The 71656-nt window shown below is 43.3% G+C and overlaps 1 protein-coding gene and 2 long non-coding RNA genes across 3 annotated transcripts in view; all 3 read left to right on the top strand.

Annotated features, from left to right (window-relative positions):
• GCM1 (glial cells missing transcription factor 1) overlaps positions 1–14493 on the top strand; it is a 16138-nt gene extending 1645 nt beyond the window's left edge. The window contains exons 2-5 of the mRNA XM_046006472.1: positions 9852–10104; positions 11036–11148; positions 12104–12232; positions 13750–14493. Of these exons, the coding sequence (XP_045862428.1) occupies positions 9852–10104; positions 11036–11148; positions 12104–12232; positions 13750–14487 (1233 nt within the window). The 3' untranslated portion in view covers positions 14488–14493. The remainder of the gene's footprint in view (positions 1–9851; positions 10105–11035; positions 11149–12103; positions 12233–13749) is intronic.
• Positions 14494–49400: 34907 nt separating this feature from the next.
• LOC123942024 lies at positions 49401–60248 on the top strand. Its single transcript, XR_006818381.1, has 3 exons — positions 49401–49494; positions 58406–58488; positions 59981–60248. It is a non-coding gene; the product is annotated as an uncharacterized LOC123942024 (long non-coding RNA).
• A 1012-nt stretch (positions 60249–61260) lies between these two features.
• LOC123942025 lies at positions 61261–70953 on the top strand. Its single transcript, XR_006818382.1, has 3 exons — positions 61261–61392; positions 64587–64631; positions 70931–70953. It is a non-coding gene; the product is annotated as an uncharacterized LOC123942025 (long non-coding RNA).
• Positions 70954–71656: the final 703 nt, after the last annotated feature.

Raw genomic sequence — 71656 nt, 5'->3', positions numbered from 1 at the left:
TGAAGTGGTGGGTAACACTGTCTGCTAACATGCTTTTTTTTTTCTGGGACCAAGGACCATATCATTCATCAGATCTGTAAACAAAAGAAAAGAAACACCAGGGACACCTGGGTGGCTCAGTTGGTTAAGCGTCTGCCTTCAGCTCAGGTCGTGATCCCAGGGTCATGGGATGGAGCCCTGCATTGGGCTCCCTGCTCTGCAGAGAGCCTGCTTCTCCCTCTCCCTCTGCCAGTTGCTCTGCGTGCATGTGCTCTCTCTCTCTCTCTGTGTCAAACAAATAAATAAAATCTTTTAAAAAAAGGAAGGAAGCACCACTTCTCTGGAGGAAAACTCGGGGCTCATGAAAGTTCATTTTCCATTATGAATTTCCAAAAACAAAAGCATTCTCAGTTTCCCAAGACATTGCATTCAGAAATTTGCAAAAATACACAATGTAGTTTTGAAAATGTATCATTTATAGTTAATCAAAAAGTCGGATTGCTCCTGGAAAGAACTCAGTGAACTTCAGCAAGTACCCTTAAATATCCTGGGGTAATGATTCGAAGTGCAGTGCCTTTGGGGCACCTGGGTAGCTCGGTCAGTTAGGCCTCTGACTCTTGGTTTTGGTTGGGGTGGTGATGTCAGGGTTGTGAGATCGAGGGTTGTGAGATCGAGCCCCGTCCAGCCGTTTGAGGGACTGTGCAGGGTGTAGAGCCTGCATAAGATTCTCTGCCGCTGCTCCCCGCACCCAGCTCATGCGTTTTCTCTCTCTCAAACAAACAAAGTGCCGTGTCCCTTTAATATTTTCTAAGCAGAGACACCACCATCCTGATCTGGGTTGATGCTGGCTCTGGAATCATATCACGAACCATTTGAGGTGAAAAATAAAAGGGTCTTGGAAAGATTTCCAAGCTGATTAGGTTGTATATTTTGTGAGTATTTCAAGGCCGAGTGGTTGCACTGTGCAAGCCGGGGTATGGGGACAAAACCCCGGCTTGGAATTCCAGTTCTGCCTCTTTTTAATCTGTAAAGCCTTAGGGAGTTGTTTACCTTTAACCTTTACTGAGACTCCCTTTCCTCTTCTGAAAATGAGGTGGTTGCACTGACCGGTCTAGGGTTCTGGGACCTCAGAGTAGGAAAGCAGCCTGCCTCCTAGAACTGGCAGCCTACCGTTAACACAGTACCTGACATACATGAACAGCAGTTGATAAATGTGGAATTCACTAGCGAATGGCTCCACCGCTTTGAATCTGTGTGACTCTAAACAAAGGAAAAAAAAAAAAAGTCTCAGTTACCTCCTCGGTAAAAAGAAAAATCGTAATTCCTTACGCAAGCCACTTAGAGGCCTGTTTCCCAAAGTATGTTCTGTGGACTATGGGTGACGTGGCATTTTTGTAGGTGTTGTAAAGAAAAACAGAAGCCCTGGGTTCAACAAGGTTAAACAGATTTCTTTGCGTGAATCGGAGACTTCCATCCACGTCTGTGTTGGCGGTGCTCCCAAGAGAAGGCGGTGTTGGGCTCTGTGGCTCTGACTTGTTTTTGACCCTGGAGTTGGAGCACCTCAGGTGATTCATGTTCCTCAGACTACCTGTTTGGGCACCAAGAAAAAAAACAAAACAAAACAAAAAAACGGTGTGAAGGATCAGATGCAATTGCTTGTTATTGTTATAAATTTCATACAAGGAATTCAGAGTTTGTTTTTTTCCTAATTTTGTGTGCTTGCCAGGATGACTACTTCCACAGTGTGTAGGCAACTGGTAGACCCATTTCTTTACTGCTAATCTGCTCACATGCTTCAAGTTTTGAGATGGGCCGCCGAATGCTGAATGCATGCTCTGTGCCCTGAAATTCCGTAACCCCTTACACATCTCAATCATGCCAAGATTTATGGGTTGATTTTTGCCAATAGTGAATGCTGATGTCCCCATTAGGACATTAGATGTTCCGTGGGGTGCCTGGGTGGCTCAGTTGGTGAAGCACCCGGCTCTTGATTTCGGCTCAGGTCATGTACTTAGGGTTGGGAGATCGAGTCCCGTGCTGAGCATGGAACATGCTGGGGATTTTCTCTGTCCCCTTCCTCTGCCCCTCCCCTGCTTGCTTGCCCCTCTCTCTCAAATAAATTAAATTAAATTAAATAATTAAATTAAATTTTTAAAAGATCCAAACATTTCTGAGTGGCGACAGTGTGTCAGACAGTACAGCAGGCTCTGGGAATATCGGGGCCGTGAAGCTATGCTAACTTTCATGGATGCGCTCATGATCTTTTGGGCAAATGGAATAAGGTCCATGCCTGAATGGAGAGTCTGTGTCATGCAGAAAAATGCTGGAGGTCCTTGCAAGAGGACGTATGTAATCCAACGTGCCTTGGACATGGGAATCAAGACAGCTTCTGGCAAGGGGCTTTCTCAGAGCAATGCCTTGTAAAATGTAAAAGGGGGACGCAAACAAGACCGTCAAGGCAGAACAGGGCACCAGAGTCCCAAAGCTATTCAACCTCTGCGTTTGAGGGAGCTTGTGCACAGGCATTCAGCAGGGTCGGCAGGGAGATGGGGGAGGCTAGTGGTTGGAAAGGCGGTTTGGAAGCAGACTATCCTAAGAGGATTCAGTTATTTTCTAGGAAAAGGGTAGTCATTAGGCTTTTGGGGCCAGATAGAATCATGATTGGATCTGGGGCTCAAAGTCCTCTTGCTCTAGCTGAGTCATCCCTCCCCTCTATTTGTTTCATGTGGGCTTCCTCCTCCTCTCAGCTGCATGTTAGATCTTTATAAATCTTCCTTTCACTTGTTTCTGGTCCCTCCTCTCAGGGTGGTCATTTTGACACCCTTTCTCCATAATCCAGCCCCCAGGGAGCCAGCCCTGAACCACAGGCACTCAACTTACTCAAAACCACCATTGATAAAAAATCTCAGACCAGTGTGGTGCACCAGTTTGCTTTCCCTTTCTATTCCCCTTACATTTTCATTCTCATTTTAAAGGTGCAACTATGATTGTGTTAGGGTTTGCTTGACCCAGGAAGCAAATGTCTGGTGTTGGTTTAGTCTTCCCTACAATAAAAATGTTTATTAGGAGTTCCCGGAGAGGGTCACAATCTCATTAATACTGACTGTAACTCTTGACAGCTTTGAACAGCTAAGAAAGTGCTTCTTTTCTTTTTCTTGTTTGGAAATTGGGAAAGAATTACTTCTCTTTCTTCCCAAGTAGCACCCACTTTGGCAGGGCGCTGACAACACCTGTTCTGTTCCTAACACCCGCCAGTTTCTCTGAGTACAAGTACAGGGTGTACTCAGAAGCACCATTGCAGGGGCACCTGGGTGGCTCAGTGGGTTAAAGCCTCTGCCTTTCGCTCAGGTCATGATCCCAGAGTCCTGGGATCGAGCCCCGCATCGGGCTCTCTGCTGGGCAGGGGGCCTGCTTCCTCCTCTCTCTCTCTCTCTCTCTCTGACTGCCTCTCTCCCTACTTGTGATCGCTATCTGTCAAATAAATAAATAAAATCTTTAAAAAAAAAAAAAGAAGCACCATTGCAGACAAACCCTGAATCATTTGGTTCCTAAGTATGCAGTTTAAACCTGTGGCCAGGAGTGCTTGGTTGACTGAGTCAGGAGAGCAAGCATCTCTTGATCTCAGGGTTATAAGTTGAAGCCCCATGTTGGGCATAGAGCTTACTTAAAAAATAATAAAATAGGGGCACCTGGGTGGCTCAGTGGTTTAAGCCACTGCCTTCAGCTCAGGTCATGATCTCAGGGTCCTGGGATCGAGTCCCGCATCGGGCTCTCTGCTCGCCAGGAAGCCTGTTTCCTCCTCTCTCTCTCTGCCTGCCTCTCTGCCTACTTGTGATCTCTCTGTGTCAAATAAATAAAATCTTAAAAATAATAATAATAATAAAATAAAATTAAATAAAAAACAACAAACCATGGCCAAAGCCACACCAAGCCATTAACTCACAAAATTCCAAGCTTTAAGTATATTCTTTTCTAGAGAAAAGATAAATATACATAGGCTAAGCATAAATACAGGTCAGCCTAAAACCTGGTGAGTCAACCACAAAGAAGCCAGTGTCTCCAGTTAGTTAATTTCCTGGGCCATGATTTTAGCCAGCAAGGTTGCCTTTGCCTCAGACTTCAAAGCGAAGGTGAATCTTGGAGCTCTTTAGTGAGTTCAGGTGTGGCTAAATGTAATCACAATGAGCCAGTAGTAATCAGATGTGTCTTGGTGCTGAAGCGCTAACAGGTAAACCAGATTCTGGGTTTCTTGTCAGTTATTATCTGCCTACGTGATCAGGTCACATTATTGTTGGTCTAACAGGTACACCTATGACTTTGTCCTCCTTGCCAGCATTCCCCTTGATGTCAAGGTCATTTGAACTTCCTGGGACAGCACCACCTATATTGGGCTCCCTTGGTCATTGAATCTCCACTACTGGAGCTAGAATCATTCTGCCACCCCGGGCTTTTGTTGGGATGGGGGCATTACTGCATCTGTGGTGGGAGAAACTGTCTTCTGGGTGCCTGCCGGGAGGTCCCTTGCTTAGCCAAGTAGAGTGGAAAGGGAAGGAAGGAGAGTAGAGAGAAGCAAGCGATGGAGAGTTTGAAAACAGGAGAACTCCAGCCCATCTTAGTGTTTTCTGAACAAATAAGGACATTTTTGTTTTGAATTTTGATCCTTTAACAAAGGTAGGAAATGGCAATATTAGCCCTTATAAGGAGTCACTCTTGAGTTAACTCAAAAGCATTTTGTTGAGTTGAATTTCTTCTTTGAGAACATGTGGGTTTGGTTTCCCGTTGGTGCAGAAGAGTTAAGTTCCTGAAAATGTGCAGAGAAACCAGAATGCTGGTTGAATTGTTTTTTTTTCTGTGTTCCATAAGTAACATAGCATTTTTTCCCTCTATCTGATATGCTTAAAGGTATATCTGTATGCCCTTCCTGTTTTATTTGGAAACATTTATTTATAAAGGAGCTCTTCTTTTTTTCTTTAGATTTTTTTTTTTTATTTGAAAGACAGAGATCACAAGCAGAGAGGCAGGCAGAGAGAGAGGGGGAAAGCAGTCTCTCTGAGGAGCAGAGAGCCCGATGCAGGGCTCAATCCCAGGATCCTGAGATCATGACCTGAGCCAAAGGCAGAGGCTTAACTCACTGAGCCACCCAGGCACCCCAGATTAAGCTATTCTTAGCATTAAGGAAAAATGCAGATAATTGCTTTGTATGAGAGTGGATTATATGCTAGGTGAAATCCATTTTAATATAATAACAGGGTAGTGTAGGTGTTTTGATGCCATATTTCACAATTTTCATTTTCATTTTATTAGTTTTGTTTTAATAGTATATATTTAATTTTTAAGGGACCCTATTAGAACTTCAGATAGTTAAGTAAAGCAGAATAAGGAAGATTGGTTGCTCTAGGATTCCATGGAGTTGCAGAGATTCTGAGTGAGTTAGAGGATTAGGTCTCTTAGTAAAAAATATTACAGAAGTCATAGAAATGTTAAACCCCCAGTGATGTTACCCCTTGAGATTATAAAATATAAATTCGTTAGATTTCCTGTTGGAAACCTGAAGAATATTCCCTTTAAATTATAAACTTCTTAACCAAGAGGAAAAACAAAGTTACTCATGAAAAGTTAGAAATTAAAATAAACACAAGATCAGAAGAGAAGAAAACATTTTATGGAGATCCGCTAAACGAGATTAAGAAATGATTATTCTTTCTTTTTAAATTTTACCTCTCTAGTGCCTGGAATTTACAGGGCTTTCAGAAATCACTGTCATTCATTTGACACCTGGGTTCCTTTGCATTATGGGAATCTAGGTTTTGTCTTAATTTCAATGTCAAACAATGCCAAAGATTCCACTAAGCATCCAAATCAAAAGATTGGGCATAGAGAAGAGCTTGATATGAACACATTTACTTCTAGGAATTTTCTCAAGTTAATATGTTGTCAGAATTATTACTGCATTACTGATGGAACTAGAAATGTAGGCTGCCAGTGAAGAGGCTGCTGGGAAGAAGAGAAAAAAAAAAGGCTTAAAACATGGTCAAATATAGGGGCAGCTGGCTGGCTCAGTCAGAAGAACATGTGACTCTTGATCTGGAGATCCGGGTTCGAGCCCCACACTGGGTATAGAGGCTACAAAAAAACAAAAAAATAAACTTAAAAAAAAAAGACATCATATTTTCAAATGTAGAAAATATTATAATCCCTGGGGCACCTGGCTGGCTTGGGTTTGAGAATGTGACTCTTAATCTCAGTGTTGTGAGTTCAAGTCCCACATTGGGTGTGGAGCCTACTTAAAAAATAAATAAATAAAATATTTCTTAAAAAGAAAAGAAAATACTGTAAGCCCTAAAACAGACCTCAGCAATGTTAAAATAGTTAAAATACAGTGTTCTCCAACGACGGTGGAACCAGCCTAGAAATTTAAAGCAAAGGGCAGTAGTTTATTTGCATGTACAAATAAACAGTATATTTGTAAGTCATCCGTAAGTCAAAGAGGAAGCTTCAAAGGGAGATCAAAATATACATTGAACTGAGAGAAAATTGTGGGGAGAAAAGACGATGGAGATCATTTCTTCCTCTGAACCTCTGAGACACTCACATATACCTTCCCCTCCTCGTGGTTCATGGGATTAATGGCGCTGACCAGCCTGCAGGGGCTCCTCACCTTGAAAATGAAAATCTCCGCTTTTCTTCAAGTCTGCATGGCCCTTGTCTCTGCTACCCTGACAGCTGTGCTTTGTGTCTGAATTATTCAAATGCCCCCAATCGAATTTTACACTCCGAATTGTTAAAGGTCCACATGTTAGTGTTTGAACCCGCATTTTTCTTATTTCAGAAGATAAACTATTTTGCTTCTTGGGGCCTTTCTGTGACTACAGAAAATAAGGCATTGCGTAGAGCCTTAGGTCAGAAGGCAGAGAAGAGAAGACAAAGTGTGTGGAGGAAGCAGGAAGGGGGCTAGCTGCCAGAGGTGAATCTTACCCAGCTCGGAATTCCCTGGGAATTGGGAGAGGGAGGGAAAGATCTGGAAAAAGCAGGCAGTCCACTCAGCATCTTGGCCTGGCCACACCTGTTTCCAGAAGCTCTGCTCCAGCTGCCTGATGGACCATAGGGTCCTTTTCCAGACGGCACACGCCCTCCTCCATTTCCCTTCTCACCTCACAGCAGTTACAGTGAGGCACATGAAGGGTTCCCTTGAGCCATTACTCTGAGAAAGAAGGTTGTGGAGTCAGTTGTTCCAGTAAAGTCTTTGCTTTAGAGGGGCTTTGACTCCATCTTGGGTTTGACTTGACAAGGTTTAAGGCACGAAGTTTCCTCTCTGTGGGTCTTCTCCCTCCTGAAAGCCGTTGGCTCTTACAACCACATGGGCGCTTGTAGCCCTGGATCTGGTTGTCCAGGCACGGCTTCAGATAGATGTTTTATGTATGTTAACTCAGTCAGTCTTCATAACATCCCTGTGAGGTGGGTACTCCTGTCACCTCCATTTTCCAGAGCAGGAGAGCAGGAAGTGAAGGCACCCAGAGGGCAAGGAACTTGGTTAATACTTTGTCTACTTCAGGGGCCAGACTCTCAACCAGAAGTCGGGAGACTTTCTCTAAAGGGCCAGATAGTCAGTATTTTCAGTTTTATGGGCCATTATAGTCTCTGCTATAATGACTTGATTCAGCTGTAGTAATGTCAAGTATGCATAGACAACACTCAAGTGAATGAGCTTGGCTGTGTTCTAATAAAACTTTATTTACAAAAAAAAAAAAAAAGCAATGGCCTGGATGTGACCCATGAGCCCTATGTTGCAGACCCCAGCTTTTTTTTTTCTTTTTTAAAAGATTTTACTTACTTACTTGACAGAGACACAGCAAGAGAGGAAACACAAGCAGGGGGGGTGGGAGAGGGAGAAGGGTCTTTTGGCTGAGCAAGGATCCTGATTTGTGGCTCAATCCCAGGACCCTGGAATTATGACCTGAGCTGAAGGCAGATGCTTAATGACTGAGTCACCCAGGTGCCCCCAGACCCCAGCTCTTAACTGTTCCCAACACTACCTCTACCTCATTTATGTTTCCTCAGATCCACCTTAGTTCCCATGACATGCCATTCAAATGGCAGCTATCATTATATCAAACTTAAAGTTTACAACACATCTGCTCTTTGTGGTACTTCTTTGAAGAGTATTTTATCACTATGTCCATTTTGGAGAAGAGCAAAATGAGACTTCAGAGATAGCCACTTGCCCGGAGTCTCAGGTTACAAAGCTCTTTGACACAAACTTGAAATCTAACTCAGTAAACACCAACTTCCCCATGCTGCCCTTCCATCCTGTTGTTGATATTTTCTCTTTTCCTTCTAAAATGCGCCCCCCCCCCCCGCTCCCCCGCAATATTCTATGCCTGCTTTCTTGTTGGGGAATCAAAACTAAGGCACCCTGACCTCTCCTTCTGGACCTTCTAGAATCTTCTCTCTGACCTTCTAGAATCTTCCTGATGAAAAATGTTCTTCTGTCATGCCAGGTCTCTGGAGGGTATGGGAATAGACACAGCCTAAGTTTGAGTATGGAGACTGCTTAGCAAATATCATTCTTTTTTTTTTTTAAGATTTTATTTATTTATTTGACAGATCACAAATAAACAGAGAGGCAGGCAGAGAGGGGGAAGCAGGCTCCCTGTTGAGCAAATGCTCCCTGTTAAGTCTGATGCAGAGCTCCATCTCAGGACCCTGAGATCATGACCTGAGCTGAAGACAGAGGCTTAACCCGCTGAGCCACCCAGGTGCCCAGCGATTGTCATTCCTGAGAATGAAGCAGGATCAGTCAAATGCAGGATCTATGCGCCAAAGGGCCTGAGGAATGGGAGCCTCAACATCAGTGACTAACATTTATTGAGAGCTTATTCCATGCTAGGTGCTGTGCTAAGTATTTTTTACATATTATCATATTCTCAGAACTATACTTAAGGTTGGCAGGTCTCGTTATCCATATTCTACAGATAAAGAAACAGAAGCACAGAAAGTCCAATGACACATGCCATAAGGATTAAGTGTACTGATGCTCTTTCTTAAGGAGAGCTTAGGTGTTCACGCAGGGTGAATAGTGCTAGTGCTAGGCAAGAACGTAGAACTTTCCAGCCCAAGTAAACTCCTCCCCCTCCTTGTTGGAGGCCCATGGATCTAGAAGTAGAAGAAAAGGAAGAAGTTCTCCCCAGGGGAGAAAGTGGCTATCAGAACCCTCCCAAACCCGGGCTCTCTGGTTTTCCCACTGTTCAGCCCTGGCGACTGCATCAACTCTTCACCTTCCCAGTAAGGTAACTAACATGTTAGGAGACATCATCTCACTACCCTGCCACAGTGTCCTCCAGTGTGATTGTGTAAAAGCACAATCACGTTACTTCACCTCAAAAATTCTTCGTGGGAGATCGTCCAAAAGTCTCTCCAAGGCCTAGAGAATCATCACGGAGTAGAACTCAGGGGAGGTGGGAGGTACTGAATGACAGCCCAGCTTGGTCCTCGGAGCAAACATTCCGGAGACCCAGCAGGCCTATTGGTGTCACTACGCCAAGATCAGATCCTGCTGTCGGAGTGAAACGCTGGTTGGTCTTTGCCAAAGGTCTCCACAGCTCTTGGAGGCCAAGACTACCTTCACATCTAAGAACAGTTGTGTGTTTTTTTAAGATTTTATTTATTTATTTGAGAGAGCACGAGATGGGGTGGGGCAGAAGGAGAAGCAGACATCGCGCTGAGCAGAGAGCCCAACGCAGGGCTCTATCCCAGGACCCTGCGATCAGGACCTGAGCCAGAGGCAGACGCTTAACTGACAGAGCGGTGCAGGCGCCCTACGCAGTTGTGTTGTCTGGCTTAAAATACAGCAGTATGCTTTGTGTCTCTAATAGAATGTGAAAAAGACCGACTGGTTCCAGGAATGGCCCGATTCCTACGAGAAGCACATCTACAGCTCAGAGGACAGGAACGCGCAGCGGCACCTGAGCAGCTGGGCCATGCGCAATACCAACAACCACAACTCCCGCATCCTCAAGAAGTCCTGCCTGGGCGTGGTGGTGTGCAGCCGCGACTGCTCTGCCGAGGAGGGCCGCAAGATCTACCTGCGACCCGCCATCTGCGACAAAGCCCGGCAGAAGCAGCAGAGTGAGTAGCGTCGGCGGCACAGCGAGGAAGCTGGCATCCAGCAGCGTCCTCACCCCTCAGGGTGTGCCCTGTGGTTCTCCCCGTGCACAGAGCACCTGCCAACAAAACCGCTCCCTTGGGTTAAGGCCCCTAACTCAAGGCTTCTGTTCAAAATCGGAGGTATCACTTAGGGGCTCATACTAGTTCATCAGGGACCCATATAAAGCCTAGGAGAACGTTGTTGATAACATTTGACCATGTGACATCTTGGGGAATGGGCTCCCCCCGCCCCCCCACCCCTGGCCTCGCCCAGGAGCTCAGTGAATGCTTTGGTCTACAGTGGGAGCAGTGGGACGAAGTTCGAGATTTGGCTCCAGTCTACACCATTTAGGTCCATGCCATAGTCCAGTTCCTTGTGTTCCTCTTTATCACGTCCATCGGATTGTGAAACAGATGCATCCAACATTCCCCTGTGCCCTGCCCACTTTGGACCTCAAATTACTTCATGTTCTTTCCTTGTAAGCTGTCTTGAAAACTGGCTCTCCGGAAAGGGTCTGGTCTCAGTCATTTACACTTTAATGAACGTTGAGGGGCTGTGCTTCTTCTCTTCTGTGACTTTGCTCCTTGACGGTTAATTCTCACTGGGAAGTGAAGGAATTCTGTCCTCTTCTCTACAAAGAATTTCAGGTCTCAGTAAATATGGAGGGAGGGATTTTCTGCTCAGAAGAGCTCTCCCTTGACCTGTGAGATATCCCAGTCTGTAGGAAACGGCTTCCTCTGTCCCTGTGAGACTGGTCTGGGAGGCTTTGATGGCCAGGGCTCCTGGGGTCAGAGGTAATTCCCAGTGGTACCCAGGCCCATTCTCCGCCATCCCGGAGTCAAGCGCCAACCGCGGGGGCCACACAGACCCAGGACTCAGTTGGCAGGGTCACCTGCTTGTGCTCTCTTACAGGGAAACGCTGTCCCAACTGCGACGGGCCTCTGAAGCTCATTCCTTGCCGAGGCCATGGGGGCTTCCCAGTCACCAACTTCTGGAGGCACGACGGACGCTTCATATTCTTCCAGGTTGGATTTGACTTAGAGTTAGGAGATGCCGTTTTCTCTTTAATTCGGGAAGTGTGTGCAGAGCACAGGGGGAGGGTTCGTACAGGAGATGGGCAGGGGAATGCGAGCCCGTACCAACCACGAGGCGCGATCTGGGCAAGCAGATGTCTGTACCCACACCTGCACATGGGCGCCAAGACCCGGAGCCCCAGGAGGGGAGCTGGATTACTCCGCCTCCGGCCCCTGGGGGTAGGCAGATAATCTCATCACACTCAGGCTAGCACAGTGCTGCAGCGTGTGGTTGGCTTCAACAAACCCAAAATGTGGGTGTGCAGGAGTCCTTGAGGGGGCGGTGCTAAAAACAGGATAAAGTCTGGCTTCTGATGGCAGAAGGTCCGTGGTGTGCTGGTCAACCAACCCTCCAAAAAGAAAATGTCCCGATGGCTAGCGTGGGCCAGCATCTGTGATCACAGCAGTTCCCATCATCGCTCATCTCCAGCTGCCAGCCAGCTCCCAGAATTCCCGAACGCTCTATAGCTGGCTCTCAGCTTGGGCAGCTCCAGCATGCTTTGAATCCCGGCTCCCCGCTCACTCATGGGGGGACAGGGGGAGGAGTGTCGCCTCCATGGCTGGTGGAGTGTCCCCATGCTTCGGTTTCCTACTCTGTAAGCTGGAGCAGTGAGAATGGCGGCAGGACTGATGCTGAAGAGTCAGGGAGGTCGTGTGTGTTGTAGCCTTCTCCGCACACCGCAGGAAGCACTTCGTAGTGTCGCTTATTGTGGTTGCAAGTGTGACTTCACCAGGTGGGTGAGGGGCACCGTGTTCAAAGGCGGGCAGGAAAGCACATGACAGGCCCAAGAGGTTTATGAAGTCTTGGGCCAGCAGCAGTCCCCGGTCAGGCGGCAGGGCACGGGGTAACACTCCACACACCGAGGTCCAATCTTGCTGTTTATTTTACCTCCTTGTCTCTTGTAAGTCAAAGGGAGAGCACGATCATCCAAAACCAGAAACCAAATTGGAAGCCGAGGCAAGAAGAACAATGAAAAAAGCACACGCGGCGTCTGCCTCTGTACCCTTAAAGCTGAAGGAGAGCCCAGAGACAAAGGTAACCTGTCCCCCGTGTGTTCAAAACATGTGGCGATTCCCCACGCCTGTGGTGAGGACAATACCCTTCTCCAGTCCCTCCCCACTGACAAATGAGGTCGAAACCATCCCATCTGACTCGTCTATAGGGCAGCATCCCCCAGAGAAAAGAAATCGAATCTGGGGTTTTCCTCTTTAATTTCTGCCATCTTGTAGCATGCTCTCAGATACTCTTAAACTTCTTGTAATTTTAGAAACATCTTCCCTGCTACAATTACAAGGAGAGACTTGGATTAGTACTTAACCTCTATTTGGCACTTTATATTTTGGTTCAGAAGTGAACCTAAAGTGGTTCACTTTAGTTCACTGAAGTGGTCTCGGCAAAATACCATTCCAAAATGGCATTCTTCCCCTAAATAGATTAGCAGACTCGACCCAGAGGAAATAACCAGGAAGTTTCTGAAAACATTGGCCGCCTGCGGGGTTGGGGGTTGGAGAGACCACACTGTGATGTGAACTCTCTGGCTTTATGGGCATCATATTATAGGTTGGTGAGTTTGTCTGCTTGATAGTGATGCTAATTCCTGTATTTTACTGCTGCTCCGTGCTCCACATTTCTTTTCATGAGGACCGAGATGGAGCCCGTGCATCCCTAGAGGTTCTAAATATGCCTTACATAGAAAAAGAAAATGTCACTTGGGTCTGTTATAGGGACACGTGAACCGAATGGCAGGTTCCTCACCCCTTCTCCCAGCCATGGGACAAGTTGAAGGGCATTTCCTCCCACTCTACCTGGTCACAGTCTCTCTATCTCCACCCTCTTGTTACATAAGCAAGTAGATCACTTAATTCTCAGCCAGTTTTTTTCCTTGTGATGAACTGGAAAGTAGTATGTACACTTCCTTTATTTATAGAAATAAATTTGCTACTTCATTTTCTAGAGGTCCTATTTATGGGTCAACAAAATCCCCATGAACTTGGAGAAAAGGCTCTTGAGAAGAAAAACAACAGAATAAACCTAGTCTCTCAGACTGCAGACAGTGCTAAAAAATAGAAAAGTCAAGGAAGGAAATGACTGTGTGTGTGTGTGAGAGAAAGAGAGAGAGAGAGAGACTGGGTGAGCAAGCAGGACAGAGATCCACTGAGAGTTATACTGAGTATAATATAAATCTTTGAAGCTGTAGTTTGATTTTTCTTAAATAGTCTCTTAAAAGTTTCTCACAAAGACAATTACTGTATTAGATTTGTGCTTGAGGATGAACCATTTTCAACACACTCACTCTGCTCAGAGTCAGAGGAGTGAGAGTAAGACAGCTCATGCTGGTGAGTAGGCTGTACAGAGGACCTGAAGGCAACCTTGACTTCTTTCAGACTTTAAGTGCTTGTGGTGAAACCTCGCTGTGCATTTGTGCTTCAAGTATGTGAGGAATGAGGAAAGTCGGACAGAGCGCTTATTTGTACAGAGTAACTCTGAGTGCCTGTGGTAGTCGTGTCAATTTGCTTAACTTATTAATGTGAGCTTTTCGCTTTCCTTTCTAGTCTCTTCCAGGTGAAACCCAAGGTTGGGGAAGTTTACCTTTAACTTGGTCTTTCCAGGAGGGCGTCCAGTTGCCCAGTAGTTACAATGGACGTTTAATAGCTAACACTCCCCAGCAGAAGTCTCTGAATGATTGCTTATTCTTCTCCAAGAGCTGTTGCTTGGGGGGAACCACTGACCTGGCAGACCCCACTTCCACCTTGGGCCCCACTAAGCTCTATGACAAATGCAAACTGTCCAGTAGTTGGATCTGTAATGGTGGGGACCTGCTTCATCCTGTTTCCGGAGTCTTCTCTGACTACGATGATCGGCAAACATGGAATATAAACACTGCCTTGGGGAGACATTCTCTTAATGACAACTGTTTTCCCAGTTATCCGTTCCCTCTGAGCAGCTGGCCTTATGACTTCTCCCCTTCCCAGAGCTCTGCAGAGCCCTTTCCCCAGCAGATTCCCGTGGAACCGCCTGCGGCCGAAAATAGCTGTCGCCCATTATGGCCTAATCCAGGGGGTGAGCTTTACGAAGAGAGGCTGCATGTGGATTTTAACAGCTGCTGCCCTTCCTCCACAGGCCACTCACCTCAGGAAGACCCCTTTCTCCTTACCTCCGCCTCCCATCCCCACCATCAGTACTCACTGACAGGCAAGAGTAGCAAATGGGATTTTGATGAAGACATGAGGGGCGTGGGTTTGGATCATTACAGCAATGAGATGCTTCTAAACCTCTGTCCTTTAAGATGATCCAAATTGAAAACCTTGTACACTATTAGCAGGACTATAATTTAGTGCAGACTCTCTGGAAAACAGTATGGAAGGTTCCTTAGAAAACTCAAAGTAGAACTACCTGCACTCCCATGGTCATTGCAGCAGCATTCACAATAGCCAAAGTATGGAAACTGCCTAAGTGTCCATCAGCAGAGGAATGGATAAAGAAAACATGGTGTGTGGTGTATATTTATATATATACACATACATATACAGTGGACTATATTACTCAGCCTCACAAAAGTGAGGAAATCCTACCATTTGTGACAACATGGATGGACCTTGAGGGCATTATGCTAAGTGAAATAAGTCAGACAGAAAAAGACAAATACTGTGAACTCATTTACATGTGGAATCTAAAAAAACCCAGACTCATAAAACAGATCAGATTGGGGTTGCCAGAGGTTATTGGAGGGCGGAAGTCATGGTGGGGAATTGGGTGAAGGCAATCAAAAGATAACGAGACTTCCAGTTTTGAGATAAATGTACATTTATGTAATTTTGGAAGCTGTAATGTACAACATGATGACTCTGGTTAGCAATACTGTATTGCGTGTTGGGAAGTTGCTGAGAGAGTAGATCTTAAATGTTCCTACAATGGGGAAAAATGTGTAATTATGTGAAGCAATGGATATTAACTTATTGTAAAAAATTTGGCAGTAAATACATACATCGGGTCATTACGTTTTACATCTTAAACTTACACAATGTTATATGTTAATTATATCAATAAAACTGGAAGAAAAAAAAAGATTACCCAGATTTTTTATAACCATTCAAAAAAAAACTTTTTAAGAAATGGCTGAAAAAATTTCTTTGGGCAAGAGCTTTCAGAACATAACCACAGGTAAATCAGAACCATGGCAACAAGCAGAAGGCAAGACTTCCTCACACAAGTAATTTGGGTCTTCCTCTATTCCAGTCCTCTCATCTTTAGTGAGGAATGGAAACTTGTCTGGTCTGTGGTGAGAAATGTCCTCTGCTTTTCTCCCCCCTCGTTATTTGGGGGGGGGTCTCAGCATCTCCATTGCATTATCTGTTACATTGTCCTTGAATCCTATCAAACAGCAGAGATGAGAAGAGCCCACCTACCTAGGATCTCACCTCTGCCTGCTGGGAAGCTGAAGCTGAAGCAACAGGGATAAAGGGTAAGAGAGCTTCAGAGGTGTAGAAAGATGAAGATTCCATCATGGAGGGGTTTAATGTGTTGCCTAGTATTAAACCTGTGGGGTTGATTTGTGAACTCTGTACTTTCTGATTGATTTCTAAGACTTGTCAAGACAAGGAATATGACCTGATTCCATCTAAGACAAAGAGCAAGACTAAATGGCTGCAGGAGGAAAAATCCCATCGTGCCAAATGGTTTCCTGCTCTTCCTTCTCACTTTCCTTCATGGCCTTCCTCTTCCATGAAGGCTCAGACTCTTGTCCCATTTAACTTTGTTTTTATAGGGCCTAAGTCAGTGCCAAGTTCCTAATAGGAGCTTGAGAAATGTTAGCTCAGAAAAGTCCTTGCGTAATGAATATGGCCATGGTTGGCCAGCCATATTTGAATGCCAGTTCTTTGCTAAAGTACTTGACAATAAAAGATGACCCTAGACATAAAATCTGGAAAGCACTGCGCAATAAACAAATATTTTCCAAAATTAATTATTGTTTTTCTATTTAAAGGATAACAAATGCACATAATACAAAATTTGGTTGCTGGTCTCTTCCTCAAGGCAATATTGACTCATTTCTTGTCTGTTCTTCTAGAGATAGAGGTATTCTTTGTGTGTGTATATAGATGTGTGTGTGTGTGTGTGTGTGTGTAGTACCATACCAGATTCATTTCTAGCATGGCTTTTGTCATTTTAGGACACAATCTGGGTTTCCGGTCCTTATAAGCATATAGGACCTTATAAGCATATAATTGCCTCATTTTTGTTTTAAAGATTTTATTTGAGAGAGAGACCACACAAGTGGAGGAGGGAGGGCAGAGGAAGAGGGAGAAGCAGAAGCAGACTCCCCACTGAGTGGGGAGCCCAATGTGGGGCTTGACCCCAGGACCTGGAGATGGTGACCTGAGCCAAAGGCAGGTGCTTAACTGACTAAGCCACCCAGGCACCCCAGGTTGTCTCATTTTTAATGGTACAGAATACATTCCATGACTGTACTATAATTAAGTAGTCCTCTATTAGCAGACATTTAGATTGGGTTGAATCTACTTACTTTGTTTTCTAAGGGCATAAAACTTACATGTTCAGCTTAACAGAATTCTAAAGCAAGTGCTTATGTAAGCACCATTCAGGCCAAGAAATACAACTTACTGAGAGTAAGTAAATCAAGGTCCCCTGATAGGAGCCCCTAATCTCACCCACTCCTGATCTTAAACCCTTTTCTGCATTCTGAACATTACATAATTGACTGGCTTTTTATATTTTTACTACATTTGCATGTACTATGAAGCAGTATTTCAGTTTTGCCTTTTGGGGGAAGCTTAACAAATAGAATCATACGGGATACTGTAAAAAACTTGAAATACAGCTTACATACAGAAGAATGCACAATACAGAAGAATGCACTAATACAGCTTAGTAAATTGTCACAAGCACACACCAATCTAGCCATCAGTTCATTAGCATGTAGTTTGCTCAAGATTGTCTCCGTAAGATTCAGATTGCTTTGTGTGGTTGTGGTTTGTTATTTTCAGTCGTAGTAAGTTATTTTTTCAAGTTGACTTAAGTAACCTCGCACCCAATGTGGGGCTCAAATTCACAGCCGTGAGATGAGGACCCATCTGCTCTACCAACAGAGCCAGCCAGGCGCCCCTAAATTATTTTTTCACCCATAAATCCCTTTTCTCCATGCTCTAAAGCAAGCGATCTCTGCTGGCTAAAGATTTTGGCTCAAAATTCTGGAAAGTAGTGTGCCAGAAATTCAGTTCTCCTCTGAGATTTCTGGGGTTTTGAGTCCCCTCTTCTACATGGTCCTTGAGTCTGTAACCACTGGATCCAAGAGTTTGAACTGTTTCAAGGTCACTTGTACAAATAACTGAACAGACATGAATCTCTCTTACTATTTCCCAAATAAAAGTTTATCCAGCATGTGTTTATTGCTTTGCAGAGAAGAGAAATTCTTTTCTTCAGAGCATAATCACCAATTAAAAACTACAATAGACTTAAAATACACTTTAATGTACCTTGAATATTGTGATTTTTCCCTTTTTGAAAGGTCTAATTCTTACCATTCTTCCTGCTCCATCTCTGAGAGCAGGAATGGGGTATATTAGTGTGTGTGCGCAACTTTTTTTTTTTTTAGACTAAATTGCCTTATATAACATTGTATTAGCTTTAGCTACCCATATAACACAATGATTTGATATTTGTGTATATTGTGAAATGATCAGCACAGTCAGTTTTGTCAACACCTATCACTGCATATAATTGCAAGCATTTTTTCCTGTGATGAGAAGTATTGCAAATATATACAGTATTGTTTCATCTTGTGTGCACATATAACTGTAACTGAAACTGTCAAACTATTTTTACAAAATGGCTATATTATTTTGCATTCTTACCAGTTAGTGTACAAAAGTTCCAGTTGCTTTTTGCCTCAATCTTCTAAATTTCAACCTTTCTAGTAGGTATACATAGTGCTATTTCAGTGTGGTCTTTAAAAAAAAAAAGTTGATTTTTCAAAGATTATATTTGTCAGAAAGAGAGAGAGAGCCCAAGCAGGGGGAGCAGCAGGTAGAGGAAGAAGGTCAGACTCAATCATAGGACCCTGGGGTCATGACCTCAGCCGAAGGCAAATGGTTAACCTACTGAGCCACCCAGGGACCCCAATTTATTTATTTATTTTAAAGAGGGGGAGGTGGGGTAGAGGGAGAGGGAGGGAGAAACTCTAAGCAGACTGCGTTGAGTGCAGAACCTGACACAGGGCTCCAGGTCTCGATCTCATGACCCAGAGACAAGGACCTCAGTCAGAACCAAGGATAACCAAGTGTCAGCCACTTGACTGACTGCCACCTAGGCACCCCTCAGTGTGGTCTTAATTTGCATTTCCCCTGATGACTAATGATGCTGAACTTTCTGTATGCTTGTTTGCCATTTGTATATCTTTGGTGAAGTGCCTGTTCGAAACTTTTTTTTTTTAGATTTTATTTATTTGATAGAGAGCACCTAAATGCAGAAGAAAGGGGGAGTGGGAGAGGAAGAAGCAGGCTCCCTGCTTGGATCCTGATGGGGGTGGGGGGAGGCTTGATCCCAGGACGCTACGATCCGCACCAGAGCCTAGGGCAGACACTTAAGGAACTGAGCCACCCAGGCGCCCCTATTCAAAACTTCTGTCTACTTCATTGGGTTGATTTCCCAATAAAAAGTTGTAGGACTTACATAGTCTGCTTACAGTTCTACAGATTTTTTTCCTAAACCTTCTGGATAAAAGTCTATAATCAAATATAGGTTTTATGTATTTTTATCTCAGCTATTAATGTCTCTTCTGATCCAAGATCACAAAAATTTTCTCCTTTGTTTCCTGCTAGAAATTTTATTTCTCAACTCTTATATTTAGGTCAGTGTTCTGTTTCTGGTTATATGGCATGAGGTAAGCATTGAGCTTCGTTTTCTTTTGCACATGATATGAAATGGTTTCAACACCATTTATTGAATCAAAATGTAATTATGATCTTTGGTTGAATGAATATTCAGAATTTCTGCTTTTATGACTATGTTACAGGGAGACTGTTTGGTGCACTAAAATTACATTACCCTTCTTAGACAACAGATTGTTTATTCTGGAGTTAATGATTGTCTCATCTCATTGCGTAGTTTGCTATATTACTAATGATAGTTTATCCTTAACCATTGTCCAAGTTATAAAAGTCCTTTTCTTTATAGTAACTCATAGTTTTCTTCTTTAAGATTTTACTTATTTAAGAGAGACCACAAACAGGAGGAGCAGCAGAGGGAGAGGGAGAACCAGACTCCTGACTGAGCCCAGAGCCTGATGCAGGGATCAATCCCAGGATCCTGGATCGTGACCTGAGCCAAAGGCAGACACTTAATTATCTGAGCCACCCAACCACCCGTAACTCCTAGCTTTCTTAAAGACCATCCTCCTAGAATCTTCCATCTCTCCTCAACTATGGACAGACTGCCCAGTAATCCTGATGTTTTACTGTCCTATTGTTTCTCTTCACCATCATCTTTGGACCCTCTTTCTCCGGTCCTGATTTGGTGGAGCATGCTCTCCACTAGTTTCCTATGAAAAGATGGATGGGAGATAACTTTTGAGCTTTTGTACATTTGAAGATATCTTAATTCTGTCCATATATTTGAAGATGTCTTAATTCTGTCCATATATTTGAAGTTTTAGCTAGGAGTAAAAGTCTAGGTTGGAAGTGATTTTCACTCAAAAATTTGAAGTTACTGCTCCACTATCTTCTAGCTTTCAGTGTTGCTATTGAGAACAGTGGGATGATGTTTTGATTTCTGGCCATTTGAATGTGGCCTACTTTTTCTTTGCAGGAACTTTTAAGCTATTTTTTGTTATTTCTGATTATCTGAGATTTCATGATAATGAAGTTTGGTGTGGGCCCTTTTATTTTTTATTTGTTGTGCCAGGCACTTACTGAGTTCTGTTCTGGGGCATTTTCTTGTATGTAAGAAGATGATAGTTGGGGAGGGAGGGGGCGTCTGCTGGCTCAGCCTAGAGCATGTGACTCCTGATCTTATGTTGTAAATTCAAACCCCATGTTGGGCATGGACCCTACTTTAAAAAAAAAAAAAGGATAATAATTTTCTTTTTCTCATTCTCTTTTTGAAACTTATTTTTTTAGAAGATTTTATTTACTTATTTGACAGAGACCACAAGTAGGCAGAGAGGCAAGCAAAGGGAGAGGGGGAAACAGGCTCCCTGCTGAGCAAGGACCCCCAATGCAGGGCTCAATCCCAAGATCCTGAGACCATGACCTGAGTTGAAGGCAAAGGCTTAACCTAACACTGAGCCATGCAGGCGCCCCTTGAAACTTCTTTTAGTTGGGTGTTTGTATTCAACAATTTTTCATTGAGCACATGCTCATGTATTTGCCTCAGCTACTGTACCAGGCAGAATTGCATCAGCAGTGTTTACTGAGTATTGATTGATTATAAGAACCATACCTGGGCCTAGAGAAAGTTACAATATATAATACTAGATCAAAGGAATCCAAATTTGTTGAGGTCAAGATAAAATACAAATAGAAAATTATAAAAGGCAAGTAAAGTAGAAACAGATCTTAACAGTTACAGTAGCACAAATTTTACTTTTAATATTGCCAGGCTTCATATATGTAATCAGTGAACCTCCTATCACCAGGCTTAATTCCAAGCTCCTGGAGATGACTTAGAATGGCTCAAACATAAAGAAATGTCAAAGGCTAATCAAAATCCATGATCAAGACTGTTATTCTGACTTTGATAAACATATAAATAAGAACAAAGTGTCCAGAGTAGAAACTAGTTCTACTGCCTTTGTTTTGTATAAAAACAAAGTCATTTATCACTTAGTTCAGACCAAATGTATGCCTTTGCCACCTCTTGACATCTTCCTCAATGTCAATGACGAAGTACAGAAAAAGAATGAACTCCTAGGCCAAGAGAATATAAGGGAGATCGTAAGTGCATCAGAAAGGTCAACACATTACTGAGAGATGGGAAATAGATGGCGGGTATATGGACCTATAGTGTGGAGGTGTGTTGGGAGACTAGAGGTCGGGCTCTGGAAAGTCTGTGGGCTTGTCACCAAGCTGAAGAATGGCAATGGGAAGGGTGGCGACTCCAAAAACAGGGCCAACACTTGAAGGTCTTTCTCCAGATCAGCAGCTACTAGTCAGGCCCCCTACCAGCAGCCATTCATCCAGACCTGTAGCCTGGGGAATAAAAAACTAAAACTAAGCCTTAAACTAAGATTTATCTAAAAAAAAAAAAAAATACAAGGGGCGCCTGGGTGGCTCAGTGGATTAAGCCTCTGCCTTCGGCTCGGGTCGTGATCTCAGGGTCCTGGGATCGAGCCCCACATTGGGCTCTCTGCTCCACAGGGAGCCTGCTTCCTCCTCTCTCTCTGCCTGCCTCTCTGCCTACTTGTGATCTCTCTCTCTGTCAAATAAATAAAGAAAATCTTTTTAAAAAATACAATTAAGTGTTCTAGAAAGTACTAAGGCTCTTAATAGGGTACATGTTCCCAAGAATAAAACCCCTCATGCTTGCTTTTTGGGGGTCCAGCGTCCAAAGTAAGAACTGGTATTACTTGATCTTTATGCTAGGAACTTAAACCCACAGGTAAGAAAATCCTAGCCCGCTGGGTGACCCTGCAGGGAGCTGTTGACATAGACTCAGTACTGTAAACAGTCATCCTTGAGTTCTAATTTTTTTTTTAAAGATTTTATTTATTTATTTGACAGAGAGAGATCACAAGTAGGCAGAAAGGCAGGCAGAGAAAGAGAGGAGGAAGCAGGCTCCCCGCAGAGCAGAGAGCCCGACGCGGGGCTCGATCCCAGGACCCTGGGACCACGACCCGAGCCGAAGGCAGAGGCTCAACCCACTGAGCCACCCAGGCGCCCGAGTTCTAATTTTTATTTTTATTTTTTTGAGTTCCAACTTTTAAAATTAACCACAGACAAAATACAGAAGACCTCGTAAAAGTTACAGCACAGCATGTAACTTTTGCAAACATAAAGGTGTAGTTGATAGATGGTGAGAGGGAAAAAAGTGGAGAATTTGGGTAGGGTTCCTTATATCCTTGTGTGGAAGGGAATCACCAAATGCTGATGAATATTGATGCACTAATAAATGCATGGTGGTTTAATGTGTTATTTCAAGCTTCCAAGATACTTACTAGAAACATTGAAGAATAATACTGTAACAACGTACGATGGAAAGATCACAAAGAGGAAGGGAGAGGGCAGGGAGAGGAGTGGTCCTGCCACTGAACTAAATTCATTCTGGGGAATCCATAACTCTCTAGACTGGATAAGAACAGGATTTAGAATTCTGAGGGTGACCTTAGAAAAACTGAAAAGTCGGGGCACCTGGATGGCTCAGATGGTTGAGAGTCTGCTTTCAACTTGGGTCATGATCTCCAGGTCCTGGGATTGAGCCCCACATCGGGCTCTCAGCTCAGCAGTGAGTCTGCTTCTCCCTCTCCCCTTGCTTGTGCTTTCTCTCTCTCTCTCTCTATGTCTCTGTCTCTCTCAAAAGAATAAAATAAAATCTTACAAAAGAAAAGAAAAACCGAAACATGATTTAAAGTAGAGGATGCCTGAGTGGCTCAGTCGGTTAAGTGTCTGCCTTCAGCTTAGGTCATGATCCCAGGGTCCTGGGATCGAGCCCCACATCAGGCTCTTCACTCAGTGGGGAGCCTGTTTCTCCCTCTGCCTGCCACTCCTCCTGCTTGTGCACGCTCTCTCTTTCTCTGACAAGTAAAAATCTTTTTTTAAAAAAAGTAAATAAAGTAGTTGCCTTTGGAGAAACTTGGAGGAGGGGGAGGACTTTTCTTATAAATTCTTCACTTGTACTATTATATACTATTTTTATATTCATATATGTATGTATGTATATTCATATATATACATATGTATATATGTATATAATATATATGTTATATATAATATATATGCATTTACCATGTACAAATTTCATTTTGATTAAAAACTGAAGAATAACAAAAATCACTACATGAGTGGCACCAGGATGACTCGATCAAGGGTCATGATCTCGGGGTCCTGGGATTGAACTCTGCTCAGTGGTGAGTCTGCTACTCCCTCTCAAAGTCTTTAAAAAAAAAAAAGTACTATACGAACTTAGAAGTTCATCACAAGTGCTTTTGATTGGCTTCTGTTGTTCAGCATATATGATTAGTAATACTTCTGTTCATGACATGAGTGCTAACAGCTGTGCTTCTACTCTGTACCTTCCTACTGCTGATCTGTTAGCTGGTTCTGAAGTTACGAAGTGGCCCTCCATTCGGGGAGTGCTTTCTTGCTCATTCATAGATAATATGTAATTGGGAACTGGGTAACTGGAGAGGCGTGAGCTCAGAGACACAGGTGAGGTGCTGTCCCTGGCCAGGTGAGTGCAGTGAGTGGGAGTGAGCAGCCAGTCATCCAGGGTGCTGCCAGACTGTACATGGCCTTGACTCCAGGTGGTATCTTTTTTTTTTTAAGATTTTATTTATTTAATTTTATTTGACAGAGATCACAATTAGGCAGAGAGGCAGGCAGAGAGAGAGGAAGGGAAGCAGGCTCCCCACTGAGCAGAGAGCCCGATGTGGGACTTGATTGCAGGACCTGAGCTGAAGGCAGAGGCTTAACCCACTGAGCCACCCAGGTGCCCCCTTTTCCCACTTCTTGGGACCCATTTGGTTTTGCTCTGGTTGTAAGGGAGATGGAGAACATCCCTTGGAGGAACTGAAGTGTTCGAGCTGTCAAAACTCCATTCTGAGATGTAGAAAGTTTTTCATGAAGCCTGGGAAAGAATGTACTTTTTATCGAGAGGGTTAGAATGTGCCAGACATTGTGCTGCAGGCCTTCTATACATTCCCTTATTTAACCCTCAGAATGATGATGTAGACCGTTTTCACCACCTTCGTTTCACAAAGAAGAAAACTGAACTCCCAAGACGTTAATTAACAAGGCTACCCAGATAGAGTACAGAGTGAGGATTGATTCAGAGCATGAGTGTGGGGGTGGTGGGGGTGGCAGAGGGCGGGGGTGGGGCAGTGCATTAGGACGATCCTGATCAAAGAGTACAAATTTGGAATTAGAAGATGAGTAAGTTTTGAGGATCTCATGCACTGCATTGTCATTATAGTTTCAACACTGCCTCATATTCTTAAGAGATCTTAAGTGTTCTTACCACAAAAAAAGAAGTAGGAGACACGACGGAGGCGTTAGTGGTAACTGGATTGCAGTATGTAAGTATGAAATCAGCACGTTGGATGAAAGGTAGCCTGTTTACCGTGTGCCTTTATTCCTCCAGGTGTTTTGAACCTTCGTATGTTTCCTTTAAAATTCATTTCCAGTTCCCCTTTTCATAAGCACCAAACTTGGATCCAGTCCCTTGGATCCATTCTGAGTGTGTCCTCCAGGGGTCAGGAACCTCCTCACAAGACTTCACTCGTGAAAACCCATTCTCTGCTAACAGCTCTGAATAAGTTATCATATGGTTTTGTGTCTGCGTTCTAGCAGGGGCCTTTGCGAGACAGTGATTTGGCTTAGGACTGACTTGATCCACAGGAGGCCTACTTTGGCAGGATGCTGGGGAATATTCTAGGACTGGTGTGTGCTTTATGAGTCCACCTCAAACCAGAGTCCATTTTGGCCTTGCTTGTTTTGGAATTAGTATAACACGTTTGTTGAGCGATTACTCTGTGTCAGGTTCTGTTTTAAGGGCTGTATGTTCATTTACCGACTTAAGATAGCAGTACCATGAAGAGGGTGCTGTTATCATCACTCTCCTAAATGCCAAGAAGTAACTTTTCCAGGGGCCTTTAGTTGATCACTTTGGGGAGTCAGGATTTAAACCCAGGCAGAAATTCTAGTCCTGATCTATGCTCTCAACTACTCTCAGTATTTGCCCTGGTCTCCCAGAGCTTAGTGATGCCCCAAAACCCAGGGAAGGAGGAGGACTGGCTAGTGGAGTAAGGAGACCAGGTCCTCCCAACAGTTAACCACTGAGAAAAGGGCTAGCAGGGGAAAGCCTAGGGAGGGAAAATTCATTCCCCATCAGTCAAACACCACACCAGGAAAAGTCCAAATGCTCCACAAGTCCCACGGAACTCATTTGAAATGGAAAAAGATAAATCAACTGAATTCTGACCCCCCCACCAAAATGTTATCAGGAAAATACAGATGACGGGATGAGTGTTCACTTCTTTGAAAACCTTTAAATTCACAAAGGATATGCCACACGATTCCTTTAAATAATAAGCTAAGATTCACTACAATAAATGCAGCTTCAATGAAGCTTTGCCAAGAAAAGACAGTCGTGTGGGTACCATTCCTAGAGCTTCCTAATATTCCTGAACCGGAAGGTTCAGGGCCAGAACTGCAAGGAGCTCTGTAGAAGGGTCCTGAGGGGCGGTCACGGGGCCCCAAACCAAGGGCTCCCCAAATGGTGAAACCTGTTCTGAAACCAACATGGCAGGGTTACAGTTTCCCTGACCCCCTGGTGTCACCGAGGCACGTGTCCTCTGGCCTGTGAGGGCAACTGTCACCGTGTTAGTATGACAGAGTCTCCTCAATTCTATATAACATTGTATATTTCTTTTTTACCATATTCTAATATTTCTGAAATCAGGATGTGGTGATTTATGTATATATTTAATGTGATAGTGTTTCTTACTGTTTTTTAATTAACCTGTTGTTAAAGCAGTGGCTCATTTTGTGCAATAAATAGGACCTAGGTCCTAAGAACCTGGGCAAACTCCATCCTCCAGAGCACCCGGTCCATGTGGGCTCCCACTTGAAGTGCAATCCCTAGTGCCTTGCCTCCCCCCCCCCCGCCCCCGTGTCCTGGGGTCCCTAAGCGCGATGTGACGGACTTCCTCTCCAGAGGCCTCAGGCTCACCTTGGGGGGTCTGTCCGTCCTGAAGTGTGCCCCCTCACTGTGTGGCAGTTCCTCTCCCTGTGATGGGTGGGAGGGAGCAGCTGTAGGACAGTCCAGCCACAGATCCTGGCCCCTTCCTCTGGCTGCAGCTCTGTTCCCTGTTTCTCCGCCCGCTCCCACTGCCCTGGTTCCCCAGGCTGCTGGGCTGCCCTGCCACTGGGGCCTCTGCCCAGGTCTCTGCCATCCTTCTGAGTGCCGGGCAGCAGGGCCTTGCACCCCTGACACCTTCAGGGTGTGGCGCATCAGTGGGCTCTTGGCGACCCTGACACGACCCTGACCCTGCTCTGGGTTTCCGCCATCTCCCCTCCCATAGAGGAGTCCCTTTCCTCGCACACAGCTTCTCCCAGGGGAATCCCGCTGGGGACAGGCACTCTGGACTGGAAGGCTGCTATGCTGCCCTCCAACCATAGTCTGTCCCAGGATGCAGGACTTGCTGCAGAGTCTGGCCTTCCCGCCCTGCTCCTTAGCGTTGTGACTGGTCCACTAGGGTCCCTGCTGTTCTTCCCCGCAGCCTTGCTTACAATAAGCCCCCCACCCCACCCTCTGCAAGTCTCTCAGCCATTTCTTTCCTTCTTTTTTAAAGATTATTTATTTATTTATTTATTTATTTGACAGAGATCACAAGTAGGCAGAGAGGCAGGCAGAGAGAGAGCGGGGGAAACAGGCTCCCTGCTGAGCAGAGAGCCCCATGTGGGGCTGGATCCCAGGATCCTGGGATCATGACCCGAGCTGAAGGCAGAGGCTTTAACCCACTGAGCCACCCATGCGCCCCTCTCAGCCATTTCTGAACATGCCTGTGTCCTGGCCATGGAAGGATCCAAGTTCTCTCTCCCTGAACTCCTGACCCACCTTAAGAGTTCCTTGGCTCAGGGAGTGGAAGGAAGATGGGCCGCGCATAGTGGGGCAGACTTCAGGACAGACTGCTAAAGGAGTCGACCACCTCTGACACCCAAGCAGGTGAGCCCAAGGCATCCCTAGTTTATACCTGGCACGCAGTGCCTAGGGACTCTGGCTGGGGCTGGACACTCAGCATCTGGTGACATTTACCCAGGCTCCACCATTAGGTCCTGACAAAACCCCTTCTGCAATACTTCAAAATAAGAATTTTTAAAATTCTCCGGTGTCCCTAAAGTTGCAATGCACAACACACACACACACACCACCTTTGCATATCAGTTGTCATTCTGCCTCCATCAACCTGTTTTCTCAGAGTAGTTTTGGTTTCTCCTGTTGGATTTTGCTGGATCTGCGGTAGCAAAAGCTGCCAGGGTTCAGCCGTGAGATAGACTCCACGCTGTGCACTGACGTCAAGAATCCCAGGCTTTGGACGTGGAAACGTGCCTGGGTGACCAGAGGTCACAAGGCTGGCTTTACATGATAGCTTCTTTAGAAATGCTGGACATTTCTCAGAAACCATCAAAGCCTGCTGCGGTTTGCATGGCTAAGTGTGTTGTTAAGCAAAAAACTCCGATGCTCTCTCTGGCTTCTGGCTGTGCCTAAGCCTCAACGTTACAACAGAGATGAGCAATGGGCAGCTTGCTCTGGCATACCAACCTTGAAAGATAGCACTGCAGAACTCAAAATGTTGACCACGAAGATTAAGATCTCCTGACTCGCCTCAAAGTAAAGCACGCTTTAGGAAAGTGGGCAGGGTGGTGACAAGGTCAGGTGGAAGGAGCGACTGAAGACTGAGACTTGAGCTCACCTGGGAACTCTCCTTCACTGCTGATTAGGTAGTGTGGTGTCAACACCGCGAACTGGAAAGGACACTGGACAAAGTGCCAGAAGATGTTGTAGGGGAGAAACACCGTCTCCTCTACCCTCTCTGGTTCTGTGACTGAGGCTCTGCCTGGAAATTAAACTGCCAAGGGATGGACAAACAGGAGTAAAAGGTTGGATTCGCACTTATACGGAGGGCCTCAGAGACATGAAATGAGACCCCAAAGACATGGTCAGACCCAAGCGCTTCTATAGTAGACAAAAAATACGTAGAGAAGTGAAAGATTTTTCTGGGTGGCTCAGTGGTTTGGGCCACTGCCTTGGGCTCGGGTCGTGATCTCAGGGTCCTGGGATCAAGTCCCGCATCGGGCTCTCTGCTCGGCGGGGAGCCTGCTTCCCTCTCACTCTCTCTGCTTGCCTCTCTGCCTACTTGTGATCTCTCTCTGTCAAATAAATAAATAAAATCTTTAAAAAAAAAAAAAAGAATTTTGAGCTTCTGGAGCTGGCACATGTGGGAAGGTAAATGTAGTGGCCGATGAATGTTCAGGAAGTTTTGTTATGTCACTTCCTCTCCGTGCCATCTTGGGACTGCTGAGTCTAGAGTCCTCTCCAGTGGTTCCGTCTTTCTGCCCTTCTAGGTACAAGAGAGAAGAGGAGGATCCCTTCAAAATGGGAAATCTTGCCCTGCTTTTAGGCAAATGGGGAGGGTAGGGAGCTTTTTCTACGGTCTCTTTCATGGTTGCATTCAGCTCAAAATTCCTACGCCAAAGTGGCATGTTTTGGGGTGACATATTCCAGTAACACTCAATTTCATATACGTAATCGACAGTCTCTCTCCTGCTAGGCCGGAAGCACTCTGAGTTAGGTAAGGACTGTGTCCATCTTGCCATCGCTCTTATTTCCAGAACCTAGCACAGTGCCTGGTCCATTTATTTGACTACAAATTCATGGACAATTGATTTTGAGCTGTGCTGGTCCTTAGTTGCCTTGTCTGTGAAGCCAGGGTAATAATCTCATCTTACCATCACTAGATCTCTTTCTACACTGACATACAGGTTCTCAGGGTTGGCATGAGAAGGAGACAGTATAATCTCTTAATTTTATTTATTTATTTATTTATTTAAAGATTTTATTTATTTGATATATATAGAGAGATCACAAGTAGATAGAGAGGCAAGTAGGGGGGGGGGGGGGAAGCAGGCTCCCTGCTGAGCAGAGAGCCCGATGTGGAGCTTGATCCCAGGACCCTGAGATCATGATCTGAGCCGAAGGCAGAGGCTTAACCCACTGAGCCACCCAGGCGCCCCTAATCTCTTAATTTAAAAAAAAAAGTGTTTTTTTAGTAAGATTTTATTTTTATTTATTTGACAGATCACAAGCAGTCAGAGTGGCACACAGTGGGTGGGGGAAGCAGGCTCCCCGCTGAGCAGAGAGCCCAATGGGGGGGCTCGATCCCAGGACCCTGAGATCATGACCTGGGCCAAAGGCAGAGGCTTAACCCACTGAGCCACCCAGGTGCCCCCCAAAAAACAGTGTTAAGTGTAAAAACTTTTTCATCATTTAAATTGTAGCTCTTCCTTACTTGAATGTTCCCAGGGAAATATGGCAAGCTCGATGGGAAGCAGATCAAGACACATCACAGCAAACTCCCCGTGAGAGTTTTCTCATCTTGTCCCCTCTTGTGACACGTTTTGCTAGGAGTTTGAAATGTGTGGCTGAACACCTTCTGGTAAGGAAATTGTACCAAGGAGGGGATGGCTGGAGGAGCAGCAAGTGTTGATTTCCCAAGTGCTGCATTCACAAAGGCAGGAAGGATAAGAAATCAGAAGCCCAACTTTGCTTAGCTGCAAAACGGAGTTTTTGAAAAAATGCATAGCTGCACTAATCTCCCTGTGGTTTTTTTCTAAGATTTTATCTATTTATTTGACAGACAGAGAGGAGGAAGCAGGCTCCCCGCTGAGCAGAGAGCCCCATGCGGGGGCTTGATCCCAGGACCCTGGGATCATGACCCGAGCCAAAGGCAGAGGCTTTAACCCACTGAGCCACCCAGGCGCCCCGATCTCCCTGTGTTTTTCACAGAAAAATGATAGCGGCAAATCTATGACCTGGTGGGGAAAAGCCCCTCGGGCTGGCATTGGGTGTCTTGGATCCTAGCCAGCACACTCTGCCTTGTCCTTGGGCAAGCTGCACTTCCTGGGGCTGAGTTTCCTACTTTGATCTGAATGCCTATAAGGCTCCTCTGGGCTCTGATTTTTCTTTTTTAAGATTTTATTTGTTTATTTGACAGAGATCACAAGTAGGCAGAGAGGCAGACAGAGAGAAGAAAGTAGGCTCCCTGCTGAGCAGAGAGCCCGATGCGTGGCTGGATCCCACGACCCTGGGATCATGAGCTGAGCTGAAGACAGAGGCTTTAACCCACTGAGCCACGCAGGCGCCCCCGGGCTCTGATGCTTTTAGGAAGGTAATATCAGTACAGACTGGGGGATAAGCCAAGTCCAGGTGCTGCTGCCTTAAGGTGTCTCTTCCCATTCCCAGGTGGTGCTGGTATCCCTCTAACCAAGTCAGCTGGGCTAACACTTGAGTCCACTCCCCTAGGGTGGGTAAGGCTTCTTGGCTCATTAAAAGCCCCTGGCCTGACCTCTCAAGTGACCAAGGACACAGTTAAGAGATGCGGGGCATTCTGGGGGGGGGGGGTGCGCAGAGCCCTGTGGAGGGGCTGCAAGAAGGGGGAGTTTCACTCCCCCTGCAGCAGGTCCAAGGATTCAGTAGAAAACTGTGAGCCCATCAGGCGCAGTCTTCCAGGTGTGAGTTTAGCGAGGCCAGGCAAAACTCAGCGTAGTTCCTTAAAGCTGGAACTTTCAAGAAGCCCAGACATTTGGCTAGGGCCTACAAGGAGTATCCTGGGCTTGGGGATGAGGGAAGGTTGGGTGCTAGGGAGGGGACTCTGCACACAAGTTGCTTGCGACATAACATCACACCTTTTCTCTGAAGCCTTGTGATGGGTGTGCATGCCGGGATATGGGAGAAAGTAGAGCACACGTGAAACACAACCTCTGAGAGTGTCCCGGAGGCCCAGGGGGAGCAGATTGTATATAATTATTGAATTAGTCTTTGGCTGGGGAGAATTCCGGGAAGGCCTCCAGGAGGAGTAGAACTCTTGACGTAGAGCTGGAGGAGCTGGGAGAAAGGCATTCCAGCGCCAGCAGAGCAGAGGTGTGTGGGGCAGAGAGGTGACTCGGGTGTCCTGGGAGCCAGCCAGAACGCCTCTTGGCTAGCCAAAGGCCCAAACAAGGGCAGAGAGACGTTTGGAAAAGTAGGTCATTGCTGAATCTGAGCCTAGAATACCATGTTAATGATTCTGGATTTAGCTTGGACACCAAAGTAAGAAATGGCTGATTGCGTTTACCCTGCAGATGGCTTTTGTCTGGCCTGTTTAATGTGTGTGTGTGTGTTTCATTTGAGCCAACTTTTTAAAAATACAGACATGCATTTCACATACTACCCAGATTTCCAGCTTCTCCTTAACCGGCTGAGCCACCCAGCCATCCCCCTGCTCTTTCAAAAGATTTTATTTATTTGAGAGACAGAGTGAGCGAGAGAGAGAGCACACAGGAGCAGAGGCAGAAGGAGAGGAAGAAGCAGGTTCCCCACTGAGCAGAGAGCCCAGTGCTCCGGCTTCTTAAACAAGGTCTGGCCTCACAGAGACAATCTGCAGGAGTGGAGTAACTGAGTCCCTTTTGGACAAGCTCTATAGGGTGCAGCCGGGCGTGTCTGCATCCCTGCCCCACCTGGCTCGGCTCATCTGTGGCACCCTCCAGACCCAGGCCATAGAAGGTTGCAGCTTGGGGTTAACAGTTAATGAGTAAGGCCGGTGGGGCCAGGGGGGTGGGGGTGGGTGGGAAATGCAGCATTTGGGTGGGGCAGGGGCAGGAATGGAGGCAGCATGCCCGCCAAGACAGTTGGCAGAGGTTCCAGCAAGCTCCTCGGTGGTAGCGGGGCATGAAAAGAAAGCTGGTGGTCTGTGCTGAAGGAACAGGTGCTGCCTGGTGGTCTGGTGGTGTGATATGGGGGCTGGTAAGGCCTCAGTCCCAAACTCCCTCCCAGTCAGTGTGAAGCCCATGCTCGAACCATAATAACACCAGATCATTTCACCTCCCTTATCTCCTTTGATCAGCCACACGAGTGAGCGCAGGGTTGATACCGTCTGCCCTATTCTGTGGGTGAAGAGGCTGAAGCTCCGAGGTGGGGGGTATTTGCCTAAAGCCGCTCAGCCAACAGAAGAACCCGAACAAACCTTTGCCTTTGGGCTTCCAACCTGAAGCCATATCCGTTGGTCAGGCATGCGTCTTTATGCTGCACAAGGGACTCGGCTTTTATCTTAAAAAAAAAAAAAAAAAAAAGAATGCTTACGAATTTGAGTGTCATTCTCATTGCAAGGCTTGAGAAAATCTATCATTCCAATTTGAGCATGTGCACTGCCAGAGTGAATGACTCTCACTGTGCTCTTTTATTTTTATATTTACTTATTTGAGAGAGAGAGTGAAACAGAGCAGGAGCAAGGTGAGAAGCAGAGGGAGAAGCAGACTCCCGCTGGACAGGGAGCAGGGAGCCTGATACAGGGCTGGATCCCAGGACCCTTGGATCATGACCTGAGCCGAAGGCAGCCGCTTAACAACTGAGCCACCCAGGCGTGCCTCTCTGTGCTTTTTTAAAAATTGCAACTACATTTAGGTAGGAGACAGTTCTCCTTCTTCCAGCAGAGCATGATGGTTTCCTGATGGAGGAGGCACGGTAGCCTTGGGGGCTGGGCACTGGCTTGGAGCCCGCCTGCCTGGCCGCAAATCCCATGGCTCCCACTCACTGGCAAGTCAAGAAATACTGTTGCCTCAGTTTCCTTGGGTGTAAGAAGTGGTGGCGGTGCCTACTTCACAGGGATGCTGCAAAGATTCACTGAGCCACTGTGTGCTCTCTCCTTGTTCTCCACACTTTTCGGAAGCCTGTTCCCAGCCCTGGGTGTCTTGTGCTGAGCAGAGAACAGCAGGGGCATCAGGGAGACCCGCATAGATGTGGCTGGAGTACTGATACACCCTCTCTGCACAGTGTTGGCCAACAGGAGGCTCTGTTGGTTGGAGCAGAGCCCTCTGGGCCAGGATGGGTGGTGGAGAGAGGGAGTTGAAGATGGGGCTCACGCTAGCTTTATGCCCTCCTCTTAGGGAGTCAGGCCTGGAAGCTTGTATTTCTGGCACAGCCAGAGCAAGAAGACTGGAGGAGGCTGTGAAAAGCCTCGAGGTAGACTTCCATGCTGCCTGGTATAATCATTGGTGCTAACCAAGCTGGTATTGGGCCGACCGTGATAAGCACCTAGGGAAGCCCCTTCCGAAACCCCTGAGCTCACAGCCTGCACCCCTCAGAATGCGGACACCGAGCTGGACTGATGTTCGTAGAGGCTAGGCAGTTGGCACAGCTGTGGTGGGCGGCCCCTGATGCCTAGGACCTGTGACAAAATGTTACACGGCCTGTAACTGGGATTAAAGTAAGGACTTTAAGATGGGGAGACCAGCCTGGGTTATCCAGATGGGGCCAGTCTGATCCCAGGGCTCCTTAAAAGCTGAGAAACTCTGCTAGCTGAGGTTCAAGAGCGAGGGAGGTGTGGCTAAGGAAGATGACTGCCACCTGCTTGGAAAAAGGAGGTAGGGGTCCTTGAACCAAGAAGTGGGGGTGGTCCCTAGAAACAGGGAGAAGCAAGGGGATAGATTCTCCCCTACAACTTCCAAAAAGGAACACCATCCAGCAGACACCTTGATTTTAGCTCAGAGAGATTCATGTCCCATTCCTACCCTCCAGAGATGCAGGAAACTCCTAGAACCAAGGAAAACAGGAAGGGCACAGAGAGGTTTCAGAGAGTCTTGAGTGTTTGGGTGGGAGCAACAGTATAGAAACTGTAACCGGAGTCAAAGGTCAAACATAAAGTAATATATTTAAGGACATGTGAGCTGAGTTTTAGCTGGGCCTTGATGTGCAGTGAGTGTGATCCTCACCCTCCCCGCCCCCCACAGAAAGAGGCTGTCCCTGAAGCCACCTCTCTAACTACTGCTCAAGACTTCTAGCTAGTTCTCTCTCCTTCAGGATAACTCAAGTGGTTCTCAGTGAGGTGACGACAGGGGTAATTTTTCCCTCAGGAAATATTTAGCAATGTCTGAAGAAATTTTTGGCTGTCACAACTGGGAGGGGGATTGCTACTGGCACCTACTGGGTAGGGCCAACAGATATCGCTAAATAGGCAAAATAGCCTACATGGGCAGGAACTTAACCCTCCCACACACAGCGAAGAAAGATCCCACCATAAATGTCAACAGTAGAAGTCTGAAGACCCCAGTGGTAGACAAAACTGGGAGGTATGGGTTCAAATCCACATGGCTGATGAGTGAGAGACAACCCTGCTTCTCTGTTCCACACTGAAAGGCAGTCACCCCTCAAGCCAGTCTCCTGAGTGCAGCAAGGCTGATTGGTTCCTCTGCCCATGCATAGGACCAACCCCAACTCGGGCATTTATGACAGGCAGTAACTGGGATGACTAAAAGTTGTTTTTTTCCCTCATCGGTTTTATTTATTTGAGAGAGCAAGAAAGAATGAGAGCTTGAGCAGGGTGAGGGGCAGAGGGAGGGGGAGAAGCAGATTTCCGACTGGGCAGGGAGCCTGTTATAGGGCTCGATCCCAGACCTTGGAATCATGACATGAGCTGAAGGCAGACGCTTAAACCCACTGAGTTACCCAGGCATCCCGAGAAGGTAGTTCAATTCTGAGTAGCCACCAATGGCACAGGGGGAGTCTTTCTGTAAAACCGCCTCATCTCCTGGTCAGTATACCTCCTGTTTCTTGGAGGTGCCTGTCCCATTCCAGCAATGTCCCCTTGACCATGTCTTCCCAGGGCTGAGCAGAGAATTCCAGGGACTGTTGCGGTGATCAGGATATAGAGCTAATCTCAGGGCAGCCTCTGATTGACCCAGAGCTCTTCTCCCTCTGTATTTCCCCATCATCCCCACCCATCAACGTAAACCAGGTGGTCGCTGCCTACCTTGGTCTGGCAGAGGGTAGAACCCATGGTTAAAGGGTAAAGGCCCCGGCCACAGGAGCTTCAGTAAGTAGACAAACTGGGAAATAATTGTTTCATTTCTAGTTTGCAGGGAACTTGACACAATTTATCTGGTATAAACAGAGGCTCTCCCCACCGTACAAATGAAACAAGGCTTTGAATGAGGATGTTTCTCAAACGTGAGGAACTGTGGTTCTAGGTGGTGAAACCCCTAGCTACCTACCCGGATACATCAGGGTAATCTTCACGAAATTATTCCCCAGGCCAACAGTTAGTGTTACCACATCTAGAGTTGAAAAGCATTAAGCTCACACTTTACTCACACCTTCCATCCTCCCATTTCTCACCACTGTGATAACCACAATTAGTACCCCTCATCCTCCCCATATCAAACCCTACCGGGTGAAAAACTGGTAAGGAGACAGTAGGAACATCTTCGCAGCATACCCGTGTCCCACAGCACATACAGAAAAGGGTGACCCGGCTACTCAGTGAATGGCAGACGTGAGGCCGGCACGTGCAAACGGTGGTTCTCTCTGGTGGCAGCTTTATGGATAAATGCTAATTTCTTCTTCATGCCTCTCTGTGTTTTCCAAAATGGGTATATGCATTCTATAATCAGGAAAAAAATAAGTTTTGAACCCAACATTACCTAAGAAATAATACAGGAAAGTTGCGAGTCTAGAACCCACATCTTTTCAAACTGAGCCAGACTCTGTCGTCTTTACTTTTCAGTAACGTTTGCCAGAAAGTTCGGAGAATTCACAGGTGCTTCCCAGGGCTGTGTCCTTGGAAGATGGAGGACAAAAAGGCAAAGTATTATTGCCTGTCCCAGAGGGATTAAGGCGAGGGCTGTGGTGTGCTTCCTCCATGGTGGCTGACCCTAAGGGTCCAAGCAACATGGTAGCCACGTGGGCAGTTTCCTCACACTCAGAGAAGTCTGCTTAACGATGGTCTCAGTAGAAGAGAAGCCTGTTCTTTTTTTTTTTTTTTAATTGTTGTATTTGAGAGAGAGCACAAGTAGGGAGCAGAGTGGAGGGGGCGAGAGGAGCAGAGGCAGAGAGAGAAGCAGACTCCCCACTGAGCAAGAAGCCCAATGTAGGACTGGATCCCAGAACTCTGGGATCATGACCTGAGCTGAAGGCAGACGCTTAACTGACTGAGCCACCAGGTGACCAAGATTCATGATTTTAGAATCTTCTTTCTGGGGACTCCTACTTTAGGAGCTATCTTCTCCAGCCACCTGAGTGGTACTGTTCCTTTAGAGAATTCCATGCAGTAATAGTTTCCATAGATAGAGAGCTGTTTATGCGCTGGGGCTTAACATCTGTAGTCTTTTGTTATCACAGCTACTCTACAGGTAGCTGGTCATCATCATCATCCCTAGTTTACAGGTAAGGCTCCAGGGGGTAATGAGATAACTAGTGCTAGTAACTGTGGGAGTTCACAGCTAAGGCTGTCTCTAACTCCCAAGTCCAAGGTTGTCTTACTGTTTCCTGCTACTTTCTTTTCCTTTCAAGTTCTGAGTTAGGGGAAGGCATTACTCCTTCCTGTTTGGAGGAATAAGGTCCTTTCTTTCCTGTTCAGTTCCAAAGGATCCAAAGGGATCCAAAGGAAGCACGTTTAAGGTTTGAAAGATGTACAGATGAGAGCCCCTATATCTATAGAAGCCCCAGTGTTAATCATATACTCTGAATGGTACTCCCCTCTTCCTACCACAGTAGGCTTGAATTGGGGGCACACAGGCGAGGAACTCCTCCTCTGATACCCTGATAGTAGAGAAGATCACAGACCTCCTCTCCACTGTAAGGGTTCCTATGATGGTCAAACTTGCAATCATCTTGCATTTATTGAGCATTTACTATGTGTCAGGCTCTGAGCTCATGTCCTTTGATCGAATTTGTGGTCTTTGCGCCATATGGAGGTGCCTCACAGAATGGAATGAAGAAGGATCAAGGCAGGAGGGGGAACTTGGCCTCTACTTTATAGCTCAAGGGAATGTGAGTCATGAGGCAAGGGGAAGGTATCACTCATCAACGGTCCACATCAACCTGGGATTGTGGGTTCAGGCCTGCAGCAACTAGCCATAGAGCAGAGAATCAGACTGCACTAGGGAACAGACCCGAGGGAAGGAGGAACTGGCATACTGATACAGACTTTCCTGCTGTTGGTGATTGCTGGCACCAGGCCCTGCTGGCTGATGGTAGTCATCGGCGAGCCTTCCAAGGGCAATGAGCAGCGTCCACTGGGAGTCAGTCTACACCCACTGAAGAAGCTTCAAAGCCATTTTCTTCTTTGCTGTCAGAAGCAAGAGAAATAGCCAGATCAAGACAAATAACTTAGATTCCAAGTTAAATCTGATTAAAAGCTGTTTGTAGGGCAGTGGCCTTGTATCTAGAGTCACCATTCATCCCAGTTCGTCCAGTTTAACAGGCCCAGTTTGTGCTTGTCTCAGTGTAATGAGAAAACACAGTCCTCTTTCCACTAAAAACTATTCTGATTTTGCCAACAAAGGGACGATAGGGTCACCTCGCTTATGTAGCAGGTGTCAACTTACTGCTCCTTCGGCCTCCACGCAATAAAATGGATGGATTTCCCGTGTTTGAGGAAAGGTTAGTCTGCACAGAGGACCAGCGAGGACATTTCCACCTCATCCGTCTTCAGTCTGCTGGGTGTGCATGGCCGCGTGTGCGTGCGTGCGTGCGTGCGTGCGTGCGCCCCCACGCACACACTGTCTGGCGTCAGTCGCCATTCTTTCAACGGTGCCGCGCACTTTTGTGAATCTCAGTTCCACGGCCAAATGCCTGCTGCAGTCACAAGAACAGGGTAGAGATCAGTGAGCCTTGAGTGGATTTAATAGTGATGCGCCAAATCTTGCCTCCTGAGGTAGACTATGGGAGGCGGGGCTGGGGGCCTCCAGAGACAAAGTAGTCCCAAACTGAGCTATTTGCCTGTGAAATGGGGACAGGTTGGCCTCTCTTCTACCCCATTCCTATCTTTCTTCCCCTCACCGCTTCCCCAGATGACTCATCCCAGGATCCTTCTCCTATTCTTCCAAAACAGGATATTCTGTTTCCTCAAACAGCCAAGATAAACTGGCCAGATAAAAATGGGCCAAGACAACTGGGATTCCTTTGGCTGACATACTGAGTACTTCCGCATGGCAGGAGTCAGAGCTCTGACATCAAGATGGCATTTCATGTTTGGAAACACACCTTAATTCTTAGATCCTGTCATTTGCAGCTTTGAAGGCTAATCTGCAGGATTTGGGAGTGCTCTGTTTCCTTGTGAGTGTGAGAAACAGCTCCCCATAGACTTGACTACAAATAAAAGCAAAAATAATGGTGGGGGGGTGGCGTCTGGGTGGCTCAGTGGGTTAAGCCTCTGCTTTCGGCTCAGGTCATGATCTCAGAGTCCTGGGATCAAGCCCCGCGTCGGGCTCTCTGCTCAGCGGGGAGCCTGCTTCCCTTCCTCTCTCTCTCTCTCTGCCTGCCTCTCTGCCTACTTGTGATCTCTATCAAATAAATTAAAAAAATCTTAAAAAAAGAAAAAAAAAAGAAAAAGAATGGTGGGACAAGAGTGTCACCTAGTGGCAAAGGTATGCTTTCGTTTTTTTTGTTTGTTTCAATAAACAAAAATCAAAAGCCCATAGAATGTGCCCAGTGCTTATTAGGGATTACTGTTATTATTTTAATTGAAGTATAGTTGGCATACATTGTCATACCAGTTTCTGGTGTGCATGATAGGTGATTTTTGCAAGTCTGTCTGTTATGCTGTGCTCACCACAAGAATAGTTACCGTCTGTCACCATATAATATTATTAGAATACCGTTGTGTGTCTTTCCCATGCTGTACATTTTATGCCCATGACATTCCGTAGCTGGAAACCTATATGTCACGCTGCCTTTCACCCTCTTTGCACATCCCCCTACCTCTTCTCCTCTGGCAACCATCCGTCTATTCTTTCTAATCTTTAGTTTCTTTCTGCCTTTGGTTTGTTTATATATTTGGTTTTTTTAAGATTCCACATGTAAGTGAAATCATGGGTGTTTGTTTTTCTCTATTTGACTTGTTTCACTTAGCTTAATAACCTTCCATTCATCCATTTGTTGCACATGGCAAGAGCCCGTTCTTTTTCATGGCTGAGTAATATTCCACTGTGTGTGTATACACACAATTTCTTTATGCATTCATAAATCAACAGACACTTGGGTTGCTTCCATATCTTGGATATTGTAGATAATGCTACAGTAAACACAGAGGTGCATGTATCTTTTTGAATTTGTGCTTTTGTTTTCTTTGGGTAAATGCCCAGTGGTGGAATCTTACATTTCGAGCTTTAATTTTTTAAGAAACCTCCATACTGTTTTCCACAGTGGCAGCACCAATTTACATTCCCACGAAAAGTACACAAGTGTTCCTTTTCCTCCATATCCTCATCAATACTTGTTATTTCTTGTCCTTTTGATTCTAGCCATTCTGAATGGTGTAAAGTAATATCCCGTGGTAGTTTTGATTTGCTTTTCCCTGATGAGTAATGTTGAGCATGTTTTCTTATGTCTGTTGGCCATTTGTATGTCTTCTTTGGGGAAATGTCTGTTTAGGTCCTCTGCTCATTGTCTAATTGGATGATTTGGTTTTTTGGTACTGAGTTGTAGAAGTTTTTTCTATATTTTGGATGTGAACCTCTTTTTGGATATACCATTTGCATAGCTCTTCTCCCACTCAATGGGATGCCTTTTGGTTTTATTGGTGGATTCCTTTGCTGTGCAAAAGCTTTTTAGTTTGATGTAATTTCAATAGTTTATTTTTGCTTTTGGTCCCCTTGTCTGAGGAGACATATCTAGAAAAATACTGCTAAGGCTAATATCAAAGAAATTACTGCCTGTTTTCTTCTAGGATTTTTATGGTTTCATGTCTCACATTGAGGTTTTTAACGAGTTTTGAGTTCATTTTTGTGTGTGCTGTGAGAAAGTGGTTCAGGTTCATTCTTTTGCATGTAGCTATCCAGTTTTCCTAGCACCATTTATTGAAAATACTGTCTTTTCCCCCATTGTGTATTCTTGCCTCCTTTCTTGTAGATTCATTGACCATTAAAACATTTTTTTTTTCTGGGCTCTGTATTCTGGTCTGTGTGTCTCCTTTTGTGCTGGCTCAATATTGTTTTGATCACTACAGCTTTGTAGTATATCTTGAAATCTAGAGTTGTGAAACTTTCAGCTTTGTTCTTCTTTCTCAAGATCGCTTTGGCTGTTTGGGGTCTTTGGTGATTCCATATGAATTTTAGGACTGTTTGCTTTGGTTCTCTGAAAAACGTTTTTGGTATTTTGATTGGGATTGCATTGAGTCTGTAGATTGCTTTGGCTGGTACAGGCACTCTGACAATATTAACTCTTCCAGTCCATTAGCATGGACTGTCTTTCCATTTGTTTGTATCATCTTCAATTTCTTTTATCAGGGCTTTATGGTTTTCAGAATACAGGTCTTTTACCTCCTTGGTTAAATTGATTCCTAGATATTTTATTCTTTGGGGTACAATGGTAAATGAAATTGTTTTCATAAATTCTGCTTCTGCTACTTCATTATTAGTGTATGAAAACACAACCAATTTCTGTGTATTAATTTTATATCCTGCAAGTTACTGAATTCATTCATCTGATAGTTTTTCTGTGTATAGTATTGTGTCATCTTCAAATAGTGACAGTTCTACTTCTTCCTTGCCAGTTTGGATGCCTCATTTCTTTTTCTTGTCTGATTGCCATGGGTGAAAGTAGTGAGAGTGAAAATCCTTGTCTTGTTCCTGGTCTTAGAGGAAAAGCTCTCAGTTTTCACTGTTGAATATGATGTTAGCTGTGGGTTTGTAATATGTGCCCTTTATTATGTTGAGGTGTGTTCCCTCTAAACTAACTTTGTTGAGAGTTTTTATGATGAACAGAAGTGAATTTTGTTAGATTCTTTTTCTGCATCTATCGAGATGATCCTGGGATTTTCATCCTTGGTTTTGTTGCTGTGGTGTAGCATGTTGATTGGTTTGTGAATATTCAACTATCTTTGCATGCCCAGAATACATCCCTATTGATCATCGTGAAAGATATTTTTAATGTATTGTTGAATGTGGTTTGCTAATATCTTGCTGAGGATTTTTGCATCTATATACATCAGCGATACTGGCCTATAATTTTCACTCTTTTTTAGTGTCTTTGTCTGGATTTGGTGTCAGGGTAATGTTGGCCTCATAGAATCCATTTAGAAGCTTTCCTTCTGTTTTTCTTCCATCCTCCCTCACAATAGTTTGAAGAGAATAGGTATTCACTCTCCTTTAAATGTTTGGTAAAATTCACCTATGCATACATCTGGTCCCAGATTTTTGTTCGTTGGGAGCTTTTGGTAACCAATTCAATCTCATTACTAGGAATCAGTCTGTTCTGAATTTTTATTTCTTCCTGATTTAGAATTATAGAAGATTATGTTTCTAGGAATTTATCCATTTCTTCTAGTTGTTCAATTTGTTGGCATATTATTTTTCAGAGTAGTCTCTGTAATCCCTTGAATTTCTGTGGTGTTGCTGTTACCTTCTCTGTTTCATTTCAGATTTTGTGTCCTCCCCCCCTTTTTTCCCCTCTTGAGTCTGGCTGAAGAATTATTAATTTAGTTTATTTTTCAAAGAACCAGTTCTTGGTTTCATTGATCTTTTCTATGCTTTCAGGTTTTGTTTCTTTGTTTGTTTATAGTCTTTATTTCTGCTCTGATCTTTATTATTTCCTTCCTTCTACTAACCTTGGGCTTGTTTGTTTGTACTCCCTTTCCTAGTTCCTTTAGGTGTAAGGTTAAATTGTTTATTTGAGATTTTTCTTGTTTCTTGAGGTAGGCTTGTATTTGCTATAAATTTTCCTCTTAGAACAGCTTTCATTGTGTCCCAAAAATTTTGGACCATTATGTTTTCATTTTCACTTTTCATTGGGTATTTTAAAATTTCTTCTTTGATTTCTTTATTGCCCATTGGCTGTTTAGTAGCATGCTTTTTGGGCTCCACATGTTTGTGCTTTCTTTTCTTGTGAATGATTTCTTTTGATTCATACAGCTGTGGTTAGAAAAAGATGCATGATATGATTTCAGTCTTCTTACATTTATTGAGACTTGTTTTGTGGCCTAACATATGATCTCTCCCAGTGAATGTTCCATGAATACTTACAAAGAATGTGTATTCTATTGATTTTGGATGGAATGCTGTATATATATATATATATATATCTGTTAAGTCCATCTGGTCTACTGTGTCCATTCAAAGACACTGTTTCCTTGTTGATTTTCTGCTGGGGCGATCTATCCATTGAAGTAAGTGGAGCATTAAAATCCCCTATTATTGTGTATTACTGTCAGTTTCTCTCTATATGGCTGCTAGTATTTGCTTTATGTATTTAGGTGCTCCAATGCTGGGTACATAATAATCTGTATTCTTTTGTCAGATTAATTCCTTTATCATAATGAAGTGTCCTTCTTTGTCTCTTGCTACTGTCTTTGTTTTAAAGTCATTTTGTCTGATCTTAGTATTGGTACATCAGCTTTTTTTAAATTTGATTTTTTTTTTTTTGGTTGAAACAAAATGTTACATTAGTTTCAGGTGTACAACTTAGTGATTTCACAAGTTTATGATACGCTATGTTCACTGCAAGTATAGCTACAGTCTGTTCCATTACATCACTATTATAATTGACTGTATTCCTTATGCTCTGCTTTCTATTCCTATGACTTACTCATTCCATAACTCAAGGTCTGAATCTCCCTCTTCCCTTCACAACCCTTTTGCTCATCCCCCACCTCTCTCCTGCCCTGGCTATCAACTGTTTGCTTTCTGTATTTATGGTTCTTTTCTTTTTAAAAGATTATTTATTTATTTGAGAGAGATGAGAGAGAGAGCACAAGCAAGGGGTGGGGAGAGGGAAAAAGCAAGCTCCCCACTGAGCAGGGAGCCCAGTGTGAGGCTCCATCCCAGGACCCCAGAATCATGACCTGCTCTGAAAGCAGACACTTAACTGACTCAGATACCCAGGCACCCAGAATTTATAATTCTGATTTAGCTTTTTGTAGATATTGTTTTTTAGATTCCACATATGGGTGCATTCATGGTCTTTGTCTTTCTCAGTCTGACTTATTTCACTTAGCATAATAGCCTCTAGGACCGCCCATGTTGACTCAAATGACACAATCTTATCCTTTTTTATGGCTTTGTAATATTCCTTAGTGTATATATACCACATTTTCCTTTCTATTCATCTATTGGTGTATACTTAGGTTGCTTCCATGTCTTTTTTTTTCTTTTAAAGATTTTACTTATTTATTTGAGAGCATGAGAGAGCAAGAGAGAAGGAGCAGGGGGAGGAGCAGAGGGAGAGGGAGAAGCAGACTCCCCTCTGAGCAGGGAGCCTGCTGTGGCGCTTAATCCCAGAACACCAGGATCATGACCTAAGCCAAAGGCAGACTCTTAACTGCTGAACCACCCAGGTGCCCCAAGTTGCTTTCATGTCTTGACTATTGTAAGTAATATTGCAATAAACATAGGTTGCATATATCTTTTTGAGTAAGTGCTTTCATTTTCCCTGGGTAAGCCCAATAGTGGAATTATTGGATCATATGGTATTTCTGTTTTAGGTCTCTAATCCATTTTGAGTTTATTTTTGTATACATTGTGAAAGTTGTCTAGCTTCTTTATTTTACATGTAGTTGTCCAGTTGTCCAAGCACTATTTATTGAAAAGACTGTTTTTTCCCCATTATATATTCTTGCCTTTTGTGTCATAGATTAATTGACCATATATCTATAGGTTTGTTTCTGGGACTCTGTCCTGTTCTGTTGATCTTTGTGTCTTATTTTTGTGCCATATTATATTGTTTTGGTTACTGCAGCTTTGTAGTATATCTTGAAATCTGGAGTTGTGAAACTTTCAGCTTTGTTCTTCTTTCTCAGGAGTGCTTTGGCTATACAAAATCTATGGTTCCATACCAGTTTTCAGAATATTTGTTCCAGTTTTGCAAGAAGTGTTGGTATTTTGATAGAGATTGCCTTGGATCTGTAGATTGCTTTGGGTAATGTAGACACTTTGGCAGTATTAATTTTTCCAATCTATGAGCTTAGAATATATTTCCATTTGTTTGTGTAGTCTTCAGTTTTTTTTTTTCATTAGTGTTTTACAGTTTTCAGAGTACAGATCTTTCACCTCTTTGGGTAAGTTTATTCCTAGGTGATTTTATTCTTTCTGGTGCAATTATAAATGATGGCGTTTTTTAAATTTCTCTCTGTGATTTTGTTAACATATAGAAATGCTACTGATTTCTCTGCATTAGTTTTGTATCTTGCCAATTTATTAAGGATTTTTAATTACTTCTAGTAGGTTTGTTTTGTTTTGTCTTATTTTCTGGAATATTTAGGATTTTCTATATATAGTATCCTGGTCATCTGAGTAGTGACAGTTTACCAACATGGATGTCTCTTATTTCTTTTTCTTATCTGATTGCTGTGGCTAGGACTTCTAGTACTATGTTGAATAAAAATGGTGAGAGTGGGGGCGCCTGGGTGGCTCAGTGGGTAAAGCCTCTGCCTTCAGCTCAGGTCATGATCCCAGGGTCCTGGGATCGAGCCCCACATCGGGCTCTCTGCTTAGCAGGGAGCCTGCTTCCCCTTCTCTCTCTCTGCCTGCTTGTGATCTCTCTCTCTGTCAAATAAATAAATAAAATCTTTAAAAAAAATGGTGAGAGTGGGCATCGTTGTCTTGTTCCTGACCTTAGAGAGAAAGCTCTCGGTTTTCCTCCATTGAGGATGATGTTAGCTGTGGGTATTTCATGTATGGCCTTTATTAGGTTGAGATATGTTCCCTCTGACCTCATTTATTTGAGAATTTTTATTGTGAATGGATTTTGAATCTTGTCAAATACTTTTTCTGCATCTATTGAGATGAGCATATGGTTTTTATTCTTGATTTTGTTGATATAGTATATGTCATTGATTGATTTGCAAATATTATACCATCCTTGCATTCTAGGAATAAATCCCACCTGATCATGGTGAATCATCTTTTTAATGTATTGCTATATGTGGTTTCCTAATCTTTTTAAGATTTTATTATTCTTGCTTTAGTTTTGGAAGATTGTATGTTTCTAGGAGTTAATTCATTTTTTCTAGGTTGTCCAGTTTCTTGGCATATAATTTTTCATAATATTCTCATAATCCTTTGTATCTTTCTGGAGCCAATTGTTACTTTTCCTCTCTCATTTCTGATTTTTATTTGGGTCTGTTCTCTTCTTTAAAAAATTATTTTTATTGACATATAATGTTTATTTGCCCGAGGGGTACAAACTTCACAGCACTTACCATAGCACATACCATCCCCCATGTCCATAACCCAACCTATCTTACCACTGCCCCAGCAACCCCAAGTTTGTTTTGTGAGATTATGAGTCTCTTCTGGTTTGTCTTTCTCCCAATCCCATCTTGTTTCATTTTGGGTCTGTTCTCTTTTTTGTTTGGTCTGGCTAAGGATTGGTCAATTTTGTCTTTTCTATTGTTTTTTTTTAGTATGTACGTCATTTATTTCAGCTCTAATCTTTATTATTTCCTTTCTTCTACTTACCTTGATGTTTGTTTGTTCTTCTTTTCCTAGGACCTTTAGGCATATGGTTAGATTGTTTAAGATTTATCTTGTTCCTTGAGATAGTCCAGTATTAACTGTATACTTCTCTCCCAGAACTGCTTTCTTTGTGTCCCTGAGGTTTTGGACTACACATTTTCGTTTTCATTTGTCACCATGTATCTTTTTTAAAATTTCTTCTTTGATTGCTTCACTGACTCCTAGGAATTTTAGTGTCATGTTGTCTAGTCTCCTTGTGCTTGTGGTTTTTTCCCAGTTTTTTTTTTTTTTCTTGTGATTGATTTCTAGTTTCATACTACTGTGGTCAGAAAAGATGCATATGAATTCAATCTTCTAAATTTGCTGAGGCTTATTTTATGGCCTACTATGTGATCTATTCTAAAGAATATTCCATGTGTACTTGACAAGAATGTGTATTCTGTTGGTTTTGGATAGAATGTTCTGTATGTATTTGTTCATCTGGTCCAATGTGCCCTTCAGAGACACTCTTTCCTTATTAATTTGCTGTCGGAATGATCCATTGATGTAAGCAGAGTGTTAAAGTCCCCTACTATTATTGTCTTACTGTCACTTTTTCTTAATGTCCTTTAATATTTGCTTCATGTATCTAGGTGTTCCAGTGTTGGGTGAGTGGATATTTACAATTGTTACATCCTCTTGTTGGATTGATTCCTTTATGTAATGTCCTCCTTTGTCTCTTGTTATAGTTTTTTTTTTTAAATATTTTATTTATTTGACAGAGAGAAATCACAAGCAGGCAGAAAGGCAGGCAGAGAGAGAGGAGGAAGCAGGCTCCCTGCGGAGCAGAGAGCCCGATGCGGGGCTCGATCCCAGGACCCTGAGACCACGACCCAAGCGGAAGGCAGAGGCTTTAACCCACTAGTCTATTATGTGTGATGTAAATGTTGCTATGGCTTTTTTGTCACTTCCATTTGTATGGTGAATGTTTCTCCATCCTTTCCCTTTCAGTCGATATGGGTCTTTAGGTCTGATACAAGTCTTTCATAGGCATTATATTAGATGGATATTGTTTTTTGTTCATTCCACCACTCTCTTTTCATTGTAGCATTTATGCCATTTACATTTAAATTTATTATTGTTATGTGGTAATTGCCATTTTAAAAATTTGTTTTCTGGTTGTTTTTGTATTTCTTCTCTTGCTCTTTGTAGTGTTTTGTTTGGCTTTGTCTTTATTTTTTGTGTATCCACCATAGGTTTGGGTCTGTGGTTACCATGAGGTTCATATATACCATCCTAAGTAAGTAACCGTTCATATTAATTTGTTGGTTATTTAAGTTCAAACATATTCAAAAAATTTTTTTAATTAGGAAAGAAAAATTTTCCCCTTCTCTTCCCTTTTTCACTCTCCTCTCCAAATTTTATGTATATGCTATCATATTTTACATCTTCTTGTTCATATTTTTCTGATCTTTTTTGAAGTTATTTATTTATTTATTTATTTGACAGAGAGAGAGAGAGAGAAAGCACAAGTAGGCAGAGGGCAGGCAGAGGGAGAGAGAGAAGCAGTCTTCCTGCTGAACAGGGAGCCCAACCAGGGCTTGATCTCAGGACGCTGGGATCATGACCTGAGCAGAAGGCAGCTGCTTAACTGACTAAGCCACCCAGGTCACCCTCTTAGATCTTAACGGACATTTCTTTTCCACTTAAAGAAGTTTCTTTCACATTTTTTTTAAAGATTTTATATATTTATTTGACAGACGGAGATCACAAGTAGGCAGAGAGGCAGGCAGAGAGAGAGAGGGAAGCAGGCTCCCCACTGAGCAGAGAGCCTGATGCGGGGCTCAATCCCAGGACCCTGAGATCATGACCTGAGCCGAAGGCAGAGGCTTAACCCACTGAGCCACCCAGACGCCCCTTCTTTCACAAAGGCTGGTTTAGTGGTAATAAACTACTGTTTGTATATTTTGTTTGGGAAATTTTTTTTTTAATTTTTAAAAAAGTTTTTTTTTTTTTAAAGATTTTATTTATTCATTTGACAGAGAGATCACAAGTAGGCAGAGAGGCAGGCAGAGAGAGAGAGAGAGAGGGAAGCAGGCTCCCTGCTGAGCAGAGAGCCCCATGCGGGACTCGATCCCAGGACCCTGAGATCATGACCTGAGCCGAAGGCAGCGGCTTAACCCACTGAGTGGTTCAGCAATTCCGCATATCACCCAGTGCTCATCACGAGTGTCACCTATTTAACCCACTTACCTCCCTTTGGTAACCGTCAGTTTGTTTTCCATAGTTAAGGTTTCTTTATTGGGTTGTCTCTCTTTTTCTCCCTTTGCTTGTTTGCTCTGTCAAATTCCACATGTGAGTGAAATCATACAGAATTTGTCTTTCTCTGACTTATTTTGCTTAGCGTAGTATACTCTCTACCCCATCCATTTTGTTCCAAATGTCAAGATTTTATTCTTTCTTATAGCTAAGTAATATGTGTGTGTGTGTGTGTGTGTGTGTGTGTGTGTGTGTGTGTGCATGTCAAATCTTCTTTATCCATTCGTTAGTCTATGGACATACGGGCTGTTTCCATAATTTGGCAATCGTAGTTAACACTGCTGTACACACCAGGGTGCGTACATATCCCTTTGAATTAGTATTTTTGTATTCTTTTTTTAAGATCATATTTATTTATTTGACAGAGAGAGACACAGTGAGAGAGGGAACACAGCAGAGGGAGAGGGAGAAGCAGGCTTCCTGCAGAGCAGGGATCCCAATGTGGGCTTGATCCCAGGATCCTGAGCCGAAGGCAGATGCCTAACGACTGAGCCACCCAGGTTCCCGTATTTTTGTATTTTTTGGGTAAATACCTGGTAATGCAATTGCTAGATCACGGTTCTATTTTTAACTTTTTGAGGAAACTCCATACTCTTTTCCAGAGTGGCTGTACCAATTTGCATTCCCACTAACAGTGCACAAGTGTTGGTTTTTCTCCATATCTTGTCAACACCTGTTATTTCTTGTGTTGTTGACGTTGGGAGTTATTGGTTACTGATTCAATTTCTTTCCTGATTGTCAGTCTCTTCAAATGTTCTGTTTCTTCCTGTTTCAGTTCTGGTAATTTATATGTTTCTAGGAATTTATCCATTTTTGTCTAGGTTGTCCAATTTGTTGGCATATACTTTTTCATAGTATTTTCTTATAATTGCTTGTTTTTCTATGTGTTGGTTTTATTTCTCCTCTCTCATTTGTGATTTTATTTATTTGAGTCCTTTCTCCTTTTTTCTTGATAAATTTGGCTAAAGGTTTATCAGTCTTATTGATATTTTTCCAAAGAACTGGCTCCTCGTTTCGTCTGTCCTGTTGAGTTTTTTCATTTCTATATCATTTATTTCTGCTCTAATCTTTATTTCCTTCCTTCTGATGGTTTTGTGTTTTGTTTGTTCTTCTTTGTCTAGCTCCTTTAGATATAAGCTTAGGTTGTTTATTTGAGATTTTTCTTGCTTCTTGAGGGTAGGCTTGTATTGTTACAACCTCCCTCTTAGAACTATTTTTGCTGCATTGCAAAGGTTTTGGACTATTGTATTTTCACACTTACCTCCATGAACTTTACTTCTTTTATTTCCTGGTTGACTCATTCATTGTTTAGTAAGTAGCATGTTATACCTCCATCTCTTTGTGGTTTTTGCAGATTTTTTCTTGTGCTTGACTTCTAGTTTTATAGCCTTGTGGTTAGAAAAGATGCACGGGATGACTTTGATCTTCTGGAATTTACTGAGGCTTGTTTTGTGGGATAATGTGTAATCTGTTCTGGAGAATGTTCCATGTGCACTTGTAAAGAATGTGCATTCTGCTTTAGGATGGAATGTTCTGACTATAGCTGTTAAGTCTGTCTAGTCTAGGGTGTCATTCAAAGCCATTGTTTCTTCGTCGATTTTCTGTTTAGACGATCCCTTCATTGAGGTAAGTGGGGTGTTAGTCTTCTGTTATTGTATTATTGTTGACTCATTCCTTTATGTTATTTACTGTTTTATGTATTTGGGTGCTCCCAAGTTGAGTGCATAAATACTTAGAATTGTTATGTCTTCTCCTCTGTTATTGTGTCCTTCTTTATCTTCTAGCAGGACAGCTATAGCTAAAGTGGGTGCAAGCTGAGGTATTCCAGGGTTCTGAGTGTGTGGGGTGCCCTGGTGGGGTGATAGAGTCAAGGCCAGCATGGGCCAGATTGTTCTGAGGTCCTCCAGCCCTGAGGGCAGACACCCTGCTAGGTAGTCCAGGGGTCCTGGGGTTGTTTACACAGGGGGAGGCTTGGTGGGGCAGCTAGAACTGAGGGAGGCCCTGGCCAGGCCTTCCTGGGGTACTCTGCATAGGGAGAGGCTTAGTGGGGCAGCTAGAGCCAAGGCAGGCATGAGCTAGAAAGTCCTGGATTGCTTTGTGCCATAGGTGGCTTGGCAAGCTGTCTGGAGCCAAAGTGGTGTGGGCCTGGAGTGTTCTGGGGTGCATTGCACCTTGGTGTGACAGCTAGAGCTGCAGTGAGCCCGGACCAGGGAGTTCTGGGGCTGCCTTGGTGGGGCAGCTGGGGCTGGGGTCATTTAGGGCCCGAGGGCTCACCGAGGCGGTAAGCCAGCAGTGGCACCCAGGCCTTGTTCCTGTCCATTGTGGAGTGGGAATGTAAATCATGGTGCTCACCAGCCCTTCTGGTCTGGAGAGAGTTCCAGCAGTTCCCCCACCATTTGGTGGAGTTTTATGACTGGCTCTTTTGTATTTTAGTTGCTCTTCTATTTTATTTTATTTTTATTTTTTAAAAGATTTTATTTCTTTATTTGAGAGAGAGAAAGGGAGCACGAGCAGGGGGAGGGGCAGAGGGAGAGGGCTTTACCAACTGAACCACCCAGGTGCCTCTAGTTGCCCTTTTATTTATTTATTAAAGATTTTATTTATTTATTTATTTGACAGAGATCACAAGTAGGCAGAGAGGCAAGCAGAGAGAGAGGAAGGGAAGCAGGCACCCCACAGAGCAGAGAGCCCTATGCGGGACTGGATCCCACGACCCTGAGATCATGACCTGACCGGAAGGCAGAGGTTTAATCCACTGAGCCACCCAGGCGCCCTCTAGTTGCTCTTTTAAACACTGTTTTGGTTTTTTTTTCTGTGCCCCGGGGCATTTGGGGCTGGTGTGGGCCAAGGCCCAGGGCTCCCTGAGGCAGCCAGCCTGTTATGCTGCTTGGACTTTGTTTCCATTTGCACCATCAGGGTGAGTGGGGAGCATAAACCACAGCACTCATGCGCCTCTCAGACCCGGAGAGAGTTCCATGGCTGGTTCCTTTATATTCTAGTTCTCCTTTTAAAACACAGCTTTTTTCGGGGGGGCACCTGGGTGGCTCAGTGGGTTAAGCATCTGCCTTCGGCTCAGGTCATGATCCTGGGGTTCTGGGATTGAGTCCCACATGGGGCTTCTTGCGCAGTGGGAAGCCTGCTTCTCCCTTTGCCTGCTGCTTCCCCTGCTTGTGCTCTGTCTCTCTGTGTCAAATAAATAAATAAAATCTTTAAAAAAAAAAAAAAACCCACAGCATTTGTATGTGTGTGTGTGCCATAAGGGAAACAGATCCGCTTACCATCTCTCAGCACCTCCCAACTCACTGACCTCTGCAGTGTGAGGGATGGATGTTCCTACACAAGCCTGTTTCCATCTCACATGCTGTTCTCAGTGTGGTCTTTTCTTTGTGCAGAAGTTGTTCAGTCAGCCATCACTTCCTCTTCAGGAGGAATTGCTTTATGAAAAGGTGTGGATTTGGTGCGTCCTTGGAGGTGGTGGGTTCGGGGTGTTCCTGCGTTACATCTTGGATCAGAACTTAGGGATTATTTAATATATACAGCACAGAGGTGCTTCGGAATCAGGCATTTAAAAGGAATATTCTCAGACCTCAAGGAACCCAGACTTTAATAGAGGGAACTTGATGTGTAAAAACTTTAAAATTGTCTATGATAACAGATGAGGAGAACAAAGGTAAGAAAAATGCAGCTAAAATTAAATTTCTTTATAGTTTTCAGCCCACTGATAAATACCTGAGGGTTACAGAGCATGACATTCCTCAAGGACTCATGACTGCCTTCATGTTAATTTTTTTTAAAGATTCTATTTGAGAGCGAGCGAGCACGGGAGCCTGTGCACAAGTTGGGGGAGGGGCGGAGGGAGAAACAACCTCCCTGTTGAGCCGGGAGCAGGATGTAGGGCTCAGTCTCGGGACCCTGGGATCATGACCTGAGATCCCATGTTAATATTTTACTAGAGACTAAAAGCACCTTATCTTGACAATAATAGTTAGATCTCCAGATCCTGTCGTTCTTCTTTAACATGTGGAAATCCCTTTAGAGACTTCACGGTATCTCTATGCGCCACCCCCCCAAACTTAAAGTATATAATCAGCCACTGTCTGTCTGCCCACGGGTCCTGTGCCTGTGCTATAATCATCTTTTTGCACTGAAAAATGTCTCCAGAATTCTTTCTTGAGCATTGTACTTGATGGCCCCACATCATTTTTGGTGTCCCCTGTATACAGGGATTCTGCATCGTCCTTCATTTGGACTTCGAGCCTCAGTGCAAACTTGGTGAGTTACTGATGCTCAGGCTTCCATGGGAGGTTTCCTCCTCATAAGTCTAATGTGATCCCCTTCACATTTCTGGTTTAGCAACTTCTGCCCAGGAGACCTCTGCCTAGAGCTGGCTAAAACAGGTACCCTGACTGAATTAAAACCCAGCCAGGGACCATTTCCTGGGGAAGTCAGCTATCAAGACCACATGTGTTGGAATGTCACTTAGACCATGATGGATTTCCATCTTTACTATTCTTTCTCAGTGTCCTCTACTGACAATTTAAATTGTCACATTAGGTATTTCCTCCTGCAAATTATTAGCATCTCCATGGGTTAAGATGGCAGGCTCTATTGGTTCACCTACTGGCACCTATTGTGTCCTGGGAAAAACAATAGGGAAGCAAAGGGATGTTGACATCCCTCCAGTAAATAAGTCAGTATTTTAACAGCTTTTTGAGGGATGCCTCTGGTCTCTCTGAACACTAGGAACCCTTGACATAATCCTGAATGGGATGCCAACAGTCCAGGAGGGATTATGATAATGGACTTTTTTCCTTTTATGGGAATGGAATTTTCCTCTCGGGGTGTCTTCCTCCCTTGGGGTATCTCTTAACCCATTGGAACCGATTTGGATTGCAAGATTTAAAAGAAGAAAGGACTCATCATCTTCTGCAATAATGCATGGCCTCAGTACTCCTTAGGAGTTGAGGGGGAAAAATAGCCCAATAATGGGACAACAGACTTCAGTACTACATACTGGTTAGATCTCTTCTGCAGGAAACAAGGCAAGAGGATTGAAGTGCCCTATGTCCAGGCCTTCATGGCCTTAAATTAAGATCCTGACCTCAGGGCTTCTTGCAAAATTTGTTCTGCCACTAACCAAGCTAATGAATCCCCTCAACATATTGGACGATGATTGTCTGAATAGGCCCCCTCCTCCCAAAGAACTTGGGCTCTGGGAGGAATCACCGGCCAGTTCAAAGAAGACATTGAATCTGTTACTATCCCTCCTCCTTACAAGCCCCAAGACCCTTCTGCTCTAGCTGGGCATACCAGGAGTGGAATTCCTGTCTTCTGGGAGCTCCTTCTAAACCTGGACTATATCCTGTTAGGGAGGTTGCTAATGGAGACAGTGGATGTGATTAGAGTCCATGTCCCATGGCAGACTTGGCTCAGATAAAACAATTAGGATGATATTCTGAAAACTCTTCTCAATTTATTGAGGGTTTTCAGCAATTATCTGTTAGGTTTAAAGTCATTGTTGTACCCCTGAGGAAAAGACCCCTATCTGGGCAGGGGCTCAAGAATTTGTTGATGAACTAGCAGCCAGAGATAGAGATGGTTATCTGGTGGGAGGTGTTGCTATCCCAAATACCCAACTACATTGGCATTATCAAGGAGGGGAAAGATGAGACCAAATGATAACTTAATAGAGGAATGAAAAGAAGTATTTGATAAACCTATAAGCTTTGTTAAAATTCATGGAATTACTCAAGGAGCTGATGAAAATCTAGCTCTACTTCAAGGTCATCTGCTAGAAGCCATCCTTACATATACAAATCTGGACTCCATCTCACCTGAGGGAACAGTTAGATTATGCATGCATTTTATAAGTCAGTTGGAGCCTGACATCCACTGAAAATTGACTACAGTGACTTTAGGTCCTCAAACCCCCACCCAGCACTTACTAAAGTTCACTGCTGGAGTTTTTAATAATAGAAAATTTTAAGACAGGGAAAGGACTGGAGAGCTAAGCTGCAGGGTAAAATACAGGTTCAAATATTGGCTGCCGCTCTTTGCGGATCCCCCACAACACCAGACTAACCAGGGGCCAAAGAAAAAGCCGGCATCAGACCAAGGACCAGGTAAGACCCCTGCTATGGGTGTGGCCAGATCAGACATTGGATCAATGTCCAAAAAAAGCTCTCCACCGGGGCCATGTCCTGTCTGTAAGGAAGAAGGACGTTGGAAGAGAGACTGTCCTCATCTCCAGAGAGAGAGGAAGACAGGAACTCACTTCTTCGCCTGAGAGCAGGAACCTGAGGATCTGGCATGATGGGGCCCTGAGGCTGATCCGGCTGCCTTTGACATCCAGATGACTGAGCCCCAGGTTACCCTGGATGTGGAAGGTAAGTTTGTCAATTTCCTTATTGGTACAGGAGCCATTTACTCTGTTTTTACTCAGCACTCAGGCCCTACTTCTCTCTCTTTCTCTCTCTCTCTTTGTTTCTTGCATTTATTTATTTATTTTATTTAGAGAGAGTGAGTGGAAAGGGGAGGTGTAGAGGGAGAGAGAGAATCCCAGGTAGGCTCTACATTGGGCATGTAACCCACTCAGGGCTTGATCTCGTGACCCCCAAGATCATGACCTGAGTGGAAACCAAGAGTAGGATGCCTAACCCCAACCACCCCAGCCCTACTTGTCTTTCTAACCACAACATTGTTGGCATAGAAGGGGAAACTAAAATGAGATGTCAGACAATTCCTTTAACTTGTAAGTATAGAAGTCAGTTGGAGACTCGTGTTTTTCTAGTCCTTCCATCTTGTCCCATTCTATCACTTGGAAGAGACTTAACACATAAACTAGGAAGCAGGTTTGCTCTTACTAAAGAGGAGGATGGCTTTTCTCTTTACCACTTGGAGAATTAAAACCTTGCCCTCTTATCCCTGCTAATATTTGGAAGGAAGTAAATCCACAGGTCTGGGATTGCAGTGTCCGAGGACAGGCACTTAAAGACCAACTAGTTAAAATGACCTTAAAGGATCCAACCACTATACGTCATAAAAAATATATATATCCCTTAAAACTTGAGGCAAAAGCTGGGTTATAATCACCTATCGGTAAGTTTCTCAAACATGGTATGTTAAGGCCTTGTCACTCTCCTTATAATACTCCAAGTTTACCAGTTAAAAGGCAAATGGAGACTATTGAATGGCGTAAGATTCAAGGGCAATAAATGAAGCCGTTGTACCTATTTATCCCATAGTGCCAAATCCCTATACTCTTCTCACCCAGGTCCCTGGGGATGCTAACTGGCTTACAGCACTTGACTTAAAAGACACCTTCTTTTGCAGCCTTCTAAATGAAGAAACACAGCCACTACTTGCTGTTGAATAGGCCTCATGTTCAAGCCCAGAGGCTGCTCAGTTAACTTGGACAGTCTTGCCACGAGGATTTAGAGACTGTCCTCACCTATTTGGGGCTGCACTTAGTAAAGACTTTGGTAGATTCTTGATCTGTCCCCTTGAGGGATGATAATTCAATATGTGGATATTTTAATCTGTAGTCCCACAAAAGAAATATCTGAGAGTAATTCTATAACTTTTTTTGGGGGGGGGATTTTATTTATTTATTTACCTGACAGAGATCACAAGCAGGCAGAGAGGCAGGCAGGGGGTGGGGCGCCGCTGAGCAGAGAGCCGATGTGGGGCTCCATCCCAGGACCCTGGGATCATGACCTGAGCTGAAAGCAGAGGCTTTAACCCACTGAGCCACCCAGGCACCCCTATAACTTTTTATTTCTTGGCAAATGGGATAGCATGTTTCTCTTAAGCACAGATATCTAAACAAAATGTGTACTCATCTGCAATACAAATTAACCCAGGCTCACCATACCTGTCCGCTGATAGGAAAAAGACTGTGTTATCTCAGACCCTTAGCTACAAAGAAACAACTCCGTACTTTCCTAGCTGTGGCAGAATTTTGCCACCTATGGATGCCTGGATTTGGGTTCTTCGAATCATTGCATGATTCAGTTAAAGGCCCTGATAAGGAACATTTACTCTGGACTAAAGCCCAGCAGACAGCCTTTCAAACACTAAAAGCTAATCTTTTGTCAGCCCTAGCTTTGGCTTTACCAAATTTAGAAAAACCTTTTACTTTGTATATAGCAGAAAAACAGGGACAAGCTTTGGGGCTTCTTACCCAGAAATTAGGGAACAAAACAAGAGTGAGCTGTTTTTCAAAGGCCCTTGATAACTGTAGTGTCAGGGTGGCTGGCTTGTCCTGGAGTGGTGGCTGCAGCAGGTCTCCTGGTAGAAGCAGCTTCAGAACTTACTGTGTAATAGTCCTTGACAGTGGTGACTCCACATCAGGTCCATAGTGTCCTAGAGACCAAAGGTGACCAATGGATGACAAGAGGCAGACGTACTAAATGCCAGGCTATGTTTATAGATATGTCTGAAATAATACTTAAAACCTGTCCAACTTTAAACCCAAACTTTAAACCTACCCTGATGCCTGGACTTGACCATCTGACTTCTATGTTAGGACATGACTGCTCAGAAATTATTGATTTTGATTATTCTAGCTGACCAGACTTAAAAGATTCCCCCTATTGAAAATGCAGCAGATAGTAGATTTACCGATGGCGGTAGCTTCATGGATAAGGGAGAAGGAGAAGTCACTTATGCTGTAGCTTAATTAAGACCATTGAGGCCAAAGCCCTTCCAGTAAATACGTCTGCCCAAAAGTCTAAATTAATAGCACTTACCCCTGCTCATCAATTGGCAAAAGGCCTAAAAGTTAATATTTATACTGATTCCAATGATTTTTCCTGGTACTACATGCCCATGGAGCAATTTGGAAAGAAAGGGGATTACTATCAAGTCAGCTCCCCAGATAAGGGCCTGAAATAATTACCCTTCTTGAGGCCATAAATCTACCTACAGAGGCAGCTGTAATTCATCTCAAAGGACATCAAAAGGATAGGACCTTGGAATCTAAAGGAAATAGTTTGGCCAACCATGCAGCCAAATAGGCAGCACAAAATTAACAAACACGAAGTCTTAACACCACTTTTAACTCCAATTATTTACTTAAGTGTGTGGTCGGGGGTGGGGGGGGGGTGGGGGGAAGGGCAGAGGGCAAGGATGAGAGAGAATCTTAAGCTTGGAGGCTTGATCTCATGAGCCTAAGATCATAACCTGAAGTGAAATAAAGAGCACTTAACTGACTGGGGCCCCCAGGTGCCCCCATATCTTCAGTCTGTTTAGACCAAGAGATTCACGTGGCCCGGAAACAAGTATATTTTTAAAAATGCACAGGACTGCCTTGTTAATGATGGGAACATCTCCATACCCAAAAATAACCATTGGAAAGTAAAATACAGGTTTACGCCAGGCTACTCATTTGGGCAAAAAAAAAACCGCTTTAGAATGTTTAATAAAAAATATATTTTGTGGCATAAATTTAACAACTATAACTCAGATCTGTCGATCTTGTATTGTTTGTGTACAAGTAAATCTGGAAAGAGCTGTCCATCCCGCCTCCCCCCCCCTTTTTTTTAAAGATTTTATTTATTTATTTGACAGAGAGAGATCACAAGTATGCAGAGAGGCAGGCAGAGAGAGAGAGAGAAGGAAGCAGGCTCCCTGCTGAGCAGAGAGCCTGATACGGGACTCGATCCCAGGACCCTGAGATCATGACCTGAGCTGAAGGCAGAGGCTTAACCCACTGAGCCACCCAGGTGCCCTTCCTCCCCTTTTGATACCAGTCCAGAGACATGGAACATATCCAGGAGAGGACTGGCAGCTTGATTTCACACAGCTGCCTCCTTACGAAGGCTCTAAGTTCCTACTAGTGTTTGGTGATACTTTTACTGGCTGGGTTAAGGCCTTTCAGTATAAAACTGAAAGAGCCATGGAAGTAACCAGAGTTTCGTTGTGAGACATTATTCCTAGATCTGGCCTTCCACGGACCCTTCAAAGTGGCAACAGACCTCTTACTGCACAAATAACAAATAGCACAGGGAGCTATTAAATATTAAAATAATTAAATATTTTCTATATCCACAATCCTCTGGAAAGATAGAGAAAGCTAATCCTACTTTAAAACAACACCTTACTAAGTCTAGATAGCCGGGAAGACTGGGTTACTTTCTTATCACTAAGATTTCTCAGAATGAGAACTGCTCCAGGAGAACCTATAGGTTATGAAATATTATACGGAAGACCGTATACAGTGGACCTGTGATAAGATAAAGATCATAACACTTTATTTAATGATTCATTTGAGGCTGGTTTAATTCATAAGTTACTTAACAAATATGCTGATGACATGTTCCCAAAACCTGACTGAACTCTAACTGAAAGCCCAGCCCATGCCAGCCCTGGAGACGTGGCTTCTTTCCAGGATTGGAAGTCAAGTGCAGTGGGGGACTTAAATCCAAAATAGAAGAGTTGATGTCGGGTCATATTATGTACTTCTACTGCAGGAAAATTAGGGGGACACTCTTCTTGGACTCCTGGATTTAAAATAAAACCTGTACTTCCTTCATAGGAAACCAGTGAACAAACTACCATGCCTTCTTACTCCTGTGAACCTTTAGAAGATTTGAAACTCCTCTTCAAACGACTATGAAGGTTGTACATTTTCTTTTTGTACTTTGTTCACCAACATTAACAGACCGTGCCTTTCTACAATGGGCACAACATTATGCTGAACTTCAAAATCAAACAGTTTGTTGGCTGTGTGGAATTGTGCCCATGTCAAGTACATTCAAATTACCCTGGTATGTTTCTCCTTTACAAGGTGCTCACTGGCACTCCTTATACACTTACATTTTAGATATGATACATAATCCTACACCAGCATATATTGTGATAATTCTATCACTTAAAAAAAGTGTTTCTTCTTGGCCCGTGATCAGTATGACTTGGAACGTTCCAGGTCATAGCCAGACTTTTTGATACCCTCAAACTATTAAGGTGTTTTTTTTAAAGATTTTATTTATTTATTTGACAGAGAGAGAGAGAGAGAGAGAGAGATCACAAGTAAGCAGAGAGGCAGGCAGAAGGAAAGGGGGAAGCAGGCTCCCTGTTGAGCAGAGATGCAGGGCTCAATTCCAGGACCCTGAGATCATGACCTAAGCCAAAGGCAGAGGCTTAACCCACTCAACCACTCAAGTGCCCCTCAAACTATTAAGGTTTTAGCTGAATTCACAAGCCTACAAATTAATGTCTGTCAATGAGTGCTTAGATTACAAAACCCTGCTTCTCAATATACCTATAATGGTATATACCAAATCTGGGATGATTATTTATGGTTCACACCAACTTCTGGGCAATGCAATCAAAAGGCAGTTTTATGCTGATTACAAAGAAATCATACGTGTGATACCTGGACAGCATTTGAGATGGCTATCGCTAGAAGATGCTCTCAAACCATTGTACTCCAGGTTACTGATTAGTTTGCTACTGGCTGGGCAAGGCAACCCAGAATTAGATGGCTGGCTCCAAATGGCCCCTGATGGTTACATGGCTCTAACCTATGGCCCTGGTTTCCTCCGGGATGGACGTGTCATTGTACCTTGGGTTTTGCTTGGATTCATGGGCACGTTGTCAAAACCATCACTAGTCTGGCTAATCTTCCAAATTTAAATCAATGATAGACACAATCACTATTTCACTGGTATGATCATTTAACATCCATCTTTGTTCCTCAATGGAACTGGAGGATGTCATTTGGCATATGGAATCCCTTACCGAAAGCACTATGAAAGCACTAAATGATTCACAAAGCAGTATTTCCTTACCAAATGTTGAAGTTACACAGAGGCTCAAAGCACTTCTACAAAATCAAATGGCCTTCGATATTTAACAGCTGCACAAAGCGATACCAACCCTGCTATTAAAGTGGAATATTGTCTATATATTCCAGTTTATCACAGAAAGGTAACAGGATTGCTAAAAGATATGAATACTCAAATTGGCACTTTACGCCATCCCTCCCTCTCCTTTAATGATTTGCTAAACTCCTGAACTGGAGGAGGATCTTGATAAACTCTCAAAGGTCTTTTTATTGGGCTTCTTTTTCTGGTAACAATGTCCATCTTGTTTTGTTGTTTTTTTCCAGCGTCTCCCCGCCTGGTCTCCCTGGGGAGACTCTTCCATCTGCCCTTACTTCAAGCTGACTGCTGATCTTTCTACTTGAGGAGATTTGCATGGGTTGTCTGCCTTGGATTCGGCTGCCTCTGCCTTTGGTAACTCCTCTGTATAAATTCCCCAACTGACCGATGTTGACTTGTAGGTAGGGACATCGCTGCACCCCTCTTCAGCAGGAAGAAGTTACAGAAGATAAAAACCTTTCAGCCTCAGCGACATTAAAGATTGAAGGGTCAAAATTGTTCAGGGCGGGGGGGGGGGTGATGAGGAGAACAAAGGCAAGAGAAATGCAGCTAAAATTAAATGACCGCAGCTAAAATTAAATGACCGCAGCTAAAATGAAATGACCTCACAGTTTTCAGCCCACTAGTAAATACACAAGACCTGCAGAGTATGACATTCCTCAAGGAACTCATGGCTGCCTTCATGTTAATGTTTTGCTAGAGACTAAAAGCAACCTCATCTTGACAATAATAGCTAGATCTCCAGGAGCCTATAAATATTCTTTCACATGTGGAAATCCCTTTAGAGACTTACGTTATCTATATACTTTTAAGTTTGGGGGGGGCGTAGCATGTAATCAGTTGCTCCTCACAATCCTAAGTGCAACTCATTGCCCCCCCAGGGGTCCTATGCCTGTGCTATAATAAAGGCACCTTCTTGTACCGTAAAATGTCTCAAGGATTCTTTCTTACCCACGGCACTCCATGACCCCACATCAGTAACTGCTAGGAGAGCGGTAATTGGGGTATTTAGGAAACACAGAACAGGGCTAGTTCTGGTGGAGTGGGGGAGTGTATTACAGAGGGGCTGAGCCTCAGGTTAAGAGGAAATCCCGTTAGCTCCATGATTGGCTCAGTGATCCCGGCAGCCAGTTACACTAGTTAAGAAGCTGTGAGGGTTGAGCTTAGCCCACATCATTCTCTTGCTGTCACTGGTTGGGGACGTGCCTGTCCTTCACTGTAGCCACCTGCCTCATGGGGCTCTTCAGCATCTGAGGTACACATCATCTGAACTGAGATGTGCTGTAAATGTAAATGATATTGCAGATTTCAGAAATTAAGAATGAGTGTAAAAAAAAATCACATTAATGTTTTTATATTACATGTTCAAATGATAACTGTCTTGGATCCATTGAATTAAAGTCTATTATTGAAATTAATTTAATCTCTTCTTCTTTTTTGTTTTTTTGTTAGTGTTGCTCCAGAAAATTTTAAATATTTAATTTATGTAGTTTAAATTTGAACTAGGCGATGCTGGTCTAAGTCATTGGTTCAGCTCCAGTAGGAATTCCAGAATGTTGGAGTTCTGACGCGACTTCTTTAGAAGTGGACCCTTGGCTCTGCCATGGAGTCAGCCTTGCCCCACTCCTCAGTAACTAGGGTAAGCTTACACACGTTTAAGTAAGCTCTCTTAACACCAGGGTTATTTTAACTTTTAAAGTGGGGACAATAATGCTTATGAATTGTGAACATACACAATTGGTTTATATTCCCTATAAACCAAAGCTTTTTCTCCATACATAACACATTTAAGCTCTTAAAATATTTAAACAGCTCTGTCGAGGTATCATTTACAAATAATAAACTCTTAATGAATGTTATTAAGACTCAAATTTATGGAGTGCTTCCTACTGCCAAGCCCTTGGTATGAATTCCCTCCTGTAATTTGTGGGGCTCTAGTTTTATCGCCTTTGGCAAACCAGTTCACCATTCCAGGTCCCCATTTCCTCACCTCTAAGCTGGGATGGTTGATCAGTAAATTATTTCTAAGATAAATTCCAGCTTTGATGTCCTATGTTTCCTCTGAATTAAAAAAAAAATTAGCTGTCATATTTGTAATATTCCAAAGAGCTATCTTCAATGGTTGGTTTCTTTTTGTCGTTTCTTGTTCTTGTTTCCCTGGTTGTATTTCTTTTTTCATCTCTCTGGAGATGTATAATGTTGGTTTGTTCTTTTTTTTTTTTTTAATTTTTTTTTTTATTTATTTGACGGAGAGAGATCACAAGTAGATAGAGAGGCAGGCAGAGAGAGAGAGAGGGAAGCAGGCCCCTCCTGAGCAGAGAGCCCGATGCGGGACTCGATCCCAGGACCCCGAGATCATGACCTGAGCCGAAGGCAGCAGCTTAACCCACTGAGCCACCCAGGCGCCCAATGTTGGTTTGTTCTTAAAATTTTCTCCTACTACCTGTCCTTTCCTGTTTCTCTGCGTTTCTTATTCTTTTTCTCTGTAAGTTTGCTTCCTTGTTTAAACTTCTAAAAATTACATTATGTTAGTCAGCAGACAGTACATCATTAGTTTTTGGTGCAGTGTTCCATGATTCACTGTTTGCATATAACCGGGTGCTCTGTGCAATATGTGCCCTCCTTAATACCCATACCTGGGCTCACTCATCCCCTTACCCCCCTCCCTTAAAACCCTCCATCTGTTTCCAGAATCTGTAGTCTCTCGTGGTTTGTCTCCCCTCTGATTTCTCCCCTTTCATTTTTCCCTTCCTTCTCCTAATATTCTCCATGCTATTCCTTATGTCCCTCACATAAGTGAAACCATATGATAATTCACTTTCTCTTCTTGACTTACTTCACTCAGCATAATCTCCTCCAGTCCCATCTACATTGAGGTAAAAACTGGGTATTCATCCTTCTCTATCTTTTGTGTTACAGACTTTCCCCTCCCATGTCTGGCCTTCCTGGCTTGCCCATTGATATTCAGGAATGAGACACTGAATGCTGACCGGAACCTCTGTCTGGCGGGGAGGGGAGGATTAGTGGGGGACGGGTGTTGACTGAGTAGTGAGAGATGAGCCTAGTTTGTTGAGGTACCTCAGTGTCAGTATCTAGAGGTCTTTATTTGGAGGGGCTATTTTCCCAGAGAGGAAGTCTCCACATTCCTGCCTGATAGGTATCAGCCTGGCAATTGGAGTTCTGGAGGCTAATTGGGAATCCTTCTTGGCAGGTCTCACCATTTCAGTGTGGTGCCTTGCCTCCAGTTGGAGTTCAGTTGAGTTATTTGCTCTCTTCAGCCTCCCCTACTTCCAGCTGAGGTCTCAAGTTTCTACAGAACAGCAGCAGTCATGAGAGTATGAGCAATGGCTGTTGTTGATGAAGCACCAACTCCATCAAGCATTGTTCTAAGCGATTAACAAGGAATGTGTCATTTCTTCCTCTGCACTCTGTGGGTAGATACCGTGCTTTCCTCCAGTTTCTTCTTGGGACATGGAGAGTTTAAGTGACTTGCTCAAGGTCACAGAGTCGTGGATCTAGCACTTCCACCCAGAACCCAGGCTCAAAACCATGATGTCACTTGTCCCTCTGCTGTCTACTTCCCAAATTCTACCCTCTCTTGTCCATTGATGGTGCCTCTCCTGTTCTCCTTGTCTTTGGGGATTTACTGCCATTTTAGCAGGATCGCAGAGAAGAGTGGAGATAATGTGAAGGTGTCATTCACCATATATAACCAGAGATGGAAATCCCTTTTTGGATATAGGTGGCCCTCATAACTGGTCACCTGACTGATGAATGGCCAGTGTGAGACTAAGGCCAGCCCCACTGTCCCAGCTTCTGCTTCTGATCCCAGTTAGATGTTGTAGCCTCAGAAGCCCCAGGGAGCCCTTGTTCATATATTTATTGGCATCATGGTCAAGTTACCTAGAGCTATTGCCAGTAGAATCCACCACCGGGGAAATGACTGGCTAGGTTGTACGATTCAGAGCACGAGACCATCAGCTAAAGGAGACAGAACTGGAAGTGTTTCACTGCAGGCGTGAGAAAAATCTCACATATATATCAGAGACCAGATCAATTAACACCAAAAGGTAAATAGTGGATTTTGTTGGGCGAGGTGCCTACAGGTAATTCACGTTTTTTTCTTTCTGCTCACCTGTTTTCCAAATTTTTTTATACTGCATGTGTTATTTAACAAGAAATGGTTAAGATGTTTAAAAACATTCACCCTTTGATTCAGCATTTCTGCTTCTTGGAAACATCCTAAGGAAATGATTAATGATAATGTATGTGAAGATTTAACCATAGCAATGTTCATTCCAGAGACATTTAGAAAGTTAGAAAACAGAAATGTCTAAAAAAGAGATTAAAGTCGACTATGTAGTCAGTAAGAATATATATTGAGGGGCTCCTGGTAGCCAACTCTTGATCTCTGCTGAGGTCTTGATTGCAGGGCCATGTGTTCAAGCCACACATTGGGCTCCAAGCTGGGCATGGAGCTTACTTAAGAAAAAAGAGAATATATATTGAAATGATGTACGTGGTACAATTATGTAAAGAAAACAAACCTACAAAGTGTGTGCAATAGAATTCCAGTTTTTTATTTTTATTTTATTTTATTTTTTAAAAGAGTTTATTTATTTAAGAGAGTGAGAGAGAGCATGAGAGGGGAGAAGGTCAGAGGAAGAAGCAGACTCCCCGTGGAGCTGGGAGCCTAACGCGGGACTCTATCCCGGGACTGAAGGATCGTGACCTGGGCGGAAGGCAGTTGCTTAACCAACTGAGCCACCCAGGCGCCAAAATTCCAGTTTTTTATTTAAGTATAATTAATATACACTGATGTATTCATTTCAGGAGTACAACACTGATTCCGCAGTTCTATACTCCGTGCTCACCTTGGTAAGTGTAGTCACCATCTGTCACCATGTGATACCCTTATAATATTACTGGCTATATTCCCAATGCTGTACTTTTCATCTCCATGAATTATTTATAACTGGAAGTTTATACCTCTTAACCCCCATGTGTATTTTTCCCATCCCTCCATCCACCTCCCCACTGGCAATCATCAGTTTGTTCTCTGTATTTTTTTAAAAAGATTTTATTTATTCACTTTGACAGTGGGAGAGAGAGTGAAAGAAAACACAAGCAGGGTGAGAAGCAGAGGGAGAAGCAGGCTCCCCACTAAGCAGGGAGCCCAATGCAGGGCTCGATCCCAGGACTCCAGGATCATGACCTGAGCCAAAGGCAGACGCTTAATGGCTGAGCCACCCAGGTGCCCCTGTTCTCTGTATTTAAGAGTCTCTTGGTTGGTTAGTTGGTTTGGATTTTTTGTTGTTCATTTGTATTGTTTTTTAGATTCTAAATATGAGTGAAATCACTTGGTATTTTTCTTTCTCTGTCTGACTTATTTCTCTTAGCACAATATCCTCATGTTTATCTATGTTGTGGCAAATGACAAAAGCCATTCCATCATTCCATTTTGCGGCTGAGTAATATTCCATCATAGGTATATACCATTTCTTCCTTATTCATTCATCCACTGACAGAAATGGGTTGCTTCCATATCTTGACTGTCAAAATAATACTGCAATAAACCTACAGGTGTGTCTCTTTTCTAATTAGCATTTTTGTTTTCTTTGGGTAAATACGCAGGGGTGAAATCACTGGATCATTTGGTATTTCTATTGTTAATTTTTTGAGAAACCTCCATGCTGTTTTCCACAGTGGCTGTACCAATTTACATTCCCACCAACAGAGCACAAGTATTCCTTTTTTCTCCACATCCTCACCAATACTTGTTGTTTCTTATCGTTTTGATTCTAGCCATTCTGACAGGTGTAAGGTGATATCCCATGGTAGTTTTGATTTGCATTTCTCTGATGATGAGTGACGTTGAGCATCTTTTCTTATGTCTGTTGGCCTCTTCTTTGGAAAACTGTCTATTCAGGTCCTCTATTTGCTTTTTTAGTGTTGAGTTATAGAAGTTCTTTATGTATTTTGGGTATGAACCTCTTATTGGATATACCATTTGCATAGCTCTTCTCCCACTCAGTGGGTTGCCTTTTAGTTTTGTTGATGGATTCCTTTGTTGTGCAAAAGCTTTTTATTTTTTTAGATTTTATTTATTTATTCGACAGACAGAGATCACAAGTAGGCAGAGAGGCAGGCAGAGAGAGAGAAAGGCAAGCAGGCTCCCTGAGAAGCAGAGAGCCTGATGTGGGGCTCGATCCCAAGACCCCGGGATTATGACCTGAGCTGAAGGCAGAGGCTTTAACCCACTGAGCCACCCAGGCACCCCAAAAGCTTTTTAGTTTGATGTAATTTCAAAAGTTTATTTTTGCTTTTGGTCCCCTTGTTTAAGGAGATGTATCTAGAATAATATTGCTAAGGCTGATGTCGAAGAAATTATTGCCTATTTTCTTTTAGGATTTTTATAGTTTCACGTCTCACATTGAGGTCTTTTTTTTTTAAGATTTTATTTATTTGACAGAGAAAGGAGGGAGAGGACACAAGCAGGGTAGTATGGAAGGCACAGGCAAAGGGAGAAGCAGGCTCCCCACTGAGCAGAGAGCCCGACATGTGGGCTAGATCAAAGGACTCCAGGATCATGACCTGGACGCTTAACTGACTGAGCCATCCAGGCGCCTCTCACATTGAGGTCTTTAATGCATTTGACTTTATTTTTGTGTGTGCTGTGAGAAAGTAGTGCAATTTCATTTTTTTGCATGTAGCTGTCCAGTTTTCCCAACACCATTTATTGAAAAGACTGTCTTTTCCCCCATTGTATATTCTTGACTCTTTTCTCGTAGATTCATTGACTATATAGGTTTTTTTCCCCTGGGCTCTGTATTCTGTTTCACTTGTCTGTGTGTCTACTATTGTGCTGGCTCAATACTGTTTTGATCACTACAGCTTTGTAGTATATCTTGAAATCTGGAGTTGTGAAACTTTCAGCTTTGTTCTTCTTTCTCAAGATCTCAAGATTTGGCTATTTGGGGTCTTTGGTGATTCCATATGAATTTTAGGACTGTTTGCTTTGGTTCTCTGAAAAATGCTGTTGGTATTTTGGTTGGGATTGCATTGAATCTGTAGATTGCTTTGGCTGGTACGGACATTCTGACAATATTAATTCTTCCAGTCCATTAGCATGGGCTATCTTTCTGTTTGTTTATATCATCTTCAGTTTCTTTCACCAGGGCTTTATGGTTTTCAGAATACAGGTCTTTTACCTCCTTGGCTAAATTGATTCCTAGATATTTTATTCTTTGGGGTACAATGGTAAATGAAATTGTTTTCATAAATTCTGCTTCTGCTACTTCATTATTAGTGTATGAAAACACAACCAATTTTTGTGTACTAATTTTAAATTTTTTTTAATTTATTCATTTGACAGAAAGAGAGATCATAAGTAGGCAGAGAGGCAGGAAGAGGGGGGCGGGAAGCAGGCTCCCTGCTGAGCAGAGAGCCCAATGTGGGCCTCGATCCCAGGATCCTGAGATCATGACCTGAGCCCAAAGCAGAGTCTTAGCCCACTGAGCCACCCAGATGCCCCTGTGTATTAGTTTTATGTCCTGAAGTTTACTGAATTCATTTATTCTAATAGTTTTGTGATGGAGCCTAGATTTTCTGTGTATAGTATTGTGTCATCTGCAAATAATGACAGTTCTACTTCTTCCTTGCCAATTTGGATGCCTCATTTCTTTTTCTTGTCTGATTGCCGTGGATGAAAGCAGTGAGAGTGAACATCTTTGCCATGTTCCTGGTCTTAGAGGAAAAGCTGTCAGTTTTCACTGTTGAGTATGATGTTAGCTGTGGGTTTGTTATATGTGGCCTTTATTAAGTTGAGGTATGTTCCCTCTAAACTTACTTTGTTGAGAGCTTTTATGATGAACAGAAGTGAATTTTGTTAGATTCTTTTTCTGCATCTATTAAGATGACCCTAGGATTTTCATCCTTGGTTTTGTTGCTGTGGTGTAGGATATTGATTGATTTGAGATTATTGAACCATCTTTGCATGCCCAGAATAAATTCCGCTTGATCATGATGCAAGATACCCTTTTAATATATTGCTGATTGTGGTTTGCTAATATTTTGCTGAGGATTTTTGCATCTATGTTCATTAGGGATATTGGTTTGTTGTCGTCGTCTTCTTCTTCTTCTTCTTCTTCTTTAATATTTTTTGCTTTGGTATCAGAGTAATGCTGGCTTCACAGAATGTGTTTGGAAGCTTTCCTTCCTTCGAGAGTGTGTGTGTGTGTGTGTGTGTGTGTGTGTGTGTGTGTGTGTGTGAGTGTAATTGTTTGAGGAGAATATACGTTAACTCTCCTTTAAATGTTTAGTAGAATTCATTTGTGGATCCATTTGGTCCTGGATTTTGTTGTTGTTGTTGTTGGGGAATTTTTGATAACCCATTCAGTTTCTTTACTAGTAACCAGTCTGTTCAGATTCGCTGTTTCTTCCTGATTCCGTTTTGGAAGATTATATGCTTCTAGGAATTCATCCATTTCTTCTAGGTTGTCCAATTTGTTGGCATATAATTTTTCAGTGTCGTCTCTTAATTCTTTGTATTTCTGTCAGTTTTTACCTCCCCTCTTTCATTTCTGATTTTGTGTCCTCTTCCCTTTTTTTTTCTTCTTGATGAATATGGCTAAAGGTTTATCAATATCGTTTATCTTTTCAAAGAGCTGACTCTTGGTTTCATTGATTGTTTCTCTTGGTTTTGTGTTTTGTGTTTATTTGCTTGTCTCTATTTCATATGTTTCTGCTCTGAACTTTGTTACTTCTTTCCTTCTACTAACCTTGGGTTTTGTTTGTTCTCCCTTTTCTTATTCCTTTAGGTGTGAGATTAGATTAAGGTTTTTCTTGTTTCTTGAGGTAGGCTTGTATCAGTATAAATTTTCCTCTTAGAACTGCTTTCACTGTGTCCCAAAGATTTTGGACTATTGTGTTTCCATTTTTACTTTTCATCAGCTATTTTTAAATTTCCTCTTTGATTTCTTCATTGATCATTGGTTGTTTAGTAGCATGTTGTTCAGCTTCCATATATTTGTGTTTGTTTTTTTTTCCTTGTGATTCATTATGTTGTGTGAAAAGATGCATAGGATTTTAATCTTCTTGAATTTATTAGGACACGTTTTGTGGCACAACATGTGACCTACTCTGGAGAATGTTTCATGTGTACTTGAAAAGAATTGGTATTCTATTTGATTTAGATGGAATATTCTGTATATATCTCTGTTAAGGCCCTCTGGTCTAATGTGTCCTTCAAAGACATGTTTCTTTATTGATTTTCTGTCTGGATGATCTATCCGTGGAAATAAGTGGGTTGTTAAAAATCCCCTACTATTTTTGTATTACTGTCAGTTTCTCCCTTTATGTCTGTTAACATTTTATGTACTTAGGTTCTCCAATGCTGGGTGCATAGATATTTACAATTGTTATATCTTCTTGTTGAACTGATCTCTTTATCATTATGTAGTAATGCCCTTCTTTGTCTCTTGTTACAGTTACCATTTCAAAGTAATTTTTGTCTGATCTAAGTATTGCTACATTGACTCCTACCCCCGACCCACTTCATTTACATGCTAGATATCTTTCCATGCTTTCTCTTGTCTGTATGTGTCTTTAGGTCTGAAGTGAATCTCTTACAGGCAACATATAGATGGGTCTTTTTTTTTTTTTCCATTCAGTCATTTTGATTGGAGCATTTAGTCCTTTGACATTTAAATTATTGATAAGTACGTACTTGTTGCCATTTTGTTCATTGTGTTGGTTGTTTTTGTAGGTATTTTCTGTTACTTTCTTCTTTTCTTGCTCTCTTGTAGTTTGATGGCTTTCTTTAGTGTTATGTTTGAATTCCTTTTTCTTTTGTGTGTGTGTATCCATTACATGGTTTGATTTGTGGTTATCTTTTCATTCATATTTACATTCATTCACATTCATGTGTACAGCAATTTTATATTAAGTTGATGATCTCTTAAGTTCAAGCACACTCTAAAAGTATTAAATTTTTATTCCCCCCCCTAACTTTTTATGTGTATGATACCGTTTTCTACATTTCTATTTTGTGTATCCCTTGAGTGAATGTTGTAGAAATAATTGATTTTACTAGTCTTTGTTTTAACCTCCATACTGGCTTTTCAAGTGATTTATCTGCTACCTTTACTATATGCTTGTTTTTAACCAGTGAAATGTTTTCCTTTCATAATTTTCTTCTGGTTAGGGCCTTTTCTTTCCAGTCAAAGAATTCCCTTTAATGTTTCTTATCAGGATGTTTTAGTGATGATGTATTCCTTTAACTTCTGTTTGGGAAGTTCTTTATCGCTCCTGTTCTAAGTGATGACCTGCTGGATAGAGTATTCTTGGTTATAGGCTTTTCCCATTTCAGCACTTTGTAGGCCAGAAGGGATTGGCATGATACATTAAAAGTTCCTGCTGAGGGGGGAAAAAAAAACCCAAAACTGATAGCTTTATGGGGTTTCTCTTGTATATCTTTTTTTCTTTTCTTTTCTTGTTGCTTTTGAAATTCTTTATCATTACTTTTTGCCACTTAAATTATTATGTGTTTTGGTGTGGAACCCCTGGGTTCATCTTGTAAGGGGCTCTCTGTGCTTCCTAGACCTGGATGTCTATTTCCTTCCCCACATTTAGGGAGGTTTTCAGGTATTATTTCTTCAAGTAAATTTGCTAAAGATTTTTTTTTTTTTTTTGGAGAGAGAGATCGAGAGAGAGAGAGAGCGAGCGTGCGCACAAGCGATGGGGATGGGCAGAGAGAGAGGGAGAGCAGGGAGCCCAATGCAGGGCTCAATCCCAGGACTCCAGGATCATGACCCGAGTCAAAGGCAGATGCTTAACCAACTGAGCCACCCAGGAGCCCCTCTTCAAGTAAATTTCCTGCCCCCTTTCTCTCTTTTTTCTTCTTCTGGGATCCCTATAATGCAAATGTTATTAGGGTTGATGCTGTTGGTGAGTTCCCTTAACCTATTCTCATTTTTTATTCTTTTTTGTTTGTTTGTTTGCCTTAGTTGCCTTCCTTACTGCCTTCTGGATCACTGGTCTGTTCTTCTGCATCTTCTAATCTGCTGCTCTTTCCCTTTAGTATAGTTTCTATTTTGGTTATTGAATTCCTTACCTCTTGTTCTTTTTTATATTTCTTATTAAGTTCTTAATGAGTTTATCTACCCTTTCTTTTTAAGTAAGCTCCAGGCCTGGCATGGAGCCCAACTCAGCACCCTGAGATCAAGACCTGAGCTGTCGGATGCTTAACCAGCTGAACCACCCACATGCCCCTATCCACTCTTTTCTCAAGTCTAGTGAGTATCTTTATGTCCATTACTTTGATTTTTTTTTTTTTTTAGGTTTTTTTGAGAGAGAGAGTGAGAATGAGTGGTGCAGAAGGGCGGGGGAGGGGGGGGAGAGAGAAAGAAAAAAGAAAGAGAGAGAAAAGATTGCCTGTTGAGCAGGAAGCCCAAAGCAGGGCTCGAGCCCAGGACCAGAGATCATGACCTGAACTGAAGGCAGATGGTTAAATGGCTGAGTCACCCAGGTGCTACATTACTTTGAATTTTTTTTTTTTTACTTCCCAATTTTTTTTAATTTATTTATTTTTATTTGCTTATTTACAGCATAACAGTGTTCATTGTTTTGGCATCACACCCAGTGCTCCATGCAGTACGTGCCCTCCCTATTACCCACCACCTGGTTCCTCAACCTCCCCCCCCCTCCTGCCGCCCCTTCATAACCCTCTGGTTGTTTTTCAGAGTCCATAGTCTCTTATGGTTCATCTCCCCTTCCAGTTTCCCTCAACTCCCTTCTCCTCTCCATCTCCCCATGTCCTCCATGTTATTTGTTATGCTCCACAAATAAGTGAGACCATATGATACTTGACTCTCTCTGCTTGACTTATTTCACTCAGCATAATT

The sequence above is a fragment of the Meles meles genome, chromosome 5, assembly GCF_922984935.1.
Source record: "Meles meles chromosome 5, mMelMel3.1 paternal haplotype, whole genome shotgun sequence".
Taxonomy (NCBI): Eukaryota; Metazoa; Chordata; class Mammalia; order Carnivora; family Mustelidae; genus Meles; species Meles meles.
This window is presented reverse-complemented; position numbering and strand designations above follow the sequence as displayed.